The sequence below is a fragment of the Limanda limanda genome, chromosome 17 (assembly GCF_963576545.1).
Source record: "Limanda limanda chromosome 17, fLimLim1.1, whole genome shotgun sequence".
NCBI classification, from domain to species: Eukaryota; Metazoa; Chordata; class Actinopteri; order Pleuronectiformes; family Pleuronectidae; genus Limanda; species Limanda limanda.
Window position 1 is genome coordinate 14,566,034 of NC_083652.1, and position 69,198 is coordinate 14,635,231.

Below are 69,198 nucleotides of genomic sequence, written 5' to 3' on the forward strand. Positions count from 1 at the left end.
CTTAAACGATTTATAGTTGATGTAAAAAGTTGTCATTGTCTTTGAATCGATTGTTTCAGACCTACAGACCGACATGAATATTTTAATGATGTAAATATGTTTAATTTTGTAAATAAATATAACAAGTAAGATAACATCTACCTGTGTATGTCTTTCTGAACGTAGATACAGGATTCATGGCTCTGATCAATTAACACAGTGTTGGAGTTACACACATCAGTATGAATGGTTTAGTGTGCTACTGTTCACAACAACACAGCAACACAAGACCAACAATGTTTCTTACATTTTTTACAATTGGTTTTATTTATATATTAAAGACTTGTAGAATGATATATTTGAGAGTCTGAAATGTGACAAGTGTATTTTGTATATTGAGGTTACAACCCCAAAAGACAGGGCCTATGAACGACTTGGTCAAATTAACACCACAAACAAGCACAAAGCCAATAATCCCAGTGAAGTTTGCTCTAGGGAAGGAACTGGGGACAATGGCTGACATTCCCACTTTCTAACACTGCTCCAATAACCCTGCCACACACGGTAATCCCATCACCACACACACACCAACAGAGAACGTAGACCCCACACACACTCACACATCCAGGACTTTTTAGCTCAGTGCAGTCCCTATAAGGTACATGCTAAGCCCTCTGCCATACAAGCCAGATCCTCTCGACTCGGCGCTGAGTCTTCTTGAAAAGAATCTTAGCACTGGCAGTCAGCCCGTACACTGCACTGCCTTTTCAGACCACAGGGCTCAGTGTGTGAGTGTGAGAGAGAGGACTGCTATCTGCAGAAAGTCCACTTTTCAGGAACAGAAGGGGAAAGGGTTTATTCTCAAAGAAAAAAAATGATTTGTTTTATTAAAAACTTCAAATCTGTCCATCCTCCAGTCGAAGGTAAAGCATCGACTAATCAGCAAACAAAAGTTATCGCCTTCGCCTCGGTAATTGCACGTAGAAAAACTTTCTTTTTGTGGGACTCCCCTCTGCCACTATGATTTAAAGATCTGCTGCATGACACTTTATGTCTCTTGAAATTGGAATAGAAATAAAGTTCCCCTCCGATAAGTTCCATTCCTGATGGGGACTGCTGATCGACTTTGCGGCTCGCCTTCCCCCAAGCGATATGCCGCCATAGCATCTCATCTCGTGGCTCTCTACCCCAGGTCCACGCCTCGCTACCTGTGCACAACACTTACAGCCAGACCCCCCCATTTAGACTGTGCATGTGTGGTGTCGCCTGGAGTAAGCATCCCATATGTCAATTTATTTATTTTCCTTTTCTCAAATAGATCTCAGTGTCCGGCATATTCTGGAGTTCTCACTGTGTCTTTATTTCACAGATAGGACTTATGGTTTCTGAATTATAGTTGTTTGAGTGCTGCACTCAGAGTTTAGATTTGTCTGTTCCCAGTGGGGAGAGAGCAGGTGCATTCAGTTAGTGAGCTTTAAAGAGTCTTAATAATATAATTAAATAGCATTAAATAACATTAGATAATATTTTGTTATCAGTCATAACATTATTATTTCAAATGTAAATCAAATAGTCATCAAAATATCTTAGTAAGAAAAAAAGTATTGTTGTTGTGACAACAGGATGAATCTGATTGGTCTATTTGGAAGGGAGCCCTCTGATTGGCTGTTGATTTCTTTAAATACTGTTAAAGTGTAAGACAGTTGCTGTTGCATTCTGACCTTGACTGAGGTAAGTCATGTCTCACTCTCTCTCAGTATTTACCCAGCATGCAAACCAATACAAGTTTGAAATGAAACCACTGTATAATATGAAGTTGCTGCTGTTGCCCGCTGCTGTTACATATTGATAATGTGCTGTGTTCTGTTGGTTTTATGACAAATGTGGGAATGTTGTTGCTGGCTTGTTTTGTATTTTGTGCTGCTTATATTGCTGCTTATATTAATGAGTGATACGTGATAACGTGATGCTAAGTAGGGTTAGTTCGCCTAGGCCAGGCAGAGTGAGGCATTGTGGAAAAAACACCTGTAGCACCACGATATTTTTACATTTCACATCTTATTCTACCAAACGATGTGATTTTTGTAACATTGGGAAGATTAACCTTTGTGTTTAACTTTGGTATGTAATACAAAGTTAAAAAAAAAAAAAAACTGCCATTACTGCCAATCGAATTCACATTCAAATTCAAATCAAAGCATCTGGTTGCCATGGTGATTGATGAGGGATGCTTTCCCAGTCATTTATTTCAAAAAATGTTTTTTTTACTAGTGATCTCACAAATCTATCTGTGTGTCCGGCATATTCTTGGAGTTCTCACTGTGTCTTTATTTCACAGATAGGACTCATGGTTTCTGAATTATAGTTGTTTGAGTGCTGCACTCAGAGTTTAGATTTGTCTGTTCCCAGTGGGGAGAGAACAGGTGCATTCAGTTAGTGAGCTTTAAAGAGTCTTAATAATATAATTAAATAGCATTAAATAACATTAGATAATATTTTGTTATCAGTCATAACATTATTATTTCAAATGTAAATCAAATAGTCATCAAAATATCTTAGTAAGAAAAAAAGTATTGTTGTTGTGACAACAGGATGAATCTGATTGGTCTATTTGGAATGGAGCCCTCTGATTGGCTGTTGATTTCTTTAAATACTGTTAAAGTGTAAGACAGTTGCTGTTGCATTCTGACCTTGACTGAGGTAAGTCATGTCTCACTCTCTCTCAGTATTTACCCAGCATGCTAACCAATACAATTCAGGCTCATAATTTAAGTTTGAAATGAAACCACTGTATAATATGAAGTTGCTGCTGTTGCCCGCTGCTGTTACATATTGATAATGTGCTGTGTTCTGTTGGTTTTATGACAAATGTGGGAATGTTGTTGCTGGCTTGTTTTGTATTTTGTGCTGCTTATATTAATGAGTGATACGTGATAACGTGATGCTAAGTAGGGTTAGGTCGCCTAGGCCAGGCAGAGTGAGGCATTGTGGAAAAAACACCTGTAGCACCAGGATATTTTCACATTTCACATCTTATTCTACCAAACGATGTGATTTTTGTAACATTGGGAAGATTAACCTTTGTGTTTAACTTTGGTATGTAATACAAAGTAAAAAAAAAAAAAAAACTGCCATTACTGCCAATCGAATTCACATTCAAATTCAAATCAAAGCATCTGGTTGCCATGGTGATTGATGAGGGATGCTTTCCCAGTCATTTATTTCCAAAAATGTTTTTTTTACTAGTGATCTCACAAATCTATCTGTGTGTCCGGCATATTCTTGGAGTTCTCACTGTGTCTTTATTTCACAGATAGGACTCATGGTTTCTGAATTATAGTTGTTTGAGTGATGCACTCAGAGTTTAGATTTGTCTGTTCCCAGTGGGGAGAGAACAGGTGCATTCAGTTAGTGAGCTTTAAAGAGTTTTTAAAGCTCTCTCTCTCTCTCTCTCTCTCTCTCTCTCTCTCTCTCTCTCTCTCTCTCTCTCTCTCTCTCTCTCTCTCTCTCTCTCTCTCTCTCTCTGCTAATTATTTTGAATTGAATGTCTGTCAATACATCAATTTCACCTAAATCTTAAACACTATTTCATTTTGTCACCTGCAGACAATCGTTTTCCAGAGATCCAGATCCAGACGACAGCAGAATATTCTTGCGAGAACAAATCCTCTTCAATACTACTACAACTATTATTCGATAAGAAGTCAATCGTTTTCCAGAGACGACAGCAGAATATTCTTGCGAGAACAAATCCTCTTCAATACTACTACAACTATTATTCAATAAGAAGTCAATCGTTTTCCAGAGACGACAGCAGAATATTCTTGCAAGAACGAATCCTCTTCAATACTACTTCATCTACTATTCAATAAGAAGTCAACAACCAACAAAACAGACGAAAGGAAACTTTGATTCAACTCTTTGCACTTGATTTTCTTCCGTGCATAGTTCATGTGTCCGTTGGGAAATATGCAACAACAAGACACTGTGACGAGCCTGAAAGCCGAACTCATCCGAGCCATGGATGAGATAAAGGCTCTCAAAGATGGAACCTCGTCTCTGCAGAAGCAGCTGAGTGAAAAGGATGGTCTGCTGAAAAAAGAGACCAGGAAACGACGTCATCGCTTCCGAGCCTACGTGGACTGCCTGTATGAGCTCACTGCGTGTCAAGCCAAGTGTGAGAGACTTGAGGCAAGTCTGCACCAGGAGCAACCTCAGCCCGAGACGTGCTGGGGCAGACAGATGGAGGTGGAGGAGGAGAACCAGGTTCTAAAGGAGGAGGTCGACCTGCTGAAGGTTGGACAGAGAAGGCTGGAGGATGAGCTGCTACAAAAGAACCAGCTCATCGTGAGTGCCAATGAGAAAAAAAGAGCTCAAACCAGCGCTCATATTGACTGCCTGGCCTTACTCACGGCTAAAGAAATGGAGCTGAAGAAGAGTCAGGCAGAGACACTCCAGTTGAAGCTGCAGCAGACACCTCTTGAGCGACTGAGCTTCAGAGAGGAGGAGGTGGACAACCAGGCTCTGAAGGAGCAGGACAACCTGCCGAAGGTCGGCCCGAGGAGGCAGGAGGTGAAGCTGCAGCAGACACCTCTTGAGAGACTGAGCTTCAGAGAGGAGGAGGTGGACAATCAGAACCAGGCTCTGAAGGAGCAGGACAACCTGCCGAAAGTCGGCCAGAGGAGGCAGGAGGTGAAGCTGCAGCAGACTAGATCTGAGAGACTGAGCTGCAGAATGGTGGAGGCAGAGACGATCTGGAGCAGAGAGGTGGAGGTGGACAAGGAGAACCGGTTTCTCAAGGAGCAGCTCAACCTGCCGAAGGTCAGAAAGAGACGTTTGAGGTGAAGCTTCAGCAGACTTGATCTGAGAGACTGAACTGCAGAGAGGTGGAGCCAGAGACGAGCTGGAGTAGAGGAGGAGGTGGACAAGGAGAACCAGGCTCCCAAGAAATTGGTCAACCTGCCGAAGGCCGAACTGAGGAGGCAGGAGGTGAAGCTGCAGCAGACTCGATCTGAAAGACTGAGCTGCAGAAAGGTGGAGGCAGAGACGAGCTTTAAAAAGCTCAGTGAGACAGAGAACGAGCTGAAGTTTGTTGAGAGGATGTGGAGGAGAGAGGAGCAGCAGCTGGGGACAGTGAAGGTCTAGAAGAAAGACAAACTCCTGAACCAGCAGACAAGCATTGTACAAAGAAGAGAGGGATGTGAAGATAATGGTTTTTCCAAAATATTTTAATGACCATTATAGGTTTAGGTTGAAGGTGTGGCCGAGCTTACCTGTAAAAGATGTGTGGTCCATATGCATTAGTCTTATTTTACTTAAGTAACTGTGATACTAAACCGTTTAATTTATGTTCATAGTATTTATTCAAACTCAGACGCTATTATAGATGTATTAGTGACTGCATTGTTATGTAAATGTGCACATTCAGGCCTGCTAACACTGAATATTGTCTTGATTGACTAATCTGCTGAATACTTTCTTAAATTCATAAAAACAGTGAATGATATAAGACAGAGTGAAGCATCAATTTCTCTTATTTTGAATGTTAGAACTGCGATGTTTGAAGTGTTTGTTGGAGAAGAAGGGCTTAAACGATTTATAGTTGATGTAAAAAGTTGTCATTGTCTTTGAATCGATTGTTTCAGACCTACAGACCGACATGAATATTTTAATGATGTAAATATGTTTAATTTTGTAAATAAATATAACAAGTAAGACAACATCTACCTGTGTATGTCTTTCTGAACGTAGATACAGGATTCATGGCTCTGATCAATTAACACAGTGTTGGAGTTACACACATCAGTGTGAATGGTTTAGTGTGCTACTGTTCACAACAACACAGCAACACAAGACCAACAATGTTTCTTACATTTTTTACAATTGGTTTTATTTATATATTAAAGACTTGTAGAATGATATATTTGAGAGTCTGAAATGTGACAAGTGTATTTTGTATATTGAGGTTACAACCCCAAAAGACAGGGCCTATGAACGACTTGGTCAAATTAACACCACAAACAAGCACAAAGCCAATAATCCCAGTGAAGTTTGTTCTAGGGAAGGAACTGGGGACAATGGCTGACATTCCCACTTTCTAACACTGCTCCAATAACCCTGCCACACACGGTAATCCCATCACCACACACACACCAACAGAGAACGTAGACCCCACACACACTCACACATCCAGGACTTTTTAGCTCAGTGCAGTCCCTATAAGCTACATGCTAAGCCCTCTGCCATACAAGCCAGATCCTCTCGACTCGGCGCTGAGTCTTCTTGAAAAGAATCTTAGCATTGGCAGTCAGCCCGTACACTGCACTGCCTTTTCAGACCACAGGGCTCAGTGTGTGAGTGTGAGAGAGAGGACTGCTATCTGCAGAAAGTCCACTTTTCAGGAACAGAAGGGGAAAGGGTTTATTCTCAAAGAAAAAAAATGATTTGTTTTATTAAAAACTTCAAATCTGTCCATCCTCCAGTCGAAGGTAAAGCATCGACTAATCAGCAAACAAAAGTTATCGCCTTCGCCTCGGTAATTGCACGTAGAAAAACTTTCTTTTTGTGGGACTCCCCTCTGCCACTATGATTTAAAGATCTGCTGCATGACACTTTATGTCTCTTGAAATTGGAATAGAAATAAAGTTCCCCTCCGATAAGTTCTATTCCTGATGGGGACTGCTGATCGACTTTGCGGCTCGCCTTCCCCCAAGCGATATGCCGCCATAGCATCTCATCTCGTGGCTCTCTACCCCAGGTCCACGCCTCGCTTCCTGTGCACAACACTTACAGCCAGACCCCCACATTTAGACTGTGCATGTGTGGTGTCGCCTGGAGTAAGCATCCCATATGTCAATTAATTTATTTTCCTTTTCTCAAAAAGATCTCTGTGTGTCCGGCATATTCTTGGAGTTCTCACTGTGTCTTTATTTCACAGATAGGACTCATGGTTTCTGAATTATAGTTGTTTGAGTGCTGCACTCAGAGTTTAGATTTGTCTGTTCCCAGTGGGGAGAGAACAGGTGCATTCAGTTAGTGAGCTTTAAAGAGTCTTAATAATATAATTAAATAGCATTAAATAACATTAGATAATATTTTGTTATCAGTCATAACATTATTATTTCAAATGTAAATCAAATAGTCATCAAAATATCTTAGTAAGAAAAAAAGTATTGTTGTTGTGACAACAGGATGAATCTGATTGGTCTATTTGGAATGGAGCCCTCTGATTGGCTGTTGATTTCTTTAAATACTGTTAAAGTGTAAGACAGTTGCTGTTGCATTCTGACCTTGACTGAGGTAAGTCATGTCTCACTCTCTCTCAGTATTTACCCAGCATGCTAACCAATACAATTCAGGCTCATAATTTAAGTTTGAAATGAAACCACTGTATAATATGAAGTTGCTGCTGTTGCCCGCTGCTGTTACATATTGATAATGTGCTGTGTTCTGTTGGTTTTATGACAAATGTGGGAATGTTGTTGCTGGCTTGTTTTGTATTTTGTGCTGCTTATATTAATGAGTGATACGTGATAACGTGATGCTAAGTAGGGTTAGGTCGCCTAGGCCAGGCAGAGTGAGGCATTGTGGAAAAAACACCTGTAGCACCAGGATATTTTCACATTTCACATCTTATTCTACCAAACGATGTGATTTTTGTAACATTGGGAAGATTAACCTTTGTGTTTAACTTTGGTATGTAATACAAAGTAAAAAAAAAAAAACTGCCATTACTGCCAATCGAATTCACATTCAAATTCAAATCAAAGCATCTGGTTGCCATGGTGATTGATGAGGGATGCTTTCCCAGTCATTTATTTCAAAAAATGTTTTTTTTTGCTAGTGATCTCACAAATCTATCTGTGTGTCCGGCATATTCTTGGAGTTTTCACTGTGTCTTTATTTCACAGAGAGGACTCATGGTTTCTGAATTATAGTTGTTTGAGTGCTGCACTCAGAGTTTAGATTTGTCTGTTCCCAGTGGGGAGAGAACAGGTGCATTCAGTTAGTGAGCTTTAAAGAGTCTTAATAATATAATTAAATAGCATTAAATAACATTAGATAATATTTTGTTATCAGTCATAACATTATTATTTCAAATGTAAATCAAATAGTCATCAAAATATCTTAGTAAGAAAAAAAGTATTGTTGTTGTGACAACAGGATGAATCTGATTGGTCTATTTGGAATGGAGCCCTCTGATTGGCTGTTGATTTCTTTAAATACTGTTAAAGTGTAAGACAGTTGCTGTTGCATTCTGACCTTGACTGAGGTAAGTCATGTCTCACTCTCTCTCAGTATTTACCCAGCATGCTAACCAATACAATTCAGGCTCATAATTTAAGTTTGAAATGAAACCACTGTATAATATGAAGTTGCTGCTGTTGCCCGCTGCTGTTACATATTGATAATGTGCTGTGTTCTGTTGGTTTTAGGAGAAATGTGGGAATGTTGTTGCTGGCTTGTTTTGTATTTTGTGCTGCTTATATTAATGAGTGATACGTGATAACGTGATGCTAAGTAGGGTTAGGTCCCCTAGGCCAGGCAGAGTGAGGCATTGTGGAAAAAACACCTGTAGCACCAGGATATTTTCACATTTCACATCTTATTCTACCAAACGATGTGATTTTTGTAACATTGGGAAGATTAAGCTTTGTGTTTAACTTTGGTATGTAAGACAAAGTAAAAAAAAAAACAACTGCCATTATTGCCAATCAAATTCACATTCAAATTCAAATCAAAGCATCTGGTTGCCATGGTGATTGATGAGGGAGATTTCCCATTCATTTATTTCAAAAAATGCTTTTTTTACTAGTGATCTCACAAATCTATCTGTGTGTCCGGCATATTCTTGGAGTTCTCACTGTGTCTTTATTTCACAGATAGGACTCATGGTTTCTGAATTATAGTTGTTTGAGTGCTGCACTCAGAGTTTAGATTTGTCTGTTCCCAGTGGGGAGAGAACAGGTGCATTCAGTTAGTGAGCTTTAAAGAGTCTTAATAATATAATTAAATAGCATTAAATAACATTAGATAATATTTTGTTATCAGTCATAACATTATTATTTCAAATGTAAATCAAATAGTCATCAAAATATCTTAGTAAGAAAAAAAGTATTGTTGTTGTGACAACAGGATGAATCTGATTGGTCTATTTGGAATGGAGCCCTCTGATTGGCTGTTGATTTCTTTAAATACTGTTAAAGTGTAAGACAGTTGCTGTTGCATTCTGACCTTGACTGAGGTAAGTCATGTCTCACTCTCTCTCAGTATTTACCCAGCATGCTAACCAATACAATTCAGGCTCATAATTTAAGTTTGAAATGAAACCACTGTATAATATGAAGTTGCTGCTGTTGCCCGCTGCTGTTACATATTGATAATGTGCTGTGTTCTGTTGGTTTTATGACAAATGTGGGAATGTTGTTGCTGGCTTGTTTTGTATTTTGTGCTGCTTATATTAATGAGTGATACGTGATAACGTGATGCTAAGTAGGGTTAGGTCGCCTAGGCCAGGCAGAGTGAGGCATTGTGGAAAAAACACCTGTAGCACCAGGATATTTTCACATTTCACATCTTATTCTACCAAACGATGTGATTTTTGTAACATTGGGAAGATTAACCTTTGTGTTTAACTTTGGTATGTAATACAAAGTAAAAAAAAAAAAACTGCCATTACTGCCAATCGAATTCACATTCAAATTCAAATCAAAGCATCTGGTTGCCATGGTGATTGATGAGGGATGCTTTCCCAGTCATTTATTTCAAAAAATGTTTTTTTTTGCTAGTGATCTCACAAATCTATCTGTGTGTCCGGCATATTCTTGGAGTTCTCACTGTGTCTTTATTTCACAGAGAGGACTCATGGTTTCTGAATTATAGTTGTTTGAGTGCTGCACTCAGAGTTTAGATTTGTCTGTTCCCAGTGGGGAGAGAACCGGTGCATTCAGTTAGTGAGCTTTAAAGATTCTTAATAATATAATTAAATAGCATTAAATAACATTAGATAATATTTTGTTATCAGTCATAACATTATTATTTCAAATGTAAATCAAATAGTCATCAAAATATCTTAGTAAGAAAAAAAGTATTGTTGTTGTGACAACAGGATGAATCTGATTGGTCTATTTGGAATGGAGCCCTCTGATTGGCTGTTGATTTCTTTAAATACTGTTAAAGTGTAAGACAGTTGCTGTTGCATTCTGACCTTGACTGAGGTAAGTCATGTCTCACTCTCTCTCAGTATTTACCCAGCATGCTAACCAATACAATTCAGGCTCATAATTTAAGTTTGAAATGAAACCACTGTATAATATGAAGTTGCTGCTGTTGCCCGCTGCTGTTACATATTGATAATGTGCTGTGTTCTGTTGGTTTTATGACAAATGTGGGAATGTTGTTGCTGTCTTGTTTTGTATTTTGTGCTGCTTATTTTGCTGCTTATATTAATGAGTGATACGTGATAACGTGATGCTAAGTAGGGTTAGGTCGCCTAGGCCAGGCAGAGTGAGGCATTGTGGAAAAAACACCTGTAGCACCAGGATATTTTCACATTTCACATCTTATTCTACCAAACGATGTGATTTTTGTAACATTGGGAAGATTCACCTTTGTGTTTAACTTTGGTATGTAAGACAAAGTAAAAAAACAAAAAACTGCCATTACTGCCAATCGAATTCACATTCAAATTCAAATCAAAGCATCTGGTTGCCATGGTGATTGATGAGGGATGCTTTCCCAGTCATTTATTTCAAAAAATGTTTTTTTTACTAGTGATCTCACAAATCTATCTGTGTGTCCGGCATATTCTTGGAGTTCTCACTGTGTCTTTATTTCACAGATAGGACTCATGGTTTCTGAATTATAGTTGTTTGAGTGATGCACTCAGAGTTTAGATTTGTCTGTTCCCATTGGGGAGAGAACAGGTGCATTCAGTTAGTGAGCTTTAAAGAGTTTTTAAAGCTCTCTCTCTCTCTCTCTCTCTCTCTCTCTCTCTCTCTCTCTCTCTCTCTCTCTCTCTCTCTCTCTCTCTCTCGCTCTCTCTCTCTCTCTCTCTCTCTCTCTCTCTCTGTCTGCTAATTATTTTGTATTGAATGTCTGTCAATACATCAATTTCACCTAAATCTTAAACACTATTTCATTTTGTCACCTACAGACAATCGTTTTCCAGAGATCCAGATCCAGACGACAGCAGAATATTCTTGCAAGAAAAAATCCTCTTCAATACTACTACAACTATTATTCAATAAGAAGTCAATCGTTTTCCAGAGACGACAGCAGAATATTCTTGCGAGAACAAATCCTCTTCAATACTACTACAACTATTATGCGTTAAGAAGTCAATCGTTTTCCAGAGACGACAGCAGAATATTCTTGCAAGAACGAATCCTCTTCAATACTACTTCATCTACTATTCAATAAGAAGTCAACAACCAACAAAACAGACGAAAGGAAACTTTGATTCAACTCTTTGCACTCGAGTTTCTTCCGTGCATAGTTCATTTGTCCGTTGGGAAATATGCAACAACAAGACACTGTGACGAGCCTGAAAGCCGAACTCATCCAAGCCATGGATGAGATAAAGGCTCTCAAAGATGGAACCTCGTCTCTGCAGAAGCAGCTGAGTGAAAAGGATGGTCTGCTGAAAAAAGAGACCAGGAAACGACGTCATCGCTTCCGAGCCTACGTGGACTGCCTGTATGAGCTCACTGCGTGTCAAGCCAAGTGTGAGAGACTTGAGGCAAGTCTGCACCAGGAGCAACCTCAGCCCGAGACGAGCTGGGGCAGACAGATGGAGGTGGAGGAGGAGAACCAGGTTCTAAAGGAGGAGGTCGACCTGCTGAAGGTTGGACAGAGAAGGCTGGAGGATGAGCTGCTACAAAAGAACCAGCTCATCGTGAGTGCCAATGAGAAAAAAAGAGCTCAAACCAGCGCTCATATTGACTGCCTGGCCTTACTCACGGCTAAAGAAATGGAGCTGAAGAAGAGTCAGGCAGAGACACTCCAGTTGAAGCTGCAGCAGACACCTCTTGAGAGACTGAGCTTCAGAGAGGAGGAGGTGGACAACCAGGCTCTGAAGGAGCAGGACAACCTGCCGAAGGTCGGCCCGAGGAGGCAGGAGGTGAAGCTGCAGCAGACAACTCTTGAGAGACTGAGCTTCAGAGAGGAGGAGGTGGACAATCAGAACCAGGCTCTGAAGGAGCAGGACAACCTGCCGAAGGTCGGCCAGAGGAGGCAGGAGGTGAAGCTGCAGCAGACTAGATCTGAGAGACTGAGCTGCAGAATGGTGGAGGCAGAGACGATCTGGAGCAGAGAGGTGGAGGTGGACAAGGAGAACCGGTTTCTCAAGGAGCAGCTCAACCTGCCGAAGGTCAGAAAGAGACGTTTGAGGTGAAGCTTCAGCAGACTTGATCTGAGAGACTGAACTGCAGAGAGGTGGAGCCAGAGACGAGCTGGAGTAGAGGAGGAGGTGGACAAGGAGAACCAGGCTCCCAAGAAATTGGTCAACCTGCCGAAGGCCGAACTGAGGAGGCAGGAGGTGAAGCTGCAGCAGACTCGATCTGAAAGACTGAGCTGCAGAAAGGTGGAGGCAGAGACGAGCTTTAAAAAGCTCAGTGAGACAGAGAACGAGCTGAAGTTTGTTGAGAGGATGTGGAGGAGAGAGGAGCAGCAGCTGGGGACAGTGAAGTTCCAGAAGAAAGACAAACTCCTGAACCAGCAGACAAGCATTGTACAAAGAAGAGAGGGATGTGAAGATAATGGTTTTTCCAAAATATTTTAATGACCATTATAGGTTTAGGTTGAAGGTGTGGCCGAGCTTACCTGTAAAAGATGTGTGGTCCATATGCATTAGTCTTATTTTACTTAAGTAACTGTGATACTAAACCGTTTAATTTATGTTCATAGTATTTATTCAAACTCAGACGCTATTATAGATGTATTAGTGACTGCATTGTTATGTAAATGTGCACATTCAGGCCTGCTAACACTGAATATTGTCTTGATTGACTAATCTGCTGAATACTTTCTTAAATTCATAAAAACAGTGAATGATATAAGACAGAGTGAAGCATCAATTTCTCTTATTTTGAATGTTAGAACTGCGATGTTTGAAGTGTTTGTTGGAGAAGAAGGGCTTAAACGATTTATAGTTGGTGTAAAAAGTTGTCATTGTCTTTGAATCGATTGTTTCAGACCTACAGACCGACATGAATATTTTAATGATGTAAATATGTTTAATTTTGTAAATAAATATAACAAGTAAGATAACATCTACCTGTGTATGTCTTTCTGAACGTAGATACAGGATTCATGGCTCTGATCAATTAACACAGTGTTGGAGTTACACACATCAGTGTGAATGGTTTAGTGTGCTACTGTTCACAACAACACAGCAACACAAGACCAACAATGTTGCTTACATTTTTACAATTGGTTTTATTTATATATTAAAGACTTGTAGAATGATATATTTGAGAGTCTGAAATGTGACAAGTGTATTTTGTATATTGAGGTTACAACCCCAAAAGACAGGGCCTATGAACGACTTGGTCAAATTAACACCACAAACAAGCACAAAGCCAATAATCCCAGTGAAGTTTGTTCTAGGGAAGGAACTGGGGACAATGGCTGACATTCCCACTTTCTAACACTGCTCCAATAACCCTGCCACACACGGTAATCCCATCACCACACACACACCAACAGAGAACGTAGACCCCACACACACTCACACATCCAGGACTTTTTAGCTCAGTGCAGTCCCTATAAGCTACATGCTAAGCCCTCTGCCATACAAGCCAGATCCTCTCGACTCGGCGCTGAGTCTTCTTGAAAAGAATCTTAGCACTGGCAGTCAGCCCGTACACTGCACTGCCTTTTCAGACCACAGGGCTCAGTGTGTGAGTGTGAGAGAGAGGACTGCTATCTGCAGAAAGTCCACTTTTCAGGAACAGAAGGGGAAAGGGTTTATTCTCAAAGAAAAAAAATGATTTGTTTTATTAAAAACTTCAAATCTGTCCATCCTCCAGTAGAAGGTAAAGCATCGACTAATCAGCAAACAAAAGTTATCGCCTTCGCCTCGGTAATTGCACGTAGAAAAATTTTCTTTTTGTGGGACTCCCCTCTGCCACTATGATTTAAAGATCTGCTGCATGACACTTTATGTCTCTTGAAATTGGAATAGAAATAAAGTTCCCCTCCGATAAGTTCTATTCCTGATGGGGACTGCTGATCGACTTTGCGGCTCGCCTTCCCCCAAGCGATATGCCGCCATAGCATCTCATCTTGTGGCTCTCTACCCCAGGTCCACGCCTCGCTACCTGTGCACAACACTTACAGCCAGACCCCCCCATTTAGACTGTGCATGTGTGGTGTCGCCTGGAGTAAGCATCCCATATGTCAATTTATTTATTTTCCTTTTCTCAAATAGATCTCTGTGTCCGGCATATTCTGGAGTTCTCACTGTGTCTTTATTTCACAGATAGGACTTATGGTTTCTGAATTATAGTTGTTTGAGTGCTGCACTCAGAGTTTAGATTTGTCTGTTCCCAGTGGGGAGAGAACAGGTGCATTCAGTTAGTGAGCTTTAAAGAGTCTTAATAATATAATTAAATAGCATTAAATAACATTAGATAATATTTTGTTATCAGTCATAACATTATTATTTCAAATGTAAATCAAATAGTCATCAAAATATCTTAGTAAGAAAAAAAGTATTGTTGTTGTGACAACAGGATGAATCTGATTGGTCTATTTGGAATGGAGCCCTCTGATTGGCTGTTGATTTCTTTAAATACTGTTAAAGTGTAAGACAGTTGCTGTTGCATTCTGACCTTGACTGAGGTAAGTCATGTCTCACTCTCTCTCAGTATTTACCCAGCATGCTAACCAATACAATTCAGGCTCATAATTTAAGTTTGAAATGAAACCACTGTATAATATGAAGTTGCTGCTGTTGCCCGCTGCTGTTACATATTGATAATGTGCTGTGTTCTGTTGGTTTTATGACAAATGTGGGAATGTTGTTGCTGGCTTGTTTTGTATTTTGTGCTGCTTATATTAATGAGTGATACGTGATAACGTGATGCTAAGTAGGGTTAGGTCCCCTAGGCCAGGCAGAGTGAGGCATTGTGGAAAAAACACCTGTAGCACCAGGATATTTTCACATTTCACATCTTATTCTACCAAACGATGTGATTTTTGTAACATTGGGAAGATTCACCTTTGTGTTTAACTTTGGTATGTAATACAAAGTAAAAAAAAAAAAAACTGCCATTACTGCCAATCGAATTCACATTCAAATTCAAAGCATCTGGTTGCCATGGTGATTGATGAGGGATGCTTTCCCAGTCATTTATTTCAAAAAATGTTTTTTTTACTAGTGATCTCACAAATCTATCTGTGTGTCCGGCATATTCTTGGAGTTCTCACTGTGTCTTTATTTCACAGATAGGACTCATGGTTTCTGAATTATAGTTGTTTGAGTGCTGCACTCAGAGTTTAGATTTGTCTGTTCCCAGTGGGGAGAGAACAGGTGCATTCAGTTAGTGAGCTTTAAAGAGTTTTTAAAGCTCTCTCTCTCTCTCTCTCTCTCTCTCTCTCTCTCTCTCTCTCTCTCTCTCTCTGCTAATTATTTTGTATTGAATGTCTGTCAATACATCAATTTCACCTAAATCTTAAACACTATTTCATTTTGTCACCTGCAGACAATCGTTTTCCAGAGATCCAGATCCAGACGACAGCAGAATATTCTTCCGAGCACAAATCCTCTTCAATACTAGTACAACTATTATTCGATAAGAAGTAAATCGTTTTCCAGAGACGACAGCAGAATATTCTTGTGAGAACAAATCCTCTTCAATACTACTACAACTATTATTCGATAAGAAGTCAATCGTTTTCCAGAGACGACAGCAGAATATTCTTGCGAGAACAAATCCTCTTCAATACTACTACAACTATTATTCAATAAGAAGTCAATCGTTTTCCAGAGACGACAGCAGGATATTCTTGCAAGAACGAATCCTCTTCAATATTACGTCATCTACTATTCAATAAGAAGTCAACAACCAACAAAACAGACGAAAGGAAACTTTGATTCAACTCTTTGCACTCGAGTTTCTTCCGTGCATAGTTCATGTGTCCGTTGGGAAATATGCAACAACAAGACACTGTGACGAGCCTGAAAGCGGAACTCATCCGAGCCATGGATGGGATAAAGGCTCTCAAAGATGGAACCTCGTCTCTGCAGAAGCAGCTGAGTGAAAAGGATGGTCTGCTGAAAAAAGAGACCAGGAAACGACGTCATCGCTTCCGAGCCTACGCGGACTGCCTGTATGAGCTCACTGCGTGTCAAGCCAAGTGTGAGAGACTTGAGGCAAGTCTGCACCAGGAGCAACCTCAGCCCGAGACAAGCTGGGGCAGACAGATGGAGGTGGAGGAGGAGAACCAGGTTCTAAAGGCCGAACTGAGGAGGCAGGAGGTGAAGCTGCAGCAGACTCGATCTGAAAGACTGAGCTGCAGAAAGGTGGAGGCAGAGACGAGCTTTAAAAAGCTCAGTGAGACAGAGAACGAGCTGAAGTTTGTTGAGAGGATGTGGAGGAGAGAGGAGCAGCAGCTGGGGACAGTGAAGGTCTAGATGAATCAGTATTTTAGTGACCAGGACTGTTCTGTTCTGTTCTGTTCTGTTACAGGTTAACCCTGAACTCCTCCCCCTGGGGGACAGACTGCTGCAGTTATTTGACTCACAGTTCAAAGTCGTGTTTAACATCGAGGACCAGAGCGGTGACTGATGAGCAGGGTTACGTTTTCAAACTCGTTACTCAGTGGGAAAAAAGGTTTAAAAGTTACAGAGATGCAGTTTAATAGTTGGATTTTGTGACTTTTTTACGGTGTATTAATTAAAATAACTCAGGCGTCCAACTTTATCCAACTTGAGAAAGCACTTTGCAGTGTAGATTGTATTTTTTATTAGTGTAATTGAAGTTTCAGTCATCCCACTGTTCAGGTTATAACACTTCTTGTGAAGAGGGGTTATTATAGGATACTTCTTACCATGTGACAACTCAATACAGTACTTTTTACAAGTTCACCTTCACTGTAATGACCAATGTTTAATATTTACCAGTGTTTTCCTTTTCTACAAAACTGAGTGACTTCTCCTAACATACTATAAATATATGTATTTTAAAATGTATTTTCTCCAACGCATTTGCATCATGCAAAATATCTGGATTTCCACGTCACTACACTTAAATAAAGCATTGACATGTTTTATACAAATATATAATATGTCTTTTTTATTTTATTTGTGCACATCTGATATGATGTAGACATGGTTTATTCAAAATAACCAAATGTTTGGTAACAACAAACAGTACAGTATGTACTAAGTAGTATGTATCTACTGTGTGTGTGTGTGTGTGTGTGTACTTTGTATATGTTTGTATGTGTGTGTGTATTTTATATCTATATGCTCCCTCATCACCTCTGCATTATAAAGAAAGTAATTGGACATTCCTCTCTGTGTTCTCAGAACTTCTTTTTACTTTCTGCTCCAAATGCCCGAACAGAAACTGGAAAAGGGGCTTTTGCTTATCTTGCACCTTCAGGACTGAAAGTTCAGCTAATGAACGTCTTAAGAAGCAGGATGAAGGAACTGGATGTGGATGTTTGTGGCTGCGTGGCCTGAGTCTTGGAACGTGGAGGTGATTCTTTGGATCTTCACATTCTGCTTTGTGCTATTTCTTATCAGTAGCTGTGTTTCTCTCTGGGCTGCCTGTCTTGTCCTGTGTCCACTGAAAAATAACTCAATCTTCCCGGTTGAATAAAGTTTAATAAACTTTGCTACACATATTAACTTCCCTTTGAAGAAAGCCTTTGAGGTGTGCTGTGCACTGGTGCCCCCTGGCGCCCTTGACAGGAACTGCGACTTCACAAAAACATTTCAAAGTAGTTTCACTTTCCCAACGTCACTGGAAGGAGGAAGTGAGAAACCATTCGTGGGCAGATCGTCAGGAAGAGACTTGTCCCACCGGACTCAATCTCCACACCTGGGATCCCCACAGACTTTTGACCTGTCAGATCCTCTGTCTCACATCTGGACTCGTTGAGTCCTTCAGTGATGGACCCGCTGGACTTCCTGGAGCCGGAGGAGCTGCTGCGCTTCTTCCATCGTCACAAAACAGAGATGTCCTGCATGAAGAACCCGGGCACGTTCCTCTGCCAACTTCGGGACCACGACCTGATCCCGGAGGACAGGTACAAGGTGAGGGGCTGCGCAAGCGCGCGCGCACCCACCCACACACACACGCACACACACACACGCACACTCCTCTTACGGGTCCTTATTGGATGAAACGCGCGCCCACGTGTGAGAGCGGGAAATATTAAATAATACAGAAGATAAATAATAATAATATTAATGTTTGTTAAATTTGTCTTCTGCACTTTTATAATTTGTGATTGATTTACAGTTATTGGGTCAAATGACATTGAAGCTATTCACAATTATTTATTGTGTATGAAATATGAACTGATGCATTTCAAAGACTATCATGATTGAATTATATAATCGTATGTTTGTGTGTGTGTGTGTGTGTGTGTGTGTGTGTGTGTGTGTGTGTGTGTGTGTGTGTTGTATGTCTGTGTGTAGAAAATGATTCGCATGAAGAAAAAAGAAAACATGAGGACAGCCCTGTATGACGTGCTGGACTGGGTGGAGCGGGAGCAATCCCAGCACATCCGCCTTTTCTGGAGCTGTGTTTTCAAAGACACCATCCTGAACGTCTACCCAACCCTGCAACGGCTGCGTAAAAGCCTCATTGACGGTCAGTCGCCCTTCGTGGGTTTCATGGTCATCGTTAGCGAGTAAATTGATTGTGATTCTGTTTCACTGTGTTGATCTGATCACATCCCAGCTCTTTAACTGTTTCAACACTGGCTCCTTGTCTGTTTTAGGATTGATTTTAATAATTTATTGATTAGTTTCTTGGCTTTTCATGGTGTCTTCTATAAACATATTTTTTTCAGAAGGCACATTCCTGACTTTACTTGGGGTGCCAGGTTATTATTGTGATTTTTATAACCATGATTCTTTATGTACCTCCTATTAATGAACCAGTTGTTTTCTTGCATAGAACTTTGTGCTTTTTGTTGAAAAACGCTCTATAAATATAGTTAACATAGTCATTAGTATTTCTGCTTGTTGCCACATTAGCTTTGAAAAAAATTGCAACAATCTGAACAGTCACTATTGATTCAAACATAAATGCAAAGCAGAATTAAAGATGTTAAGAAGAGTAAAGCCCTGACATGAGTACATTCGCTTACCGACACCTACAAAAAGTAGTTTCTCTGTTTTAATGTGAACCTTGTTTTTATTACACATCTGACCTTTCATTTAATTGCAGCATCTTTCCAGTTTAACACGCAACTGCCCGAGAAGGAGAAGGAAGAAATAGATGAAAGGAAAAAGAAGGAGCTCTCTGAAGTTGAGGAGGAAGAGGAGGAGCAGGTGAGCTCAGTGAAAAAGAAGAGGAAGCTGTTGAGGAGGAGCATGGGCGAGGAGGATGATGAGGAGCAGCAGCCCGGTCCTTCCTCTCAGCTGACTCCACGTCGGAGGAAAAAGTCAGAGAAAGGGTGTTTCTGTAAGTCACCTCTCATGTAGCCTTACTTAGAGCACCTGGAAGTTTGACTGCTGTAAGGTGCACTTTCAACAAAGGCTTCTATCGTTTAGAAAGTGTGTGAAATGACCTGATGAACCCTGAACGGCAAGTTAACACAGATCTGTTTGAACAAGGAAATCTTAACTTAACCCTGTGTTCAAACTTCCCAGCATCTCCGATGAAGAAAGGAGACAAAAGGGACATTTGGACTCGGCCACTTTATAAGACTCAGCTTCCTGTGACATGTGGATCCCAGGAGGGGAGTCTGAGCAGGGAGCGCCTAGCGAAAGGTCAGAGGTTAAAAAGAAATAATTGTTTCATTACTTGAATAAAAAAATGGAGGAAAAGTAGATTGTGGACATGCTTGGATTTTAGATATAACTGATATGACTGTGACGATGACACATTTCCTTTCCTCCTTGTGTCTCAGGGGAGAAGTGCATTATGTTCCAGAAACAGTGGTTTACTCCCAGTGGATTTGAGAAGTTTGCAGGGAAGGGAGGCTGTAGGAACTGGAAGACCAGCATTAGGTGTATGGATTCTCCCCTGGCAAGACTTATAAAGGTTTGTTCAAAAGCAATTCTTATTCTATAATATACACAAATCACTTCACACGCTGTAGTAAAGATTGTTTTCCTTGTTTTTCTATTTCTCTTCAGGACGGGCACCTGAAATCAGTGGGATACAAAAGACGCAATAAAACCGAATCAATACCGGTGAAAACATCTTGAATAGAAAAATAACTCATTTCAGACTCAGTATCACCTTGTTATCATTTCTTCTTATCTGGGTTATTTCTTCCTATTTCTCCCCTGCAGGCCAAGAGATCCCTGTTTCCATCTGATGGTGCAACCACAGGTTTGTATTAGTGCTAAACACTGATTATTGAAAAAGTTAGTATTTTTAGATACCAAAGCATCTGCTAATCGCAGGTAAAAGATTAAAATGTCATAATGCTATATTAGGCAGCGTATTTTCCCATGTCATTGTTATGCTTAAAATGTGTTTATTTAAGAGAGAAAACAGGAAAGGTGAAATACCCTCAAATTTGCTTCGTCCTTTTTTAGTGTTTGAGGACGACAAAGAAGAAGATGATGATGATGATGATGAAAATGAGGAGGATGATGATGATGAAAATGAGGAGGATGATCTGGAAAACCAGGAGGACCGGGTTTCTTATAGCAACAAAGAGAATTCTCCGGACGTCACAGGTGCTTATTTATATGAAGATACATTTATGCTGAGAAGAGTTAATGTTTCTCAAACTCTCAGCATGTGTCCTTTGCAGATGAAGACGGAGCGACTGAGAACCAGACGGAGCCAGAAGTGGGCAAAGTCTTCAAAGTGACATGTGGAGGTGAAGCTGGGACTTTACACCAGAAACGATTTGCATCAGGTAACGTTCACCATTGAATGTGGCGCTTGAGGAAATGTCAGGTGATGGCAGAAGTTGTTGAATATTAGTTGTTATATCTTTGTTTCTTGTGTAACGCTGTGAACTAAACCGACTAAACCAATACGTCCCATCCGTTCTTCTCTTTCTCCACCAGGGACTCGTGGAAAGTGTATCAGAACAGAGAGGAGCTGGTTAACCCCCATAGAGTTTTTAAAGGAGGCATCAAGTCAGAAGAGCTGCTGGAAGAAAGACATCGTGTGTGAAGGAAAACCACTCTGTGCTCTCATAGAGGTATAGTGTGTGTTTGTGTGTGTGTGTATCTTGGGACAAGCTGTTTGGATGGATGGATGGATGGATGGAGGGACAGATGGACGGATGATGGATGGATGGAGACAGGGAGAAAGCGAGAGGGCAACAGGAAGTTTTAAGCTTGAATCACCTGAGCTATGAAACAAAGGAAGATGATGTAGATTTGTCTTATTTCAGGCTTCAGTCTTGAAGATCCACTCCCTGCTGTGTGAGTGCAGACTGTGCAAACCAAATAAAACAGATCTGGTAAGTTTGTTCAACCGTACATTTCTCCACCTTTCATTGACCTTGACTCTGCAGGAAGAGCCGTCAAACTTTTTTATATCTGCGCTCCAGGGGAAGTAAAGTAAGATATGGTTGTGCTGTGTGTTCACTAACTTTCCGTCACGTGTTGTGTGTCCCGGCAGGAGGACCAGAATGACGATGAGTGCTGTGTGTGTAAAAGAGGAGAAGCTGACCTGGTGCTGTGTGATTCTTGCCCTTGTTCCTTCCACCAGAAATGTCACCTCCCACATGTAGATGACAACCTTTTGTGGTGAGCTTTCACCAAATTCAGAACATTTGTTGAGCTAGACTGAATAATTTGAAATTTCAGCTCATTGGGCTTTATTTTCTATTCAGACTCATATGTTTTGATGTGTGTGTGTGTGTTTGTGTGTGTTTGTGTATGTGTGTACAGGGACGACAAGCCGTGGAAGTGTACGTTCTGTGTAACCACTCAGCGGCAGTACGGTGATAAGCTGAAAATGACAGCAGCCCTCACCCACCAGATCTCAGGACACATACGGGTGAGCTCACCGAGCGACTCTCTCTCCACGTCCATCTTCATCTCCTGTGTCTCTACAGTCACTCATGCTGTTCTTCATCAACAGGAATGTCAGTATCTCGTCCTGCGTCTGTTCAGTGCTGATGACCAACACATCTTTGCTTCAGACCCACGCCTCTACGTAAGTAAGCTGCTTGATGTTGTCCTGCATGAAAAAGTAGTGCCAATAACTACGTTTATTAACTGGCTTCTGGAGGAATCTGGTCTTACATCTACACCTGACTGTGTTGAGCATTTCTTTCGTTTCTGCTTGACATCCTCAGTTGGAAAGTAACTCCACGTATGTCCAGACTCCGATGTGTCTCAAAAAAGTTACAGAGAAACTCCAGGGGAAAGAATACGGAACGGTTGGAAATTTTGTGTCTGACGTCAAACTCATATTCACCAACTGGACCTCGTACAACCAGGTAAGAATCATGGAAGAACTCTTATCTTACATTAAGATGAATCAGTATTTTATTGACCAGGACTTTTCTGTTCTGTTACAGGTTAACCCTGAACTCCTCCCCCTGGGGGACAGACTGCAGCAGTTATTTCACTCACAGTTCAAAGTCGTGTTTAACATCGATGAACAGAGCGGTGCCTGATGAGCAGGGTTACGTTTTCAAACTCGTTACTCAGTGGGAAAAAAGACTTAAAAGTTACAGAGATGCAGTTTAATAGTTTGATTTTGTGACTTTTTTTACGGTGTATTAATTAAAATAACTCAGGCGTCCAAACTTTATCCAACTTATCTGGAGAAAGCATTTTGCAGTGTAGATTGTATTTTTTATCAGTGTAATTGAAGTTTCAGTAAACCCACTGTTCAGGTTATAACACTTCTTGTGAAGAGGGGTTATTATGGGATACTTCTGACTATGTGACAACTCGATACAGTACGTTTTACCATTTCACCTTCACTGTAATGACCAATGTTTAATATTTACCAGTGTTTTCCTTTTCTACCAAACTTAGTGACTTCTCCTAACATACTATAAATATATGTATTTTAAAATGTATTTTCTCCAACGCATTTGCATCATGCAAAATATCTGTATTTCCACGTCACTAAACTTAAATAAAGCATTGACATGTTTTATACAAATATATAATATGTCTTTTTATTTTATTTGCGCACATCTGATGTCCAAATGTTTGATAACAACAAACAGTACAGTATGTAGTAAGTAGTATGTATCTACTGTGTGTGTGTACTTTGTATATGTTTGTATGTGTGTGTGTATTTTATATCTATATGCTCCCTCATCACCTCTGCATTATTAAGAAAGTAATTGGACATTCCTCTCTGCGTTCTCAGAACTTCTTTTTACTTTCTGCACCAAATGCCTGAATAGAAACTGGAAAAGGGGCTTTTGCTTATCTTGCACCTTTAGGACTGAAAGTTCAGCTAATGAACGTCTTTAGAAGCAGGATGAAGGAACTGGATGTGGATGTTTGTGGCTGCGTGGCCTGAGTCTTGGAACGTGGAGGTGATTATTTGGATCTTCACATTCTGCTTTGTGCTGTTTCTTATCAGTAGCTGTTTCTCTCTGGGCTGCCTGTCTTGTCCTGTGTCCACTGAAAAATAACCTCAATGATACCTTCCTCGTTGAATAAAGTTCAATAAACTTTGCTACACAAATAAACTTCCCTTTGATGAAAACCTGTGAGGTGTGCTGTGCTGTGGTGCCCCCTGGCGATCTGGACAGGAACTGCGACTTCACAAAAACATTTCAAAGTAGTTTCACTTTCCAAACGTCACTGGAAGGAGGAAGTGAGAAACCATTCGTGGTCAGATCGTCAGGAAGAGACATGTCCCACCGGACTCCACACCTGGAATACCCACAGACTTTTGACCTGTTAGATCCTCTGTCTCACATCTGGACTCGTTGAGTCCCTCAGTGATGGACCCGCTGGACTTCCTGAAGCGGGAGGAGCTGCTGCGCTTCTTCCACTGTAACAAAAAAGTGATGTCCTGCATGGAGAACCCGGGCACGTTCCTCTGCCAACTGCGGGACCACGACCTGATCCCGGAGGACAGGTACACGGTGAGAGGGGCTGCGCGCGCGCGGACACACACACACACATCATACGGGTCTTTATTGGATGAAACGCGCGGCCACGTGTGAGAGCGGGAAATATGAAATAAAACTGAAGATAAATAATAATAAATCCAATTAAAGAGGAGGTTTGTTTCATTTGTCTTGTGTACTTTTATAATTTGTGATAGATGTATAGTCTTTGGGTCACATGACTTTGAAGCTATTGAAAAGATTGAAATTTGTTTGTTTTTCTCAGTTATTTATTTTGTATGAAATATGAACTGATGCACTATACAGACTATCATGATTGAATTATATAATGGTATGTGTGTGTGTGTGTGTGTGTGTGTGTGTGTGTGTGTGTGTGTGTGTGTGTGTGTGTGTGTGTGTGTGTGTGTAGAAAGTGAGTCGCATGAAGAAAAAAGAAAACATGAAGGCAGCCCTGTATGACGTGCTGGACTGGGTGGAGCGGGAGCGATCCCATAACATCCACTGGTTCTGGAGCTGTGTTTTCAAAGACACCATCCTGAACGTCTACCCAACCCTGCGACTGCTGCGTAACAGCCTCATGGACGGTCAGTCACCCTTCGTGGGTTTATTGGTCATCGTTAGCGTATTAATTGATTGTGATTCTGTTTCACTGTGTTGATCTCATCACATCCCACCTCTTTAACTGTTTCAACACTAGTTTAAGGATTGATTTTGATAATGTATTGATTAGTTTCTTGGCTTTTCATGTTGTCTTCTATAAAAATATTTTTTTCAGAAGGCATTTTCCTGACCTTACTTGGGGTGCGGGGTTATTATTGTGATTTTTATGACCATAATTATTTATGTACCTCTATAAATGAACCAGTTGTTTTCTTGCATAGAACTTTGTACTTTTTGTCGAAAAACGCTCTATAAATATAGTTAGGATAGTCATTAGTAATTCTGCTTGTTGCCACATTAGCTTTGAAAAAATTGCAACAATCTGAACACTCACTATTGATTCAAACATAAATGCAAAGCAGAATTAAAGATGTTAAGAAGATTAAAGCCCTGACATGAGTACAATCGCTTACCGACACCTACAAAAAGTAGTTTCTCTGTTTTAATGTGAACCTTGTTTTTATTACACAATCCGACCTTTCATGTAATTGCAGGATCTTTCCAGTTTAACAGGCAACTGCCCGAGAAGGAGAAGGAAGAAATAGATGAAAAGATAAAGAAGGAGCTCTCCGAAGTTGAGGAGGAAGAGGAGGAGCAGATGAGCTCAGTGAAAAAGAAGAGGAAGCTGTTGAGAAGGAGCATGGGCGAGGAGGATGATGAGGAGCAGCAGCCCGGTCCTTCCTCTCAGCTGACTCCACGCCCGAGGAAAAAGTCAGAGAAAGGGTGTTTCTGTAAGTCACCTCTCATGTAGCCTTACTTAGAGCACCTGGAAGTTTGACTGCTGTAAAGTGCATTTTCAACAAAGGCTTCTATCTTCAGAAAAATGTGTGAACTGACCTGATGAACCCTGAACGGCAAGTTAACACAAATCTGTTTGAACAAGGAAATCTTAACTAAACGTTGTGTTCAAACTTCCCAGCATCTCCAATGAAGAAAGGAGAGAAAAGGGACATTTGGACTTGGCCATTTTATAAGACTCAGCTTCCTGTGACCTGTGGATCCCAGGAGGGGATTCTGAGCAGGGAGCGCCTGGCCAAAGGTCAGAGGTTCAAAAGGAATAATTGTTTTATTACTTTTAGATTTTAGATATAACTGATATGACTGTGACAATGACACATTTCCTTTCCTCCGTGTGTCTCAGGGGAGAAGTGCATTATGTCCCAGAAACAGTGGTTTACTCCCAGTGGATTTGAGAAGTTTGCAGGGAAGGGAAGCTATAAGAACTGGAAGTGCAGCATTAAGTGTATGGATTCCCCCCTGGCAAGACTTATAAAGGTTTGTTGAAAAGCAATTCTTATTCTATAATATACACAAATCACTTCACACACTATTTGTGGCAAAGATTGTTTTCTTTGTTTTTCTCTTTCTCTTCAGGACGGGCATCTGAAATCAGCGGGATACAAAAGACGCCAAAAAATGGAATCAAGACCGGTGAAAACATCTTGAATAGAAAAATAACTAAAGTCAGACTCAGTATCATCTTGTTATCATTTATTCTTATCTGGGCTATTTCTTCCTATTTCTCCCCTGCAGGCCAAGAGATCCCTTTTTCCATCTGATGGTGCAACCACAGGTTTAGGTAAGTGCAAAACAATGATTATTGAACATTTTTGTATTTTTAGATACCAAAGCACCTGCTAATCTCAGGTAAAAGATTAAAATGTCATTATGTTATAAAAGGCAGTGTATGTTTACCTGGGCATAAATCATGACTGTGGATTCAATGTATTTCCCCATGAAATTTTTACGCTTAAAATGTATTTTTTTAACCTGTTGTGCTGCATCGGCCCGGGGGCGTCCCCCAGGTGGGCTGTTTTTGCGATTAGTGTCAAACATTGTTATTTACAGAACTGCGTCATACAGCTAGGTACTAATGCAACATATCTTTAGAAAGCTGAGATTCTTTTGATTCGACTGATGTAAACCATTTCAAGATCCGATCCCCACAGCCGGTACAATTAACGTCTCAGTCAGACCGGAAACAAAATCAAAAAACTGACAAAGTCGACGTCACTCACCTTAGAAGGATCATATTAATCCACAGAATGATAACATTCCAACAGAAAAAGGTCTTGGTACATTGCCAAAGGTCCAGACGATCCAACCCAGCAACATAATCAGTCCAAAACACAATATTACATCAAAGAATAGCCACAGTCAGCTGTTGCGTAATCACAGTGCAGCCAGCAGCTCGGTGTAAACTTTGATGTATTTTCCCCCGTAACTCCCATTTGTATGTAAACACAGAGGATCTCTAGTTACACAATGGTGGCTAGCAGCTCCTTTTGGGTTAAGTGAGCTGTCAATCAAAACTTGACCCAATCGGGGATGGCATGGGCTGTCCACAGCCTACAATAGCCAATGAGACACCTCGTTGACGGACAGAGCTTGCCCCTCTTCTGACGTGTAAAGGCTGAGCCAATTGCAACCGATTGCTCTGATGACTGGCATATCGTTTAGCCAATGAAATTTCCAACATGCAGATGTGCTGCTTCACAGGAAAAATGTAAGGAGACACTAAGCAAGTCACTGCGCAACAGTGTCCAACTGGTCCCAGAGCATTGTGTGTCATTGTTTCGTCCCCGTCGTGACTGCTACATGTTGCTAACAGTATGAAAGATGTTTATTTGTATAAATTTTAAGCCATATGACCGGTTTTGTCTCCTTTAAATAAAAGTATGATTTTGAGTGTAAAAGTAGCCTTTTTAAGCCTAGTTGGTTACCATTAGGGATGAGCGAGTACAGCATTATCTGTATCTGTATCTGTTAACCATATGAATTATCCGTATCCGTGGGCGGGGCCTAACCCGGAAGTGGGTGTGATTTAACCCGGAAGTGGGCTGGTTCAACATAACTTTCTTTTTAACTTTGAAATTTTTTTATGATTTTTTTATTTTTATTTTTTTTAAATTTATTTCCACACCAGGTGTGTGTGTGTGGGTGTGTGTGTGTGTGTGTGTGTGTGTGTGTGTGAGTGAGATGCGAGGGACGTTCGCTGTCTCCCGGAGAGATGAGCACTCTGTGTTTTTGGTGTGGAAAGACGTGAATTGTATTCGTTCGCAAGTCATACAGACTGGTTTTGTTATTTTCACTTTACATTAACACTTAAAGTTTAGTGCAGTGTAATTGTTTGCCGTGATAATTAAATGCCAGTGTGATAATAAATGACAATTTCAAACCATACAAACTGTCATGTTGTACTGTATTTAATAGAGGTTAACTTTACTGTAAAGTAAGTGTGAATGTAAAGTGAAAATAACGGGGCCAGTCATTGTGACTTGTGGACGGATGTGGTTCGCGTCTTTCTGTGCTGGAAACACGGAGTGTTCATTTCTCCGGGAGACAATGAACGTCCCTCGCATCTCCAGCTCTCCTCTACTGAGCCAATGCAGGTCTCGTGAAAAATTTTCCAAAGACTCGTACCCGAAGACCCAGTCGAGAAATGAACGAATCATTTCTGCTTCCTTGACTGAGCCTATGGAACAGTCCCGATGCGCAGTGAACCTGAGTGACTGAGAGACAGACAGCTGTTCTGTGAGTGAGTGAGCAGAGCCGTGTGTGAATGGGAGGACAGTGTGACGCTGTGTGAGGATTTTCATTCAGTCCGAGCACAGATAATGACTCCGATTACTCGTATTATAATCGTACTCGGCAAAAGTGCTTTATCCGTACCGGATACTCGTTTCAGCCGAGTATCCGGCTCATCTCTAGTTACCATGGTTACAAAAGGTCCAAATGGCCTTGTGGAAAACGCCCATGCCCTGAGGAAAAAATCTGTAAAATATTCATTTTCTGTGGTATTGTTATCAAATTTGAACTTGGGCTAATCAAGGCTTCATGCTAGGGTCCCATTGTGTTTTCCAGCTCCCAGCTTCAAGTCCCAGCTAGAGTCATCTGCAGGCATCTGTTTACCAAAAAATATTTAGACAGAAATAAACCTTCTGCTTAACTGTGTTCCAACTGCTATTACTCAATGCCAGAAGGATTTAGAGTGATTCTGAACAATGGTGGGGGGAGTTCAGAATGTTACCTTTCAAAAGACACCAAGACAATGCATGTACTCCAAATGTTTCAAGAACAGCCTTCAATTTACTTTGGGTACTCCTCAGACAGATGTTTTAGGCGAATCTCACCCGCCTGTTTTGAGACATAAAAACAGGCAGAGTGAGCGTCTTAATTGTAAATGTAGATGTAACTGCTGATATTTTCATGAAAAGGGGAAATACACTAAAATTTGCTTCATCCTTTCTTAGTGTCCCAGGGAGAGGAAGAAAAAGAGGATGATGATGAAAATGAGGATGAGGAGGATGACCTGGCAAACCAGGAGGACCGGGTTTCTTATAGCAACAATGAAAATTCTACGGACGTCACAGGTGCTTGTTTATATGAAGATACATTTATGCTGAGAAGAGGTCTAGTTTTTCAAACTCTCAGCATGTGTCCGTTGCAGATGAAGACGGAGCGACTGAGAACCAGACGGAGCCAGAAGTGGGCAAAGTCTTCAAAGTGACATGTGGAGGTGAAGCTGGGACTTTACACCAAAAACGATTTGCATCAAGTAAGATTCACCATTGAATGTGGCGCTTGAGGAAAAGTCAGGTGATCGCAGAAGTTGTCGAATATTAGTTGTTTTATGTGTAACGCTGTGAACTACGCCGACCGAACCAACACTTCCCATCAGATCTTCTCTTTCTCCACCAGGGACTCGTGGAAAGTGTATTCGAACAGAGAGGAGCTGGTTGACCCCAATGGAGTTTTTAAAGGAGGCATCAAGTCAGACAGGCTTCTGGAAGAGAGACATCTTGTGTGAAGGAAAACCACTCTGTGCTCTCATAGAGGTATAGTGTGTGTTTGTGTGTGTGTGTATCTTGGGACAAGCAGTTTGGATGCATGGATGGATGGTTGATGGATGGATGGACAGATGGTGGATAGATGGACAGATGAACGGATGATGGATGGAGACAGGGAGGTAGTGAGAGAGCAACAGGAAGTTTTAAGCTTGAAAGACCTGAACTATGAGACAAAGGAAGATGATGTAGATTTGTCTTGTTTCAGGCGAAGGTCTTGAAGATCCACTCCTTGCTGTGTAAGTGTAGACTGTGCAAACCAAATGAAACAGATCTGGTAAGTTGTATTCATCCATACAATTTCTCCATTTGTTCACTGGTTGTGCTGCGTGTTGACAAACTTTCCGTCACGTGCTGTGTGTCCCGGCAGAAGAATCAAAAAAACGTCGATGAGTGCTGTGTTTGTAAAAGAGGGCAAGACCTGGTGATGTGTGATTCTTGCCCGTGTTCCTTCCACCAGAAATGTCACCTCCCACATGTAGATGACAACCTTTTGAGGTGAGCTTTTACCGAAGAAGGAGCCAATCAAGACGTAAACACCCATTTGAAGTATCTCTCTTTATGTAACAGTGTTTACATTGTGATGCATGTTCATTTACTCACATATACTTAATTTTATGCAATATTAATCCGTATTTTATTGGCGGATACACACGCTCGACCGATCTTAAGTCCGTCTCAGCTGTAAATCGTAATGTTTATATACATTCTGTGGTTCTTAGTGACCAACAGAAAGATTTCACCAGATTCACAACATTTCTTGAGCTTTACTGAATAATTTAAGGGACAGCAGACCGTGGATCTGTACGTTCTGTGTAGCCACTCAGGACTGGCGGTACGGTGATAAGCTGAAAATGACAGCAGCCCTCACCCACCAGATCTCAGGACACATACTGGTGAGCTCACCGAGCGACTCTCTCTCCACGTCCATCTTCTTCTCCTCTGCTCTACCGTCACTTATGCTGTTCTTCATCAACAGGAATGTCAGTACCTCATCCTGCGTCTGTTCAGTGCTGATGACCAACAAATCTTTGCTTCAGACCCACGCCTCAACGTAAGTAAGCTGCATTATGTCGTCCTGCATGAAAAAGTAGTGCCAATAACTAAGTTATTGTCGTGTCTTTCAAGCAGCAGAGTGTTGTCGAAGTCGATGTTTGAAGGAAGGAAACCGCGGACCCAGTACTGATATGTATACAATGTTTATTACACGGAAGTATTACAGGTCAGGACGAGCTCTAGAAGCTCTGAGATAACACACAGGCCAATAAGTGAAAATCTGCCTTGCCTCTTGCAAGACAACAATTCTTATAGGGGGTAGTGTATCCCAAACCTAGAGATAAGGTGACTAAATTGGGCATGCGTTGTACCTAAGATTTACGGACTTGTTGAAGAACATCCCTTCTTTTATCATTTCATAAGCGGGTCAAACAACATTCAGAGAAGGCAGGAAACTAACAGAACACATCTGGAATAGTATTTAAAAGTCTGAGCATAAGGCGTCATAGATATAAATGTCATTATGTTTTATAACAATGCTCAAAAGATCTCTTAGCTGAATATACGACATTATTAACTGGCTTCTGGAGGAATCTGGTCTTATGTCTACAGGTGAGCATTTCTTTAGTTTCTGCTTGACATCCACAGTTGGAAAGTTACTCCACACGTGTCCAGACTCCGATGTGGCTGGAAAAAATTACAGAGAAACTCCAGGGGAAAGAATACAGAACAGTTGGGGATTTTGTGTCTGACGTCAAACTCATATTTACCAACTGGACCTCGTACAACCTGGTAAGAATCATGGAAGAACTCTTATCTTACATTAAGATGAATCAGTATTTTAGTGACCAGGACTGTTCTGTTCTGTTACAGGCTAACCCTGAACTCCTCGCCCTGGGGGACAGACTGCAGCAGTTATTTAAATCACAGTTCAAAGTCGTGTTTAACATCGATGAACAGAGCGGTGCCGGATGAGCAGGGTTACGTTTTCAAACTCGGTACTCAGTGGGAAAAAGGGTTTAAAGATTAGAGAGATGCAGTTTAATAGTTTGATTTTGTGAATTTTTTACGGTGTATTAATTAAAATAACTCAGACGTCCAAACTTTATCCAACTTAACTGGAGAAAGCATTTTACAGTGTAGATTGTATTTTTTATCAGTCTAATTGAAGTTTCAGTAAACCCACTGTTCAGGTTATAACACTTCTTGTGAAGAGTGGTTATTATGGGATACTTCTTACTATGTGACAACTTAATTCAGTACTTTTTACCAGTTCACTTTCACTGTAATGATCACTGTTTAATATTTACCAGTGTTTTTTTCTTTTCTACCAAACTTAGTGACTTCTCCTTATATACTATAAATATATGTATTTTAAAATGTATTTTCTCCAATGCATTTGCATCATGCAAAATATCTGGATTTCCACGTCACTACACTTAAATAAAGCATTGACATGTTTTATACAAATATATAATATGTCTTTTTATTTTATTTGTGCACATCTGATATGATGTAGACATGATTTATTCAAAATAACCAAATGTTTGGTAACAACAAACAGTATAGTATGTACTAAGTAGTATGTATCTACTGTGTGTGTGTGTGTGTAGTTTGTATATGTATGTATGTGTGTGTATTTTATATTTGTTTGCTCCCTCATCACCTCAGCATTATACAGAAAGTTATTGGACATTCCTCTCTGTGTTCTCAGAACTTCTTTTTACTTTCTGCTCCAAATGCCCGAACAGAAACTGGAAAAGGGGCTTTTGCTCATCTTGCACCTTCAGGACTGAAAGTTCAGCTAATGAATGTCTTTAGAACCAGGATGAAGGAACTGGATGTGGATGTTTGTGGCTGCGTGGCCTGAGTCTTGGAACGTGGAGGTGATTCTTTGTATCTTCACATTCTGCTTTGTGCTGTTTCTTATCAGTAGCTGTGTTTCTCTCTGGGCTGCCTGTCTTGTCCTGTGTCCACTGAAAAATAAGCTCAATCTTCGTGGTTGAATAAAGTTTAATAAACTTTGCTACACAAATAAACTTCCCTTTGATGAAAGCCTTTGAGGTGTGCTGTGCAGTGATGCCCCCTGGCGATCTGGACAGGAACTGCGACTTCACAAAACATTTCAAAGTAGTTTCACTTTCCCAACGTCACTGGAAGGAGGAAGTGAGAAACCATTCGTAGGCAGATCGTCAGGAAGAGACATGTCCCACCGGAGTCAATCTCCACACCTGGAATCCCCACAGACTGTTGACCTGTCAGATCCTCTGTCTCACATCTGGACTCGTTGAGTCCCTCAGTGATGGACCCGCTGGACTTCCTGGAGCCGGAGGAGCTGCTGCGCTTCCTCCACTGTAACAAAACAGAGATGTCCTGCATGGAGAACCCGAGCACGTTCCTCTGCCAACTGCGGGACCACGACCTGATCCAAGAGGTCAGGTACAAGGTGAGAGAGCCTGCGCAAGCACACACACACACACACGCACACGCACACACACTCCTCTTACGGGTCCTTATTGGATGAAACGCGCGCCAACGTGTGAGAGCTGGAAATATTATATAATACAGAAGATAAATAATAATAAAATCCAATTAAAGATGTTTGTTTAATTTGTCTTGTGCACTTTTACAATTTGTGATTGATTTACAGTAATTGGGTCAAATGACATTGAAGCTATTGAAATTATTTTTCTCAATTATTTATTGTGTATGAAATAGGAACTGATGCATTTCAAAGACTATCATGATTGAATTATATAATCGTATGTGTGTGTGTGTGTGTGTTGTATGTCTGTGTGTAGAAAATGATTCGCATGAAGAAAAAAGAAAACATGAGGACAGCCCTGTATGACGTGCTGGACTGGGTGGAGCGGGAGCGATCCCAGGACATCCACCGGTTCTGGAGATGTGTTTTCAAAGACACCATCCTGAACGTCTACCCAACCCTGCGACTGCTGCGTAACAGCCTCATGGACGGTCAGTCGCCCTTCGTGGGTTTCATGGTCATCGTTAGCGTGTTAATTGATTGTGATTCTGTTTCACTGTGTTGATCTGATCACATACCAGCTCTTTGACTGTTTCAACACTGGCTCCTGGTCTGTTTTAGGATTGATTTTAATAATTTATTGATTAGTTTCTTGGCTTTTCATGGTGTCTTCTATAAACATATTTTTTTCAGAAGGTGCATTCCTGACTTTACTTGGGGTGCCAGGTTGTTATTGTGATTTTTATGACCATGATTATTTATGTACCTCTATAAATGAACCAGCTGTTTTCTTGTGTAAAACTTTGTACTTTTTGTTGAAAAACGCTCTATAAATATAGTTAACATAGCAATTAGTAATTCTGCTTGTTGCCACATTAGCTTTGAATAAATTGCAACATTCTGAACAATGACTATTGATTCAAAAATAAATGCAAAGCAGAATTAAAGAAGTTAAGAAGAGTAAAGCCCTGACATGAGTACATTCGCTTACCGACACCTACAAAAAGTAGATTATTTGTTTTAATGTGAACCTTGTTTTTATTACGCATCCGACCTTTCATGTAATGCAGGATCTTTCCAGTTTAACACGCAACTGCCCGAGAAGGAGAAGGAAGAAATAGATGAAAGGAAAAAGAAGGAGCTCTCTGAAGATGAGGAGGAAGAGGAAGAGCAGGTGAGCTCAGTAAAAAAGAAGAGGAAGCTGTCGAGGAGGAGCATGTGCGAGGAGGATGATGAGGAGCAGCAGCCCGGTCCTTCCTCTCAGCTGACTCCACGTCGGAGGAAAAAGTCAGAGAAAGTGTGTTTCTGTAAGTCACCTCTCATGTAGCCTTACTTAGAGCACCTGGTAGTTTGACTGCTGTAAGGTGCCCTTTCACCAAAGGCTTCTATCTTCAGAAAAGTGTGTGAAATGACCTGATGAACCCTGAACGGCAAGTAAACACAAATCTGTTTGAACAAGGAAATCTTAACTAAACATTGTGTTCAAACTTCCCAGCATCTCCGATGAAGAAAGGAGAGAAAAGGGACATTTGGAATTGGCCACTTTATAAGACTCAGTTTCCTGTGACCTGTGGATCCCAGGAGGGGATTCTGAGCAGGTCGCGCATGGCGAAAGGTCAGAGGTTCAAAAGGAATAATTCTTTCATTACTTGAATTAAAAATGGAGGAAAAGTAGATTGAGGACATAATTTCATTTTATCAGCTTGGATTTTAGATATGACTGATATGACTGTGACAATGACACATTTCCTTTCCTCCGTGTGTCTCAGGGGAGAAGTGCATTATGTTCCAGAAACAGTGGTTTACTCCCAGTGAATTTGAGAAGTTTTCTGGGAAGGGAGGCTGTAGGAACTGGAAGTCCAGCATTAAGTGTATGGGTTCCCCCCTGGCAAGACTTATAAAGGTTTGTTGAAAAGCAATTCTTATTCTATAATATACACAAATCACTTCACACGCTATTTGTGGTAAAGATTGTTTTCTTTGTTTTTCTATTTCTCTTAAGGACGGGCACCTGAAATCAGCAACATTCAAAAGACGGGTGAAAACATCTTGAATAGAAAAAATAACTAAAGTCAGACTCAGTATCATCTTGTTATCATTTGTTCTTATCTTGGTTATTTATTCCTTTTTCTCCCCTGCAGGCCAACAGATCCCTGTTTCTATCTGATGGTGCATCCACAGGTTTGTATTTGGGCGCAACACTGATTATTGAAAAACTTGGTATTTTTTGATACCAAAGCATCTCAGGTAAAAGATTAAAATGTCATTATGTTATAATAGGCAGTGTATTTTCCCCTGTAATTTGTATGCTTAAAATGTATTTATTTAAGAGAGAAAACAGGAAAGGTGAAATACCCTCAAATTTGCTTCGTCCTTTTTTAGTGTCTGAGGAAGACGAAGAAGATGATGATGATGATGATACAGATGATGATACAGATGATGATAATGTTGATGATAATGAGGAAGATGATCTGGAAAACCAGGAGGACCGGGCTTCTTATAGCAACAAAGAGAATTCTACCGACTTCACAGGTGCTTGTTTATATGAAGATACATTTATGCTGAGAAGAGTTCAAGTTTCTCAAACTCTCAGCATGTGTCCTTTGCAGATGAAGACGGAGCTTCTGAGAACCAGACGGAGCCAGAAGTGGGCAACGTCTTCAAAGTGACATGTGGAGGCGAAGCTGGGACTTTACACCAAAAACGATTTGCATCAGGTAACGTTCACCATTGAATGTGGCGCAGAGTGTATCAGAACAGAGAGGAGCTGGTTGACCCCAATAGAGTTTTTAGAGGAGGCATCAAGTCAGACAGGCTTCTGGAAGAGAGAAATATTGTGTGAAGGAAAACCACTCTGTGCTCTCATAGAGGTATAGTGTGTGTTTGTGTGTGTGTGTGTGTGTGTGTGTATGTGTGTATCTTGGGACAAGCAGTTTGGATGCATGGATGGATGGATGAATGGACGGATGGAGGGATGATGGATGGATGGAGACAGGGAGGTGGTGAGAGAGCAACAGGAAGTTTTAAGCTTGAAACACCTGAACTATGAAACAAAGGAAGATGATGTAGATTTGTTCTGTTTCAGGCTTCAGTCTTGAAGATCTGCCCCCCGCTGTGTGAGTGCAGACTGTGCAAACCAAATAAAACAGATCTGGTAAGTTTGTTCACCGTACATTCCTCCACCTTTCATTCACCTTGACTCTGCAGGAAGAGCAATCAAACTTCTTTATATCTGCGCTCCAGAGGAAGTAAAGTAAGATGTGGTTGTGCTGTGTGTTCACAAACTTTCTGTCACGTGCTGTGTGTCCCGGCAGGAGGACCAGAACAACGACGATGAGTGCTGTGTGTGTAAAAGAGAGCAAGACCTGGTGCTGTGTGATTCTTGCCCTTGTTCCTTCCACCAGAAATGTCACCTCCCACATGTAGATGACAACCTTTTGGGGTGAGCTTTGACCAAATTCAGAACATTTGTTGAGCTTTACTGAATAATTTGAAATTTCAGCTCATTGGGCTATTCAGACTAATATGTTTTAATGTGGTGTGTGTGTCTGTGTATGTGTGTACAGGGACAGCAGACCATGGATCTGTACGTTCTGTGTAGCCACTCAGGACTGGCGGTACGGTGATAAGCTGAAAATGACAGCAGCCCTCACCCACCAGATCTCAGGACACATACTGGTGAGCTCACCGAGCGACTCTCTCTCCACGTCCATCTTCATCTCCTGTGTCTCTACCGTCACTTATGCTGTTCTTCATCAACAGGAATGTCAGTACCTCATCCTGCGTCTGTTCAGTGCTGATGACCAACAAATCTTTGCTTCAGACCCACGCCTCAACGTAAGTAAGCTGCATTATGTCGTCCTGCATGAAAAAGTAGTGCCAATAACTAAGTTATTGTCGTGTCTTTCAAGCAGCAGAGTGTTGTCGAAGTCGATGTTTGAAGGAAGGAAACCGCGGACCCAGTACTGATATGTATACAATGTTTATTCCACGGAAGTATTACAGGTCAGGACGAGCTCTAGAAGCTCTGAGATAACACACAGGCCAATAAGTGAAAATCTGCCTTGCCTCTTGCAAGACAACAATTCTTATAGGGGGTAGTGTACCCCAAACCTAGAGATAAGGTGACTAAATTTGGGCATGCGTTGTACCTAAGATTTACGGGCCTGTTGAAGAACATCCCTTCTTTTATCATTTCATAAGCGGGTCAAACAGCGTTCAGAGAAGGGAGGAAACTAACAACACATCTGGAATAGTATTTAAAAGTCTGAGCATATGGCGTCATAGATGTAAACGTCATTATGTTTTATAACCATGCTCAACAGATCTCTTAGCTGAATATAGGACATTATTAACTGGCTTCTGGAGGAATCTGGTCTTATGTCTACAGCTGACTGTGTTGAGCATTTCTTTAGTTTCTGCTTGACATCCACAGTTGGAAAGTTACTCCACACGTGTCCAGACTCCGATGTGGCTGGAAAAAGTTACAGAGAAACTCCAGGGGAAAGAATACGGAACAGTTGGAGATTTTGTGTCTGACGTCAAACTCATATTCACCAACTGGACCTCGTACAACCAGGTAAGAATCCTTGAAGAACTCTTATCTTACATTAAGATGAATCAGTATTTTAGTGACCAGGACTGTTCTGTTCTGTTACAGGCTAACCCTGAACTCCTCGCCCTGGGGGACAGACTGCAGCAGTTATTTGACACACAGTTCAAAGTCGTGTTTAACATCGATGAACAGAGCGGTGCCTGATGAGCAGGGTTACGTTTTCAAACTCGTTACTCAGTGGGAAAAAAGGCTTAAAAGTTACAGAGATGCAGTTTAATAGTTTGATTTTGTGAATTTTTTACGGTGTATTAATTAAAATAACTCAGGCGTCCAAACTTTATCCAACTTAACTGGAGAAAGTATTTTACAGTGTAGATTGTATTTTTTATCAGTGTAATTGAAGTTTCAGTAACCCACTGTTCAGGTTATAACACTTCTTGTGAAGAGTGGTTATTATGGGATACTTCTTACTATGTGACAACTCAATTCAGTACTTTTTACCAGTTCACTTTCACTGTAATGACCACTGTTTAATATTTACCAGTGTTTTCCTTTTCTACCCAACTTAGTGACTTCTCCTAATATACTATAAATATATGTATTTTAAAATGTATTTTCTCCAATGCATTTGCATCATGCAAAATATCTGGATTTCCACGTCACTACACTTAAATTAAGCATTGACATGTTTTATACAAATATATAATATGTCTTTTTATTTTATTTGTGCACATCTGATATGATGTAGAAATGATTTATTCAAAATAACCAAATGTTTGGTAACAACAAACAGTATAGTATGTAGTAAGTAGTATGTATCTACTGTGTGTGTGTACTTTGTATATGTTTGTATGTGTGTGTGTATTTTATATCTATATGCTCCCTCATCACCTCTGCATTATAAAGAAAGTAATTGGACATTCCTCTCTGCGTTCTCAGAACTTCTTTTTACTTTCTGCTCCAAATGCCCGAACAGAAACTGGAAAAGGGGCTTTTGCTTATCTTGCACCTTCAGGACTGAAAGTTCAGCTAATGAACGTCTTTAGAAGCAGGATGAAGGAACTGGATGTGGATGTTTGTGGCTGCGTGGCCTGAGTCTTGGAACGTGGAGGTGATTCTTTGTATCTTCACATTCTGCTTTGTGCTGTTTCTTATCAGTAGCTGTTTCTCTCTGGGCTGCCTGTCTTGTCCTGTGTCCACTGAAAAATAAGCTCAATCTTCCTGGTTGAATAAAGTTTAATAAACTTTGCTACACAAATAAACTTCCCTTTGATGAAAGCCTTTGAGGTGTGCTGTGCAGTGATGCCCCCTGGCGATCTGGACAGGAACTGCGACTTCACAAAAACATTTCAAAGTAGTTTCACTTTCCCAACGTCACTGGAAGGAGGAAGTGAGAAACCATTCGTGGGCAGATCGTCAGGAAAAGACTTGTCCCACCGGACTCAATCTCCACACCTGGAATCCCCACAGACTGTTGACCTGTCAGATCCTCTGTCTCACATCTGGACTCGTTGAGTCCCTCAGTGATGGACCCGCTGGACTTCCTGGAGCCGGAGGAGCTGCTGCGCTTCCTCCACTGTAACAAAACAGAGATGTCCTGCATGGAGAACCCGAGCACGTTCCTCTGCCAATTGCGGGACCACGACCTGATCCAAGAGGACAGGTACACGGTGAGAGGGGCTGCACAAGCGCGCGCGCACCCACACACACACGCACACACGCACACGCACACACATACACACTCCTCTTACGGGTCCTTATTGGATGAAACGCGCGTCAACGTGTGAGAGCTGGAAATATTATATAATACAGAATATAAATAATAATAAAATCCAATTAAAGATGTTTGTTTAATTTGTCTTGTGCACTTTTACAATTTGTGATTGATTTACAGTAATTGGGTCAAATGACATTGAAGCTATTGAAATTATTTTTCTCAACTATTTATTGTGTATGAAATATGAACTGATGCATTTCAAAGACTATCATGATTGAATTATATAATCGTATGTTTGTGTGTGTGTGTGTGTGTGTGTGTGTGTGTGTGTGTGTGTGTGTGTGTGTGTGTGTGTGTGTGTGTGTGTGTGTGTAGAAAATGATTCGCATGAGGAAAAAAGAAAACATGAGGACAGCCCTGTATGACCTGCTGGACTGGGTGGAGCGGGAGCAATCCCAGCACATCCGCCTTTTCTGGAGCTGTGTTTTCAAAGACAACATCCTGAACGTCTACCCAACCCTGCGACTGCTGCGTTACAGCCTCATCATGGACGGTCAGTCGCCCTTCGTGGGTTTCATGGTCATCGTTAGCGAGTAAATTGATTGTGATTCTGTTTCACTGTGTTGATCTGATCACATCCCACCTCTTTGACTGTTTCAACACTGGCTCCTGGTCTGTTTTAGGATTGATTTTAATAATTTATTGATTAGTTTCTTGGCTTTTCATGGTGTCTTCTATAAACATATTTTTTTCAGAATGTGCATTCCTGACTTTGCTTGGGGTGCCAGGTTATTATTGTGATTTTTATGACCATGATTATTTATGTACCTCTATAAATGAACCAGCTGTTTTCTTGTGTAAAACTTTGTACTTTTTGTTGAAAAACGCTCTATAAATATAGTTAACATAGCAATTAGTAATTGTGCTTGTTGCCACATTAGCTTTGAATAAATTGCAACATTCTGAACAGTGACTATTGATTCAAAAATAAATGCAAAGCAGAATTAAAGAAGTTAAGAAGAGTAAAGCCCTGACATGAGTACATTCGCTTACCGACACCTACAAAAAGTAGATTATTTGTTTTAATGTGAACCTTGTTTTTATTACACATCCGACCTTTCATGTTATGCAGGATCTTTCCAGTTTAACACGCAACTGCCCGAGAAGGAGAAGGAAGAAATAGATGAAAGGAAAAAGAAGGAGCTCTCTGAAGATGAGGAGGAAGAGGAGGAGCAGGTGAGCGCAGTGAAAACGAAGAGGAAGCTGTTGAGGAGGAGCATGTGCGAGGAGGATGATGAGGAGCAGCAGCCCGGTCCTTCCTCTCAGCTGACTCCACGTCGGAGGAAAAAGTCAGAGAAAGTGTGTTTCTGTAAGTCCCCTCTCATGTAGCCTTACTTAGAGCACTTGGAAGTTTGACTGCTGTAAGGTGCCCTTTCAACAAAGGCTTCTATCTTCAGAAAAGTGTGTGAAATGACCTGATGAACCCTGAACGGCAAGTAAACAGATCTGTTTGAACAAGGAAATCTTAACTAAACGTTGTGTTCAAACTTCCCAGCATCTCCGATGAAGAAAGGAGAGAAAAGTGACATTTGGAATTGGCCACTTTATAAGACTCAGTTTCCTGTGACCTGTGGATCCCAGGAGGGGAGTCTGAGCAGGGGGCGCCTGGCCAAAGGTCAGAGGTTCAAAAGGAATAATTCTTTCATTACTTGAATTAAAAATGGAGGAAAAGTAGATTGAGGACATGATTTCATTTTATCAGCTTGGATTTTAGATATGACTGATATGACTGTGACGATGACACATTTCCTTTCCTCCTTGTGTCTCAGGGGAGAAGTGCATTATGTTCCAGAAACAGTGGTTTACTCCCAGTGAATTTGAGAAGTTTTCTGGGAAGGGAGGCTGTAGGAACTGGAAGTCCAGCATTAAGTGTATGGATTCCCCCCTGGCAAGACTTATAAAGGTTTGTTGAAAAGCAATTCTTATTCTATAATATACACAAATCACTTCACACGCTATTTGTGGTAAAGATTGTTTTCTTTGTTTTTCTATTTCTCTTCAGGAAGGGCACCTGAAATCAGCAACATTCAAAAGACGGGTGAAAACATCTTGAATAGAAAAAATAACTAAAGTCAGACTCAGTATCATCTTGTTATCATTTGTTCTTATCTTGGTTATTTATTCCTTTTTCTCCCCTGCAGGCCAACAGATCCCTGTTTCTATCTGATGGTGCAACCACAGGTTTGTATTTGTGCTCAACACTGATTATTGAAGAACTTGGTATTTTTTGATACCAAAGCATCTCAGGTAAAAGATTAAAATGTCATTATGCTATAATAGGCAGTGTATTTTCCCCTGTAATTTGTATGCTTAAAATGTATTTATTTAAGAGAGAAAACAGGAAAGGTTAAATACCCTCAAATTCGCTTCGTCCTTTTTTAGTGTCTAAGGAAGACGAAGAACATGATGATGATGATGATGATGATGATGATGATGCAGATGATGATGATGATAATGAGGAGGATGATCTGGAAAACCAGGAGGACCGGGCTTCTCATAGCAACAAAGAGAATTCTACCGACGTCACAGGTGCTTGTTTATATGAAGATACATTTATGCTGAGAAGAGTTCAAGTTTCTCAAACTCTCAGCATGTGTCCTTTGCAGATGAAGACGAAGCGACTGAGAACCAGACGGAGCCAGAAGTGGGCAAAGTCTTCAAAGTGTCATGTGGAGGTGAAGCTGGGACTTTACACCAAAAACGATTTGCATCAGGTAACGTTAACCATCGAATGTGGCGCTTGAGGAAAAGTCAGGTGATCGCAGAAGTTATAGAATATTAGTTGTTGTATCTTTGTTTTATGTGTAACGCTGTGAACTAAACCGACTAAACCAACACGTCCCATTCGATCTTCTCTTTCTCCACCAGGGACTCGTGGAAAGTGTATCAGAACAGAGAGGAGCTGGTTGACCCCAATAGAGTTTTTAAAGGAGGCATCAAGTCAGAAGGGCTGCTGGAGGAAAGACATCGTGTGTGAAGGAAAACCACTCTGTGCTCTCATAGAGGTATAGTGTGTGTTTGTGTGTGTGTGTGTGTGTGTATCTTGGGACAAGCAGTTTGGATGCATGGATGGATGGATGAATGGACGGATGGAGGGATGATGGATGGATGGAGACAGGGAGGTGGTGAGAGAGCAACAGGAAGTTTTAAGCTTGAAACACCTGAGCTATGAAACAAAGGAAGATGATGTAGATTTGTTCTGTTTCAGGCTTCAGTCTTGAAGATCCACTCCCTGCTGTGTGAGTGCAGACTGTGCAAACCAAATAAAACAGATCTGGTAAGTTTGTTCACCGTACATTCCTCCACCTTTCATTGACCTTGACTCTGCAATCAAACTTCTTTATATCTGCGCTCCAGCGGAAGTAAAGTAAGATGTGGTTGTGCTGTGTGTTGACAAACTTTCTGTCACGTGCTGTGTGTCCCGGCAGGAGGACCAGAACAACGACGATGAGTGCTGTGTGTGTAAAAGAGAGCAAGACCTGGTGCTGTGTGATTCTTGCCCTTGTTCCTTCCACCAGAAATGTCACCTCCCACATGTAGATGACAACCTTTTGGGGTGAGCTTTCACCAAATTCAGAACATTTGTTGAGCTTTACTGAATAATTTTAAATTTCAGCTCATTGGGCTTTATTTTCTATTCAGACTAATATGTTTTAATGTGGTGTGTGTGTCTGTGTATGTGTGTACAGGGACAGCAGACCGTGGATCTGTACGTTCTGTGTAGCCACTCAGGACTGGCGGTACGGTGATAAGCTGAAAATGACAGCAGCCCTCACCCACCAGATCTCAGGACACATACTGGTGAGCTCACCGAGCGACTCTCTCTCCACGTCCATCTTCATCTCCTGTGTCTCTACCGTCACTTATGCTGTTCTTCATCAACAGGAATGTCAGTATCTCGTCCTGCGTCTGTTCAGTGCTGATGACCAACAAACCTTTGCTTCAGACCCACGCCTCATCGTAAGTAAGCTGCATGATGTCGTCCTGCATGAAAAAGTAGTGCCAATAACTAAGTTATTGTCGTGTCTTTCAAGCAGCAGAGTGTTGTCGAAGTCAATGTTTTAAGGAAGGAAACCACGGACCCAGTACTGATATGTATACAATGTTTATTACACAGAAGTATTACAGGTCAGGACGAGCTCTAGAAGCTTGGAGATAACACACAGGCCAATAAGTGAAAATCTGCCTTGCCTCTTGCAAGACAGCGATTCTTATAGGGGGGGTGTGTACCCCAAATCTAGAGATAGGGTGACTAAATTTGGGCATGCGTTGTACCTAAGTTTTACGGGCCTGTTGAAGAACATCTCTTCTTTTATCATTCCATAAGCGGGTCAAACAACGTTCAGAGAAGGGAGGAAACTAACAGAACACATCTGGAATAGTATTTAAAAGTCTGAGCATAATACGTCATAGATGTAAACGTCATTATGTTTTATAACAATGCTCAAAAGATCTCTTAGCTGAATATACGACATTATTAACTGGCTTCTGGAGGAATCTGGTCTTACGTCTACAGCTGACTGTGTTGAGCATTTCTTTAGTTTCTGCTTGACATCCACAGTTGGAAAGTTACTCCACGCGTGTCCAGACTCCGATGTGGCTGGAAAAAGTTACAGAGAAACTCCAGGGGAAAGAATACGGAACAGTTGGAGATTTTGTGTCTGACTTCAAACTCATATTCACCAACTGGACCTCGTACAACCAGGTAAGAATCATGGAAGAACTCTTATCTTACATTAAGATGAATCAGTATTTTAGTGACCAGGACTGTTCTGTTCTGTTACAGGCTAACCCTGAACTCCTCGCCCTGGGGGACAGACTGCAGCAGTTATTTGACTCACAGTTCAAAAGGGTGTTTAACATCGATGAACAGAGCGGTGCCTGATGAGCAGGGATACGTTTTCAAACTCGGTTCTCAGTGGGAAAAAAAGCTTAAAACGTTACAAGGATTTTGTGACTTTTTCCTGTTGTATTAATTAAAATAACTCAGGCGTCTAAACTTTATCCAACTTAACTGGAGAAAGCACTTTGCAGTGTAGATTGTATTTTTTATCAGTGTAATTGAAGTTTCAGTAAACCCACTGTTCAGGTTATACCACTACTTGTGAAGATTGGTTATTATGGGATACTTCTTACCATGTGACAACTTAATTCGGTACGTTTTACCATGTCACCTTCACTGTAATGACCAATGTTTTAATACCTATGTGTTTTCCTTGTCTACAAACGTTTCTCTAAAATACCTGGATTTCCCTGTCACTGTACATTATTAAAGTACTCACATGCTTTCATACAAATATATAATATGTCTGTTTTCTTACATATTTATTTGTGCGCATGTGAAATGATGTAGACAAGATTTATTCAATATAACTAAATGTTCTGTAACAACAAACAGCACAGTATGTGTGTGTGTGTGTGTGTGTGTGCTTTATATTTGTATGTACTTTATGTATGTATGTATGTCCCGTGTGCGCGTTGACGTCACAGTTGCCAGCAGCCTATCAGCCCGTGTAACTGCGCAGTCGCCCTGCGCATCCGTCAGCTGCGGTGAACAGCGCAGCCATTTCTCTTCTCCTCGTGAAACCAAGCAGTGGACTCGTCCGGCGCCAGACCATCACGTACGAGACCACTTCGACACGCGGGACTAGTAGCGGTGCGGGACTCGGCTTCGGCTGCGCGAGACCCGAGGCCTCCGAACTTTCTCCACAGACCAGCGCCTGCGCAGACGAAGCACGCGGCTCCTGCAGCGCTGAGGCCCATGTCGCAGCTCCAGCAGCTCCAGCAGCTGCAGCAGCCGTCATCATGGAGAGGAACCTGCACGGAGGCCTCGCCACGATGCATGTGAAAACCGAGGCGCTGGATGAACACACGTCCGCGCCGGTGCCGAGCAGCCAGGAGCCGCCTGTCTGCGGAGGAGCAGCGGGGGGAGGAGGGGGAGGAGGAGAGGAGCAGACTGCCGAGGAGCTGCAGCAGGCAGCCGACTCCAAAGCCTCTGTGCTGCTGTGTGAGTAGGGTTGCAAAATTCCGGGAATATTCAAAGTTGAAAACTTTCCATGGGAATTAACGGGAATATACGGGAGTAAACGGGAATTAACGGGAATAAACTGGAAATGTTGTGGGTAATTTATACTAACTGTATTTACCTTGTCATATACATACATAAATATAAACATTTTGTTTTGTTATAGGCTGATTTGAGTCCTGAGGAAACTTTGGGCACTTGACTATATATATATATATATATATAGAAAATTACCTGACTAGTCCTGCACACTACAGCAGGCCTCAATAGCCCTGCTGTAGTGTGAAGGATGCTGGGAATTATCTGTGCATGTGATGGAAGAATGCACAGTGGAGGGTTGAAACTCAACATGCAGAATGTGCTGCATTCCATACATCTTTAAAATAGAGTTTTGAATGATGTTTTTATTGCTCAGCGTTTAATTTGCGTAGTTTTGTTTTCCCATGGAAACTTTACGCCCCTTTGCAACTCTATATGTAAGTGAGGAGCATCGGCATGGAGACGTGGTTCCACATGTCTGAATAACATGTGACAAATGTTAGGTTTGAACATATATTCAAAATGAGTGATGTTGTGTGATCATCAGATCCTCTGAGCACTGAGCGGTTCTTCACCACAGCAGGAGACGGGAAAACGTACCTGAAGATAGCTCCAGGTAGTAAAGCATCATTTCACCATAGTGGTGCATTAACCGTGTCACCATTAGTACCTGTGTTTAACTTTATTTCATACTTTTTAACACCTCTAGTCCTGTATCTAAAGTTTTCACTTTTTTTTAAAATAGACTTGCTTTGCTTCACCATAATTGTTTCAGGCTCTGTCGGTCTAATGCACAACTTTGTATAGCTGCAGTTATTTATCATTTAAAGTCTCAGTGGGACCTTGATACCACAGATTCACTTCCTGATCACTAAGATGGCCGCTCCCGTGTCTGGGATATTTTGGCTTCATTTTCTGTACAATAGCAGAAGGTGGAGAAGTGCCATCTTAAACCAGTCGAGATATTAATGTGGTATTAAGTCGTTTTTGTCTGAGATGACTATTTAACCAGAATAAATTGTGTCGTCCCCCACCCCCCAGCTTCAGTGATGCCTCCGGCTCCGTCAGACAAGACGCTTCCCTCGGGCTCAGATTTCTCCTCCAAAGCCGTCCTGTGTCTGATCGAGGCCATCGGGCGGCGCTGGGGCCTCTACGAGACCCGGGAGCGCTCACAGCTCTTCCAGAGCGTCCAGGAGGAGATGGCCTCCAAGGGCCACGTGCTTCCTGTGGAGAAGATCCGTCGCAAGTGGAATAACCTCATTGTCACGTACAAGAGGGTTAAAGACCGCAGCCGGGAGACAGGACACGCAAAGACGTCCTGGGAGTTCTTCGATGTGAGTCTAACAAAAGAGAAAAGTGGGGATGAGGGGCTTGAACGCTTCAAACAACTGGATCAGGTTCATCTGACCAGGAGGAGTTGAATTAAACTTCTCTTACTCTTTACTTCTTCCTCTCCACTTTCTGATCTGGTCTTCCCAAGTCCACAACCCTCATGTCTTTGAGCATTGCCCGATAAATCTCATTTATTTATTTAATAAACAGGTTTTGTCCAGTCACAGTTAAGCAAAGTGCTGCATCACCAGATTAGAAATTATCGAGCTATTATCAAGGATTGTGTCTTTAGCTAATTACTTTACTGGGTTTTATGTTAAGTTAGAAAAATGTTGCTCAACAAATGATTGATGTCCTCTTCTCCTTCTTTCTGTCTTTTCTCCAGTTGATGGACGCCACGCTCTGCGACACTGTCGGCACTCAGATCAGCAACAACAAGAGACACAAAGGTGCTAGCGCGGCCTCGACGCTTCCTTGTCCTTTGGCAAAAATCGCCGCAAAACCTCAGCCCCCCACCATCGTCCGGCCGAACGGGGACTTTGCTCTGCCTGGTGGTTTGGAGTCAGTGGGTCAGGGAGCCGCCACCAGTCAAATCATCAGCAGCATGGCCGCCATGACCTCGGTGGCTACAGCGACCATCAGCCCGGCAAATGCTCCGGAGGTCAAGCCCCTGATCGTCCTCAACGGTGACATTGTTACGACCGCTATTCATCCCGCCACCATTGTGCCGTCTCCATCTTTTATCTCCTCGCCTCGTTTTTCAGAAACGGCCTCGACGTCGCCCTCCCTCGGCTCGCCCGGTGGCTCAGACCTCAACGCATCACACCACGCCAGCCGCAAGGCTCCCTGCTTCTCGTCAGGCGTCATTCCTTTTCGTCTCAGTGCGGCGCCAGTTAGCAGCAGTCAGAATGTCCTCGGCCTCTCATCGTCTTTCTCCCCAGTGACCTCCTGCCTCACGTCCTCCGCCGCCACCTCGCTGTCAGCAACAAGCCTGTCGGAAAGTGAAGCTCAGAAGCAGAAAGCACACGAGGAGCCAAGCAGCGTGGCTTTGCTTCAAGAGATCGTGAAGCGGCAGGAGGAGCAGGCGCACATGGATCGAGTGGCTCGCCGCAAGGTTGACGCCAGAGAGAAGAGGCGTGAGAGGAGGGAGGTGCGGATGGCGGAGTCCCTCGGGAGGATAGCCACAGCCCTGGAGCTGCTCTCCTCCAAACAGGACACAGTCATCGCGCTCCTGCAGCGACTGGCTGACAGGAAGTGATGTCATGGGAAAGGCCAGAAAACAGAAGCTCTTTAAAAAAAAACTTTGTAGCGAACGGCCTCGTACTCGGACATGATGGAAAAACAAGAATTGTAAAAGACAAAGATATGAACTGAACACTTTTGTAAATTAAGTGAAATGTTACGTCGTTGTGACGTGTTTTGATTTAAAGTGCATTAATGTCACTGCACTACATCCAATAAAAACATTCTCCTCAAATACAGTTATTAAGATTTAGGATTTATAACCATGTTTACCACATATTTCTTTATATAACATAAACATTTCATGACACAATTAAGAAATTTAAATACTTAATAATTTAATACTACTTGAAATCTCCATATCCCTGCTTTAAGCCCTGTATTCCTACTTTAATTCACTGTATTTTTACTTAAATCAACATATTACTACTTTAAGTTACTTCATTCCTACTTTAACTCATTGTGATTTTACTTAAAATCCACATGTTAATACTTTAAATGCCCACTGCAAATTACCATATTCCTATTTAAGCACTGCCTTCCTACTTTAAATAAACATAATACTTTAAATCACTGTACTTAAACAATCAGAACTTGACCTCGGCTCACATCCTGACATTCTCCAGAGTTCTCAGAATAAACTCTCACTTGGTCTGGAGCTGCTGTCTTTTATCTACATGATTACATCTATAAATATCACTCTTTTATTATTTTCATTATCACAACCAGTCCGACAGAGCTTAAAAATTATACTGACACAATTCTCACCCCCCCTCTCTGTCGTTTTCTAGAGGTTTCTTGACAGTTAATGAAAGTTTTTCTCTTCCATACAGATGATGTATGTTATGATTTGGTGCGATGAAAATAAAATACCCATGGGGATCGTCTGAATCAAAACCAAGGGTGATGGCAACTTCCTGTGCAGATGTGCTGGCGGCTTCCAATGTCTTCAACAACCAAAAGGCAGATGATAGGGAGCATGTGACAGATCTCTCGAAGTTACTGGCCCTGATCATATTTTTGCTGATTGCTTCGACTTTTGATGCATTATGTTTTTGGCTGCTGTCACGGTCGTTCATTCGGCTTTACATTTCCTAACCTACGTTTTGAACACTTTTCTAAGAAGACTAAGTAGGTAGGTGTGCTTTGAGATATTTCACAAGTGGCCAGCAATTCAAGTCTGTGAGGGATATTATGGATTTTACTTTACACCTAAATTAATCCTTAATTGGAAAATCGAAATAACTTTAATTCTTTTATACTCTAATACTAACATGATTAGAACGTAATGTGTTATATTGGTTTATTATCAATAGATCCAGATATAATATGTATAAGGCTCAAACTTTTTTTCTAATTTTGGAGAGGAAATGTATCTTTCTGATCTAAAATTATTGAAATGAATTGTGATAGGATCTCAGTTGTTCGTACGCTCTGCACAGTCGACACGTGATCAAGTTATGAGACGAACAGTTATCTTTTGACATTGAGCCGATAAACTTGATCGGACACAGAAATTAACGGTAAAGCAGCTTAGTTCAGCTCCTTGTATTTACATTTGATCAGAGAGTGTCTGATTACCGGAGCAAAACCCCATGTGTCTCCTTCTGTCTCCAGGCTGAAACAAGGAGCTGTGTGCCCCCAATGAATTTCTCAAAATGCAAGGGAGCTTCAAGCTGTGTTTATTACCAGCTGTGTTTGCATTCAGGTGAAACATCGAAAAACAGAGTCCATATATTGTACATGTGTATTTACAGGTCAGTCCAAGAGGTGAAACACAACTGGAGCAGCTAGTCCATCATATCCTCTTCATCCTCTTCCTCCTCATCGTCATCAAAGTACTTTTCCTCAGCATCTCTGTTGACAATGTCCAAGTTGTCGTAGTCCGGGTTTTCATCCACTTCACTATAAAGGACAAAAACAAAAACAGTACAATTACAATCATGGATCACACAACAACTATTGGATCGATTACCATGAAAACCAGCAGCTACTCTTTTATGTCCGAGTATAAAGGCCCAGTGTGTGGAGGTGTGTCTGACCTGTAGTTGAAATCCTTGTCTTTGCCGTCTAAGAAGCGCTGGTGCATCTGACTGATGAACTCCTCCCTGAGCAGAGTCTTCTCCTCTGCTGTGGGCTCCTTCTCCTTCTCCTGGACTCTGTTATCTTCAGTTTGAACACAGACACAAACACAGGCTGACAAAAACCACAGGAATAAAAGTATTAACTTCATCACCAAGCATAACCCCCTCTCACCATCATCTTCGTCATCTTCATCCTCCTCCAGTGCGCCCTCCTCTCTCTCCTGCTCCTCCTGCAGTCGATTCTGGATGAGACGCTCCTGGTAGGAGTTGAGGAGGAGGTGGGCCAGCCCTCCGGGACCTCCTGCTGGGGCCCCTGGTCCCCCCGCCCCCCCCGGTGCACCGTCCAGCATGGCTTCCTGGGAGCGCTCCAGCACCTGAAGCATAATTTGTTAGACGATAACCCAAAGAATGAGAGAGAAACCAAACATTTTACAGAATGGAACTCACCTCCTCATCAGTCAGGTACTGGCCAATATACTGTTCATACAGCAGCGGCTCCCTGATCCGCATCTGCTCTTCACTGAAGTACTGGCCCTCTGGGAGAGAAGGTGGAGAAGAAGAAAAGAGGAAAACAGTTTCAGTTCATGTACATCATCAGTTACACAGTATGTATCACTACCAGTGGGTTGGTGGAGTAGAGAGACTGTATGAAACCACTGTAGGCAAGTGGAGCCCCTACCCGTCTGCAGGACCCTGAGGGCTGCGTAGCGCTGGTTCCTGACCCGGGTTCTGTTCGTCCACTCTTCATCTCGTTTCTGGATCACGCCGCTGTAGTGCAGAGCTCGTGGGTCAGAGCAGACGTGGGCAAACGCTGACATATCCTGAGGCTTCAGACACGCCTGGAAGCAGAGAGGAAAGAGTGTTAAACACAGTAAACACAATTGACGAAGTGGTTGTATTGGATTTGGCTGCAATGCTGTTTTACGCCTGAAACTCCAAAAGTGTTTTGTGGATTCAAACACTTCACCCACCCCTTCATCGGCATAGTGGTGAGTAAGTGAGTGCATTCTCTTTTATGGGTTTTAGGCTGCATTGTGAAGTGTCCTTGGCCAAGATACCGAACCACAAATGGTGGGTCACAGAGAAAGTGCTGTGTATAAATGAAAGGACGCAACTTGTGTATAAATGTGATCTATTTACAAGTTGAAGAGCGCTTTGTGAAGAGTGTGTGTGTGTGGTATGGTGCTGTATAAATACACTTTGCCGTGTGCACATACATGATACCTCTCCAGGAACACCAGGGGTCTCTGTGTGTACTGAAGCTGCAGCTCCCGTCTGCGCTGCTCCAGGCTCAGCTCGGCCTCCCCCACCTGCTGGCTCTTCACCAGGCGCCCGCTGGAGGCCACCGCGTCCAACATGGCGTTCACACAGGTGGACTCGGCCTGACTCGAGAACTGAGGAGGTAAAGACATGTTAGAGAGTAACACACACACACACAACACAAACAGCTTCAGACAAGACAAGGAACCTCTGAATTCAACATCTGGCATCAAGGACCAGAAGAACAACACAACCAAAAGAACCTTGACTATCCTTATCATCACACACTCTCTAACACACACACACACACACAGACAGACACAAACACACACCGGGATGTCCTGCGGCAGCTCGGTGTCAGATCGGCGGATTGGGTCATATCTCCAGGTCGGTGTCCCCGTGTCTTCCGGGGATCCGCTTCGTTCTTCTTCGCTGTCACGTTGACTCTGTTGTTGTTGTTGTTGTGTTCTCACCGGAGGTTCTATTTCCCCCCACATGCTTCTGTAGCTAACGTGTTTCCCGGTAAATAACAGTTTTTCAAGCTAAGCTAACGTTCATATCCGGTGTCACGTTTCCTTTACGTTAAATTTGTTGTTAATATTGAAACTAAAATACTTTGCAGATTTAACATGAACGTTCCCGCGTGAATATTATGTAATAAATCACTTTACATCTGAGTTTGTTTAGCTGTATGTTTCGCCGCCGCCATGTTGGTCCGTCATGAATTAGAGTCCCCCTGCTTCTCCTCGCCCGGAACAGCAGTTCCGCCCAGTCACCTGTGTGCGTGAGTTTGTCGCCCTCTAGTGGTAGAATGTTAAGATTGTCAGAATGAGTCCCTTCTCGTTTCCTCCTTTTAAACACGGAAGAGTAAAAGTCGTGGTGGCGCCTCCTGGTGGAGAGGAGTGTGCCGCACAGCAGCTCTGTCAAAACAAACAGCTGATGTCTGTCTCTCCTGTGAACACGAGGTGAGTCCAGCTCAGTCTCAGATCCTCACGTCACTACTTATGCTTCTTCTTCTTCTTCTTCTTCTTCTTCTTCTTCTTCTTCTTCTTCTTCTTCTTCTTCTTCTTCTTCTTCTTCTTCTTCTGCTTCTTCTTCTGCTTCTTCTTCTGTGTCAGAGAAGATGGTTCAGGAGTGAAAACATGAGCTGAGACAGTTTGTTGTTTGTTGTTGTTTTCTTGTCTGTTTACCTCTGAACTCTTTATTGTTGTTGAGTATCATTCAGACTTTTTCTTCTCTCACTGCTTTATATTGTAGTTCTGTGAGTTTACAGACAGAAATGTTTGTTGATTCAACGTGAAAAGTTTCTTTGTGGTGGAAGTTCATTAAAAATTAAATAAAAGTTTTCACAGAGTCACATTTTACGTGTTGAGAAAGAGCCACTGACTCAATGAGGGTCGTGTTTTTACATTGAAGTCCGACAGTATTTTAAACTCAATTAGGAGTGAACAACCTTTGTTGGAGAAGGGGACAAATGTAGTTTACATATTTCACTGTAAATCCATTTTTAGGAAACGAGGAAGTAAATCAGGAAGTCTCTTTCAGAGGGAAACCGCAGATGACTCACCTTTGGCTTTATTTACATTTTATTTTGAATTACTCACTATGATAGGTTGAGATGCTTTATTTACTTTATTTTGAAATGCTTCATTGACGTTTTATTTTGAAATGTCTCACTGACTTTGTATTTCCACCAGCTCATTATTTAAAAACTCCTCCTGTTTGCTCAGAGGTTTGTTCTCGTTCAGAAACTCGACCCGAGGATGAACTTGTTGTGAACCTGTGAGTTTTTCTCATCTCGGATTCTGTTGTTTCCTTCTTAGAGCATCATGTGGATCCAGTGAGATGGAATCCAGCCGGAGGTTGTTTAACAGCAGATAAAGAGCAGGTATGTGACTGAAATCATGATGGATTCCCACTTTTTGTACGTGTGTGTGTGTGTGTGAAGTTGTTGCCTTCCTGCTGGTGAGTCTTTGCTCCTGCAGAAAGTCTTTCCTTCGGTTTGAACAGGCAGCCCCTCAACACGTTGTTTACATTCCAACACAAACACGCTGGGATATTCTGCAGCTGCATTAAACCAACGTCTCCCCTCCAGTGCTGCAGCATAATGTCATATAGATGTAGTTTAAAGCACAACTCCCTGTGAGGAGTCGGTGTTTGTGTTGGTGTGTTCATCTGTGCTGGAATCAGACTCATGGCTGAGCTGTGGCCACGTTTATATCACCACCACCACCAGTGAGGACCTGAAGTGAGTCACTGACCTTCTCTTCTTAATGATACTGGCGCTTAAAGCGTGAGACTGTTTCTAATTTGGATCATTAGCTGCTCTGTGTTGTGGGCAAACAAAGTCTTCCCCTGAGGGAACTCTGGGCTGAGGCTGAGACACGCTATCCGGTTTCAGATCCAAACTTGTCCTCAGGTGAGAGAAATGCTGGAAGACTCGATACAGACCTGTTTATTTACCTTCTCTAACCCAGTACAAAAATGTTAATGTTAGGATTCATTAGCAGAGACGTGTTCTGAATCAGAAACTAGACACAGCCATTGACTGTAAATAAAGATGGATGCTGTGTCTCCACTTCCTCCCACCATCCAGAAAGAAAGCTTAAATATAAATATAATAAAAGAATAAATATTTTACTTTTTAGTTTGGTCCATGTCCCATCTACTTACATAGAGGAGGCATTTTTACCACATCCTGTCACCCGGTGGCGATCGAGACTCTTTGGCTTCACTTTTCGGGAACTGTCGTGTCGTCATGTTTAACTGTTTGTGTGTAATATGTGTTTGTGTGTTCAGCCATCGAGGGATTGCGTTGTGTGGGTTTTTCTTTTTTTGTGTGTGTGTGTATTTTATGGCTTCACTGTTAACTCAGGACTCACATAACTGCAGTGAGTCATACAGACAGAGAGACAGAGGGAGTGAGTTGGGGGGGAAATGTTTGAAGTGCGTGATGGAGCAGTGAGAGAGAGAGAGAGAGAGAGAACAGTAGAAGTAAAAGGGGATAATACATTAAATAGGATGAGCTAACATCATGTATATTATGTATTTTTGGGTAAATCGTGTTTTGGTGTTTTCTTTCATCTTTCCAGGTCTGTCTCTCACACCCGGGTAACCATGGAGACCAAGTTTGGAGAGAGACCAGATGCCTCCACTCCTAAGAGTGAAGCTGTAGCCAATGAGCTGCAAGAGTTGTCCCTGCGGCCCGCCCCCAGCCCGCTGCCACTCACCCAGAGGAGGAGCGGTGAGTTTGTTTTTCACACAAGAACCAAAAGTCAAAATGCTGTTGAGTCCTCGTCCAGTGTTTAAGATCTACGGAGGCCGCCATTTTGTTTTACAGTAGCCCAGACTGTACAAAGTTTTTGTTCTCTCTCATGTTTGGAAGGGGAGGGTGAGGGGAGGGGTATTCAGCTGCAACATTCAACTCAACCACTAGATGGCGCTAAATTCTACACACTGAACCTTTAAGAAGATGAAACATGTTTTTCTGTCGATGACGAAGATACTACGATGACGCACAGTCGCCTCTGACTCAGTGTCTCTGTATTTCAGAATAACTGTGAGGGAGTGAAGGAGTAAAAGGTTTTCCAGTATATGTAGAGCTGCTGGTGGAGAGTTTACATTTCAGAGATACTAGGTCTCCCCTCTCATTACCTCATTGTAAACATTGAGCTCCGTCTTCTCCAGGCACCGACTCCACTCAGAGACGTATTTCACTCACTATGTTTCAGTGACTACTTGCGATAACAACATTTACCAGACTCAACAAACACTAGATCTGTGAATTTGACATTAGAATTAGAATTTGACATTTAATGCTGCTTCCCTTTTCCTCCTTCTTCTTTTTCTTCATTATACTTTGAAAGACAATATTCAGTTTTCCCTCGGCTACATTCATTCAAGACACTTGTTTTTGCACTCAGAAGAGTTTATAAAGAATGATGCTTTGCTGTAAATTTAAAAAACTCCCTGTTCAGACTGAACCTGTCAATCTAGACTCTGGATTAGTCCAAGCCTTAGACTAATTCAGCCTTTGAGATTTATTATAAAAAGTGCATGTCCCCACCTGCTGACCATTACAAGTACTGCAACCGGTATCTCTCTTGTAATAAGATGGAAACAAATGTCAATCCATGATTTCTGTTCGAACAGTTCAAGACAGAATAGCCTTGAATAACCATCAGCCTTGAATAACCCTTCTATACACAGCACTGTGTGTGTCCATGTGTGTGTTCATGTGTGTCTGCAACCCTAGACCCAGTGTGCTCACATCAGGAGGGACTGGATATAGCGACGCAGCCAGCTGCTCCTGCTATTTAAACCAGGAAGAGTGAGGAGTTAAGAGGAAAGAGAGATTTAATATCCAGGGAGAGGTGGGTCAGGGTGAGGGAGGTGAAGAACAACTGTTGGTTGGAGAAATAGAGGAAACTTCAAAGCTTTTAAAGTCCGGAGCATTAAAGAGGTTAAAGGAAGTTTTCTTTTTTGAAGGATCGATAGTATAACTTCCTTTTAGAGTGAATTATTCCTTAGTGTCATGTTGAATCATAGTGTTTAGATATATTTCAATCCAAAGCTAATTAAGAAAATAAATGCTGTGGTCCAAGGTCATATTAAAATTAACTTTTCTTCATATATAATGCAGTAATAAGTAGAACTGTAAGTGCTCGACAACTTCACCCGGGGGCGTAGAAGTAAGAGTGTGAGATAATTTGACACTTGTTTACGACTTTCTCTTGTTTTAGGAAGAGCACACGTGATGAAACTAGCAGGAGGCAGTTATGCTAGTTTCATCACTTGTGCTCTTCCTAGTGGGAAATATAAAAATAATATTTAATTTACAATATATCTCAATATTCTCTGGCAAACTTTCATTCCTCATAACTTTAAGAAGTTACAGGCAACAGTATGTTAACCTTCTATGAAAATCTGCAAGAAGAAGTCAAACGGCTTCTCTACAACCACCACACATGATATCAGACCCGTGTTAGAGATCATCTATATCCAGCAGCCGGCAGCATAATGTCTCGAAGCAGGGAAACTAATCCCCCGCTGCCTCGGAGCCAAACTGTAATTTCCTCTCAGTATTGAGCAGAGGGTTGTTGAGTCAGGTTTTTTTTTTTAATGAACACACGCTGACACATAGTTTAAAGCAGCTGCTTTTGGCCGCGACCTTTCTCGACCTCCACTCTCGTCACGTGACATAACAGAGAATCCTTTTAATAGATCCGTGAGCTACGGCCACAACACAGGAGGGTGAATATTGACGGAGCCAAACATGATGTAGAATAACGAGGTTAAACACGAGGGTTAAAGCCAAGTCACGGCAGCTCAAACAGAACGTTCCAGATCCATGATGGATGCACAAAGTTCTCGTCCATGGATACACACTTTCTGAGAAGAAACAATCGCACACACACACCGACACATGCAGCAGAGCAGGATTATCCCTGCCAGCGCTCTGGTTATCTGCAGTAATGGTGGATCAGACTCCCGATTCGTCTTCCTCTCTCTCTCTCTTCAGACCGAGGCGTGATTCGCCCGGGGGACAGCACATCTCGCATATTAACACACTCTGGGCCGAGAACACGGACACGTCACCCCCGCACATTCAACACCAACACACAGCCACTGAGATCCTCTGTTGTTAGAGCACCGCCGTCATCGACTGAACTCGAACGTGACAAGCGCCGTCGGTTCACCGTGACTCGAACTGACAGGCGAGATGAGGGCGCTGGGATTTGTTCACCTTGAAAGGGCCCTCGCTCACCTTTTAACGTCACGTCACATTATCTGATGTCGGCCAGGACGCAGCGGCAATAATGGAGATGAATGAATGAGTGTGTGGACGAGTGCGTGTGATCTGACACTGACGTGCAGGGGAGTGGGAGGAGGAGAGAGTCGAGCTGAGAGAGAGATAAAGGCTGAAAGTCAGAAAGGTGGCGACAACTCACTGACATCGAACAGGTCGATAGTGACAAAGACAAACTTTACATTAAAGCTGTAAATAAATACTGTTAATCTTAAGAATCAATGAAAGAATCAGAATTAATTGTTTACAGCTACGCCAACACATTAACTGCAGATAAAGATTTCAAGATACGCCAAATTATTAACATGGTTTCTGTCAATTTAGGTTCTTATCAGGCTGATGTTAGTTCATCAATTAGTTATTTGATGCTATAAAGAACAGGGTGAGACATCATTATTAACAACTGATGATCTTTGAGTCTCTGATCTGACTCATGAATGTGAGTGTGGATTCTACATGAACTGGTACAAGTCACAGAAGAAGAAGCTTTCACTCCATTGCCCTCAGTTCATTGTAATGCGGAGCTGTTCCTGCATGAGGACCTGCTGCCGATCAAATATCAACTTCTATCTCTGTACCGCCATAAAACTCATAACTCTGTAATATCACGTTGCCGAATGGAGCCGTGTTCATTTCAGACGCTTCCCGAGTTGTTCCTCGATGTCACGGTAAACAAATTAGGATCTTTAATTGACAGCATCAGACTTGGAAAAATAGTTGAACAGGCGGGAAAAAGCCACGAGGACCTGGTGACAGCTGACAGCAGCGATATCTGGCGTGCAGAGTCAGCAGGTGTGTGTGGGGGGGGGGCTGATCGCACAGGTGCATATCAACCACACCACGCTGAGCTCAGATCAGTGGTGTAAAGTGAGAGGAATTTGTGTGTGTGTGTGTGTGTGTGTGTGTGTGTGTGTGTGTGTGTGTGTGTGTGTGTGTGTGTGTGTGTGTGTGTGTGTGTGTGTGTGTGTGTGTGTGTGTGTGTGTGTGTGTGTTCCATGTGTGCACCTGTTTGTGTCTGTCACCAGCAGAACGACTGAGTGCAGCAGCAGGTGTGACAGAGTTGCCTGATCACGGATTCACCGACACTGGACACACACATGAACACGCACACACACACGCGTGTCGGTCAGTCTTGTAAAAGCTGAGCAGCAGCTCTGTGGTCACACAGCTTTCTTAATTTGTCCATGTGACACTTGCTTGTTCTACGCTAATGAAGGAGTGGACACATCTTTCCTTTAAGGGTCTTTGACTTTTACAAACTTTGCAGAACCCTTGAAGAATTTTCCTTTTATTTATTCCAATATAAGCGATTCCAGCAACTCTCCTGCCGTCAAAGAGGAATTCCTCGCTCAGTTCTGTGGATGTACCGACTGGTGAGAGCTGCGGCCGACCACCGGCTTCTCGTTCTCGTTGCTGTTTCCTCGCGGTCTCGTTCAGAACACTAGCCGGACCGCGCTCACCATGCTGGAGCCGCTGCCCTGCGTCTGCATCAAGCCGGCCCCGTTCAGGCCTCAGCCAATCAGCAGCAGCATGGAGGAGAGGGCCCTTCGGTTTGAGTTAGAGCGACAGGCCTGTCAGAGCCTCAGACAAGGTGGGATACCTGCACACATGAACATGTATATGTCAATGTGTGGACGCATTGGTAGTTTACAGCCAATGTGCAGTAATTAAGTGAAATGTACGTGCAAGTGATATTTAAATGATTTTGTCCATCGTTTATATTTCACACTCCAGTGACCGGGTTATAGTGTAAAGGTTTATTTTCTGGGCTGAGGTGTGAAGTGGATCATATTCTCTGTAAATGGCTGCAGTACAGTTGGGGCTCGTCCAGCCTGGGCACACACACACACACACACACACACACACACACACACACACACACACACACACACACACACACACACACACACACACACACACACACACACACACACACACACACACACACACACACACACACACACACACACACACACACACACACACACACACACACACATGAACCCACCAACCTGTTGACTGCAGCGCCGGGGACCTTGCACCAAAGTAGCCGGACAGATTTAGGAGACGTCAAACTCTGAGAACTCAAAGACGCTTCACACGGAGTCTGAAGTGTAAGGACACAATTTGAGTCAACTCCTAAAGTCATTCTTTATCTAACCTTCTAAAAACTTCAAATTGATTTCAGAGAGAGATCTTACAAATGTAATGAAAACCTTATCACAGGATTGGTACAAACCTGAAGGCAGGAGAGACTCAACTGATGTTCAGCAATGACTGAAGTTCTGCCAGTAAAGGAATCCTGTGAAAAAACAAACTATTTGTGACCAAACAAACACGGACGGCATCCTGCAGCGTGCACAGGTTATATGCAGCGACATTTGTGCTGCAAAGGTCAAAAGTTGTAGATACAGAGCCTTCGAGTTCTGATGAGCTGCAGGATGGAAAGTGTAACTGTCAACAACAGTGTACAGAGGGAGAAGATTCACTTTGTAAATCAAGTGACATCAGCGGTCGGCAAACATGATTTTAAAATCTTCCTGAGAACGACGGGCAGCAGCCGGATCTGGAGATGTGACTTTCGAAGCCATTGAGGGTTTCACACCTGAAGGTCTGAACCAAGCTTCAGGTCTTTGGTTCATTGTTTTGGTTTCAGATTGTAATTTAGAGAGCGTCAGCATCAACAACACAAGTTTGAATGCACCCAATGAACGTCCTCGTCCTTCAAACTCTTCATTGTTAGGAACAACAATCCTGTGAGTCTGAGCTAAAGTCCGAACTCTCCTCAAAAGATGTTTTCATGCTGTAAACTGAACCAGATCAGCTCTTTTGGCCGGACAAAAGTTGGCCCATTGGTCCGGTCTGAGGTCAGAAGAACTTTCACACCTGTTGATTTGACTAAACTGAAAAGTCCAAAGGTCCTCACCAACCAAGGTGGTTGTGAAATGGCCCTGAATGAATTGATCTGCTGACAATGACCCAGAGTGTAACGCTCCGTGTCACTGTGGGTTTGTTCAGTCGTCACAGACAAATCAAAGTGTGTCCTCCGCCTGGAGAGGGAAATTAAACTGGATTAATTCACACAGAGACTTTTGACCCTAACGAGCTGGGACTTGTAAGATCTATCGACGTGCCGTCCATACACAACAAGGCTCATTAATTTCTGCCCCCCCCATCCTCAGCACACTCTTTTGAACTGTTCTGTCTTTGCATGTCAGCAATTTACAATCATGATCCTTTTTAATTCATCCCACGTCCCGGAGGGATTCAGATCCAAGCCGGAACCACGTGGACACATATACAGAACTGAGGGCGAATAGAGGAGGAACAAACCATTGTTTTTATTTGTCTTGAGTTTACCAGCGATCCAAGATGCAGCGTGTTTTGCACATTGTACGATCGTTACAGTCACTCTTCATTTGCATTGCACTGCTGCCGCGTGGACCTACTTGCTGTAGCAATGAGCACACGCTCCCAGAATAGATTCTGTATCAGCACATTGCATCACTAGCCTGTCATCTCCTGGCACACATCACTCACCCCCCCCGAAAAACAAGTGTTTTGTTTGTGAGCCGGCGCGTGTTTCATGATTATGTGCGTATTATCACACCCAGCAGCCATAAGTGCTGGTTATTAAAATGCTTATTCACCGTGCGCTCCCGTGTATATTCCCCGTGTTTGCAAATATTAGGTTATTCATGCTTTTTAATCGGTATCCGTGTTAGTGTTTGTTTTGTTTATCCGCCTGCAGGAGCCAAAGCGTGAAACTGCAGCATCCTGCGTCAGCCGCATCGCCGATATCAAAGGGATGGGAATGTTTTTATCTCCGGCTTCTGTAGGACACAGAGAGGGGCTGTCTGCAGATTCTGCACCAGAGCCTGCTCTCAACGTTTCCAATGGAAATTTGGGCAATGCTCAAAACACTAGGTCACACACATTGCTTTCAGTTGAAGGAGAGAAAGCAGCTTAAAAGGATGAAGAAGTTTGAGGAAAGATTGAAGCTAAATCTGGGGAGGATACAGATTTTTATTCTGTCTGACCCCTCATAGTGAATTTATTCCATTTCATGTGCTCTCAAGCCTCTGAGTCACTGAATCACCTTCTTTCTTGATGTGTGGAAGAAATCGACACCGGCTGGGAACCCTCTCTTAGCTGTGAGTAGCTAAACTATCAAACAATATGATGTTAAAGCAGCTGAAATCACATTTTATCAACCAAACCTTCCTACATAACGTGAAAGGAGTTCTTAGTGTCAAACACACACGGAAAAGATCGCACGTCTTTGCAAGTCCAGCTGTGCAGGAGAGTTTCGGCGTCTTTCAGCTCATTGTTTTGGTTTTCAGGCCTGAGATTTAAACGTGTTTGCAGACAGAGTGGGGACAAGATACATGCAAATGAATACTAGTGTTTTTGTCTTATTAAAATGTAGTTTTAGATCGAATAATTACTTCTTAATTCATGCTATAGTGGGACATTATCTACATGTATTTACAAACTAACAAGGTCCAGGACAACCTGTAATTTTTTTTTACTTTAATCATATCAATTAAATGCTATTTCTTGTCCATGATGCTGATTTTCGGGTTCAATTCCTCAAGATAATCATGTGAACTCTGTGTTTATTGGAACTGAACTGAACCTGACTTCTGATCGAGTGACAACATGTCGCAGGAACGCTGCGCTAAGGAAAGATGAGCTCCGGTTTGAATGTCATTTGGGTTCTATGACTTCAGGCCAGAGGGTCCAGCAGTAAATTCTGACTTAATGGATTTGTCCTTTTCACATCAGCTCTGATTAAACATAATGAGCGAGGGACATTTGTACCTCGGTTCAAATGAGACTTGAGTTAATACTAGAGAGGTTTGTACACTTGAACTGTTTTATTAGGAACTGTCTTGTCACTTAACTTATCGACTTAATGCTGATTACATGACGCAGATAGAACTGGAGGTTCAGGCCTCACACTTTTCTTCAGTAAGATAAAATATATATGTATGTGGTGTCCATAAAGAACAAGCAGAACAAATCATGTGCTCTTTTCTGAGCAGACTCCACAAATGTAAATGTCAGGAACCTGAAGGACTTTAAGGTTTTGTGCTGAATAATGAAAATGAATGAAAAGCAGGATAATTAATGTCCTCTTCAAAAGTGCGTTCGAATGTCTTTCTGTTATCTCAAACTTTTCTGATGTGTTTCTGCAGTGATGAGCTCTGATGAATTCAGTTGTATTTGCAGTGTGACTTTATCAGATCCTCGACACAGGAAGCTGTTGGTGTGTCCGTCTCTGCGTGTGTTTCACTTCCCTTCGCAGCGGTTGACATAACTTGTGAGCGTCTTCTCACAGATTTGATCACCAGCAGCAAACGGTGCTGATAACATCCTCCCTGCAGAGCGGCTTCACTGTAACACTTCACCATTATTACTTACTTTTATTGCCTCGATATTTCATCCGCAGACTTTTTTATTTGACGTTTTTCCTTTTTGTTAAACTTGCATCTAAGTTACGAGCATGGTGTTTTGGGGGCTTCCTGTGCCAGGGAGCTGACGGAGGGAAGATGTGCTGTGGGTTTGATTTGATGATGTAATGACGCTCTCCGTTCGTTCTGCAGTGACCGACTTCTTTCTTCTTCTTCTTCTTCATTCTATGTCTGTGCTCAGTTCTCCAGCTGAAGCTGCAACAGAGGAGGACGAGAGCAGATCTGATCAACCAGGGAATCATGCCACGTAAGTCCACAGCAAAGTGTTATGAAGAAACTTGTTATAATGTGAAATGTATGTTAACATTTAAAATCTATATTTACCACAAGTACTCACCAATTCAGATCTGCACAACTTGAAGACCATGTGTAATGTGTAATAGAGCACGATGATAAAAGTTTGTGCCTAAACAAGACTCTGACATAGAACATGCAGTTTATGGTTGAAGTTGTTTAAACCAATATTTATTCCAAAATAAATGGGGGTCACATTTACATGTTTTAACACATGAAGTGTAAATTTAGAAAAATGAAGTTGGATTTTCCAGCCTTGCACAACATAAAGCAGTTATTTAAAATGTCATTTAATTATAAAAATATCATCAACACTACACAGCAGAAAGTGATGTATTGAAATAATTGGGTTTATATAACCAACTAACTATTCCAAAGGAAATCCAGGTTACAATAACAAAGGAATGAATCAGGATTCAAACCCTGACCCTGTCTGGAATCATAATAATAGTTTTATTCAAGATTAAAGAACAGAAGAATATTCAACATGTAAAATGATCAACCAACTGTAAAGAACATATAAGTACAGAGCACACTCCTGATAAAATATGCAAACGTAATTGTGTCTATTGCAGATGAGGATTTGTGTTTTAGCTCTTAGCCTCAATAGCAACAACATAATATTATAGGCATCTCTCAGAGTAATGAGATGCATTTCATTTTCTGCAAAACAACAATAAACCAAAACCTCCAGAGTTTGTTTGAATGAAGACAGAACCCTAACCCTTCCTGAGGAGACGATGTGGTTGCAGGGAGCTGCTGTGAACAGATGCACCTGTAAAGCAAACTGATGCAGAAACTGAGGTTTTTGGTTCTCGTGTCGTCTGTGAGAATCTGTCGTCTCTCTCTAGCTTTAGCTTCATCGTTTGCCACACAGCAGTCACATAAAGGATTTGTGGTTAAGACGGTGCCAACGTCTCGAGACAGTCAGAGAGTTTCAGTCTGAGAGTGAAGTGAAGCGAGGTCATATGTCAGCATTAACATCCGTTTACTGCATTTTATCTGATTCAAAGATTTTCCATTGTAGCGTCAGACTGGTTTAGTTGTGTTTTTTATTCCTGTGGCCCAACATGAATTAAGTCGGTGTAACAGGCTTTTCCACAACGTCTTCATTAGAGGCAGCTCATCACAGCACCAGCACAAAGTTCATAGTTAATCTCACACAACTCTGTTTACATTCATTTGTTCTCATGTCCACACACAGTCACTGTTCTGTCCTGGGCGTCTTATCTGCAGGTAGAAGATCTGTTCTGGTGCTGAATGCTTTAATAAGCTGCCCACACCAGGGTATTTTCCGCTCTGATTCACAAATGCATACTTCCCCTTTCCTATATGTGTGTGTGTATATATATATATAACCATTGCAATACAAGAACCAGCTCTTATCTCCGTACACAGGCAGCATGAATAATGAGCTCGGCTCAGACCTCATCTGGCCACAGAGCTACGTTAGTGTGAAAAGATGCAAAATGAAATCTACCTCGTCAACAAAGAGGCAAACTCTACCATCGAGTCCCTTCTGTGGGAGAGAGAGAGAGAGAGAGAGAGAGAGAGAGAGAGAGAGAGAGAGAGAGAGAGAGAGAGAGAGAGAGAGAGAGAGAGAGAGAGAGAGAGAGAGAGAGAGAGAGAGAGAGAGAGAGAGAGAGAGAGAGAGAGAGAGAGAGAGAGAGAGAGAGAGAGAGAGAGAGAGAGAGAGAGAGAGGGGCACTGAGAGCAGGAAGCAAGTTGCTTTCATGAAGTAAAACTACCTCAACTGCTGATCGTGTTATTTTCATTCTTTATTTATAGTAAAAAAAGGGTACATTTCCTCTTGTTTAAGTCTTCTTTCCTCCTCTTTACTGTTGGCTTCAGTCTTCTCTCTTCCATATGTGTCTGGTCCTCACTCCTCCTTCAATTGACCGACCACTCCTCTCTTTTTATTCTATATTCTCTTACCTCCCTGTTTCTTTAATCAATAACTCTCCTCCCATTCTTCCCATTCTCTGATGACTTCAGTAAACGTTACACTCCTTCACCTTTGAACTCTCTCCATTCCTCTCGCTGTCTCTTCATCTTTTGTCCATCTTGCACTTCATCGTGCATTTGTCATCAGAGTACGTCTCTTGAACCCACATCCTCTTCATTCCTTTCATAAAACTTCACACTACACCTCAGAGGAAACTCCTGCTGCTCACAAACGTCTCACAAACCGTCACCGTTTCTCTCTCTAGCTTTGCCTCAACCTCTCTTCATCTGTTTGTGCTCTGTCTCTTTCACATGTATTTGCTCTTTTCTTTCCCTTCTCTAATCTGCTCAGCACAATTCCTGCTTCACTGTTTTATTTGTTCTTCATGATAATCATTCATAATGAAACTGGCTGGTTGTCGACTGTCTTCGCGCATGTTGGGTTTCGTGAGGCTGTGGCGTGTGGTTGTGACGTGTGATTCCTTGCCTGTACACACTTCTCAGAAAAACGCGATGCATATGGAAAAATAGATTCATCACTTTGAACAGGAGGTCACACTTTAAGCCTCAAAAGTTTTTTGCGTTTACTTAAAAGAAGTTTTTTTAAAAGCCCTCAATATATACTTTAAGCAGAGCGGAGTATTTTAAACACAAGTAAGTCAGTTAACACTCGATGAAAAAGCACTTTTCAGTGGAGGACTAACCTTAAACTGACGAGCACCACTGGAGGAAGTGAAGCTGATCCCAGAGTTTAAAGGCCGGCAATGCTGGTTAACTTTAGCTGGTTGGCAAGAAGCCATGGTGGAGCCACTCATGCACATAATGGGGTCTTTTCTCCCTGACCTCATCCCACCAATCTCTATTTCCTCCCCTTCATTTGCCCTCCGGCCTGTTGTTCCATTTTTCTTCCAGCTGCCTCTCTCCATTTATCTCCGCTCCCTGTCTTCCTTAAATTCGTTTTTTTTATGACTCTCCGTCCTCTTCTTATCCGTTTCAATCATTTTCACTTTCGCCCCAGCTTTCGAAAAACCTCACTCCGTGCTCATCCACCCGTCCACGCTGCCCCTCCGTTCCACTGATCGTTTCCTGTGTAGCTGAGTGATGGGCATGCTCTCACACCCACAAGGAGGCCACTCGACCCCACTGTGGACGGGTGAGAGGTCTTGGGGGGGGGGGATGGATGTCCCCAGGGTGTGCACGAGAGAGTGTGTACCAGCGGTGTGACAGTGCTCAGCGACGTGAACTGAGGCTTGAGCAGGTACCAGCAGTCTTGCCCTTGGGGGTTGCTAACCTAGTCCCACCACAGATGTGTATGTGCAGCCTCTGCATGTGTGTGTACATGTACGTGCACTTCAGTATTAAGCCTGTGACTCATATCTGCACTGGTCAGTGTTTTGACTGCATCCGTTTAACTTGTGACCTGATGTTCAGCAATTAAAACATGCATCTGGTTTGGTTGACATTCAGTAAGAAACTTTAGTGATAGATATCCCAGCGTGTGGCCTAAGGTTTCTTACTTTGTAGGTTTAAGAGGATTACATTGAGCTGAAGTCGTAGTTATGAATCATACAGTGATCACCCAGTATGGATGTGAACATTAGGCATGTGCAGTATCTGAGTAATTCCTGGGCTTTTGCATAATCATAGAGCTACAGGAGCATATTCCATAAATGCCTCTGCTCTGGAGAGGCTCATTGAACGGGCGTACATCTCGTTAGTCTTCCTCCTTGAGCTTGTGAGCTTTGACCCTTTTGAAGTGTCTGCATTGGGACCACTGCCCAGGCCATTGTGCACTTTATTCTAAGATCTATGAGCGTGTGACAGATAGTTCACTGGAATCTTTCTCAAATGTGAGAAAGGAAAAGATTTGTCGATAGAAAAGCAATAATCCTCACGATCAGTAAACCAATTCAAACTGCACCGAACCTGAACTGTAGAAGCAAAGAGCCATTCAAAGCCCTTTTGCTCTCCATTTCCTTTCAGTGGAATGAATGTACCACCAGCCATTAATGCTCTCTCTCTCTCTCCATCTTTATTCCTCAAGCACTGAAAAGTTCAGCGGCCTTCCATGAACAGAGAAGGAGCTTGGAACGAGCACGGGTGAGTTTGTCATCCTCCAGTCGATCACGGCTTAAGTTATGGATTAAGTTAAATAGTTGGAAAGATTAGTAATCATTGAAATAGTTAGTTACAAGTGTTAATTGGAGAATAACAAACAATAATGCATAAATGGGGATTATACATTTTTTATCGTCAGCCAAAATAAATAGACAAGGTTGGCTAAAAGCAACATGTAGGCCTACGTTCTCCCAGCACAGATCATATTTTTAATACCAAGTCTTGTGTTGATCGTTTGCTCTGATCTCCCCCCCCCCTCCTGGGGCCCAGCTGCATATTACAGCACACACTGTGCTCGCCCGTCACACGAGAAGCAGAGAGAGAGCAAACGTCAGAACTTGAAAACATCAGAGCTGTCGTGGGCTTTCCCTTTTTTCTGTCGAGGGGTTTTTCTTCTACACGAGCAGATCAGTCAGTCACTCGTCAGACAGACAGACATATGGCAGAGAGCCAGGTGGATGTAAGGGAGAAAAAATAGGTCATTAATTAATATAAAGAAACCAGCTAACGGACTTTGTATTCTCTAATTTAAATTCACTAATCCACCTTCTTACATAATAAATCCCAATTTAACCCCCAGCCAAAAGTAATGAATGAGTTTTAATAATTAGCATTAGCAAAACCCAGGTGTGATGAACCACATTAAATGTTTTTTTTTTTTGTGATCAACTTTTTATTTTACTGAGAAATGTAGCAAGGTACAGATCAATGTTACAGTAATCAATAACAACATATATATTCACATGTACTCATACCTGTCAATGTTTATAGACACACAAAAGTAAACAATAAAGGAAAAATAATAACTAGGAATAAGTCAAATAATAAAATAGAAAAAATATATATATATGAAAATAATAAATAAACAAACACAAATATACAATAGGTCATTAATACAAAAACAATAACATATGTATGTAATAAAATCACAGGGAAATAAAATAACATAAAATAACATAAATGAATAAAATAAAATAAAACTACCCCAAACACAAACCACCCACATCCCGGATCCAGCTTCCTAAAGAAAGCTTAATCACATATTACAGTTGAAGCGCACGGAGGACAGTTAGGAGCGATTCCCAGGCCTTTATAGCGGATTCTTTGGCTCCATGTACTCGAGCTGTTGACAGTTCTAAATAGACAATGTCCAAGTATGTTAAAATCCATGCTCGGAAAGAAAGTGAGTGTGGAGGTTTCCAGCGTGTAGCAACAAGTTTTTTTGCAGCAGTGAATCCCGCCAACAACGCTTTCCTCTTGTCCAGGGTCAACCCCAGTCCTGATAAATCATTTAAAATGAATGTAGCAGGCAAACAAGGCAACTTAATATTAAACAACTTAGATAAATTCAAGGAGATCATTTTCCAAAATTCTGCCACTGGTGTACACTCCCAAAACATATGAAAAAAGCTGCAACCACATTAAATGTTAATGAGAAAACATATTATGGAAAGATAACAATGTATTATGTGTATATATAACCGTCTATTTCTCTCTTTCTGCAGACTGAGGACTATCTCAAGAGGAAGATCAGGAGTCGACCGGAGCGAACAGAACTGATCAGGATGCACATCTTGGAGGGTAAGAGCTGCAGAGCGCCCCCTTGCAGTTTGACTAATTACTTCTAATGATGTAAAACATGATGTTAAACATTTCTACTATTTGTGTGTTTGGCTTCCAGAGACGTCAGCGGAGCCGTCGCTGCAGGTGAAGCAGCTGCAGCTGAAGAGAGCTCGCCTCGCCGACGACTTGAACGATAAGATCTCCCATCGGCCGGGGCCCATGGAGCTGATTCACAAAAACATCCTGCCTTTTCACTCCATCATTAAACAGGCCATAGGTTAGTGCTGCCTTCATCACCAGCTTGTCGGGCTTCAGGTGCCTCAGCTATTGTTTTAAAGCTACTGTCGGGTATCCAGACCTCTGAGTCTTGAGTCGTTAGGTTGAGTTTCTCTCTGCTCTCTGTGTTACTCATATGCATGTCTTTAGGGTGGCTGCACACAGAACCCAGTTAAAATCATCCCGTCAACGTGTGTCAGCTGTAACAACCTTCATTTCTTAGTTC

The 69,198-nt window shown here is 42.0% G+C and overlaps 7 protein-coding genes across 10 annotated transcripts in view; 6 read left to right on the forward strand and 1 right to left on the reverse strand.

Moving 5' to 3' along the window:
- The first annotated feature begins 17,962 nt into the window (after positions 1-17,962).
- Positions 17,963-23,234, forward strand: LOC133022761 (nuclear body protein SP140-like protein). Its single transcript, XM_061089652.1, has 16 exons — positions 17,963-18,247; positions 18,635-18,809; positions 19,392-19,628; positions 19,817-19,936; positions 20,077-20,210; positions 20,306-20,362; positions 20,465-20,504; positions 20,714-20,857; positions 20,935-21,042; positions 21,197-21,333; positions 21,529-21,597; positions 21,759-21,886; positions 22,031-22,139; positions 22,224-22,298; positions 22,441-22,584; positions 22,666-23,234. The coding sequence occupies exons 1-16, from the start codon at positions 18,104-18,106 to the stop codon at positions 22,762-22,764; spliced, it is 1,920 nt and encodes a 639-aa protein (XP_060945635.1). The 5' UTR covers positions 17,963-18,103; the 3' UTR covers positions 22,765-23,234.
- Positions 23,235-23,927: 693 nt separating this feature from the next.
- Positions 23,928-32,136, forward strand: LOC133022762 (nuclear body protein SP140-like protein). Of its 3 annotated transcripts, none has more exons than XM_061089653.1 (16): positions 23,928-24,204; positions 24,599-24,773; positions 25,344-25,580; positions 25,769-25,888; positions 25,991-26,124; positions 26,224-26,280; positions 26,383-26,428; positions 29,103-29,222; positions 29,300-29,407; positions 29,551-29,687; positions 29,905-29,973; positions 30,067-30,194; positions 30,481-30,592; positions 30,676-30,750; positions 31,341-31,484; positions 31,566-32,136. In XM_061089653.1, the coding sequence occupies exons 1-16, from the start codon at positions 24,061-24,063 to the stop codon at positions 31,665-31,667; spliced, it is 1,908 nt and encodes a 635-aa protein (XP_060945636.1). In that variant the 5' UTR covers positions 23,928-24,060; the 3' UTR covers positions 31,668-32,136. The 3 variants fall into 3 exon arrangements, with proteins under 3 accessions (XP_060945636.1, XP_060945637.1, XP_060945638.1); XM_061089654.1 differs by having other exon boundaries at positions 30,487-30,592; XM_061089655.1 differs by having other exon boundaries at positions 30,490-30,592.
- Positions 32,137-32,853: 717 nt separating this feature from the next.
- On the forward strand, positions 32,854-38,655 carry LOC133022760 (nuclear body protein SP140-like). Its single transcript, XM_061089651.1, is given in 16 exon segments — positions 32,854-33,138; positions 33,494-33,668; positions 34,248-34,484; positions 34,673-34,792; positions 34,947-35,080; positions 35,180-35,215; positions 35,319-35,358; positions 35,560-35,709; positions 35,787-35,899; positions 35,901-36,047; positions 36,263-36,331; positions 36,492-36,619; positions 36,744-36,855; positions 36,940-37,014; positions 37,613-37,756; positions 37,838-38,655. Coding segments are annotated over 16 exon segments (1,923 nt in total). The 5' UTR covers positions 32,854-32,994; the 3' UTR covers positions 37,937-38,655.
- Positions 38,656-39,122: 467 nt separating this feature from the next.
- LOC133022764 (nuclear body protein SP140-like protein) lies at positions 39,123-44,806 on the forward strand. Of its 2 annotated transcripts, none has more exons than XM_061089656.1 (16): positions 39,123-39,402; positions 39,825-40,002; positions 40,582-40,818; positions 41,005-41,124; positions 41,279-41,412; positions 41,512-41,547; positions 41,651-41,690; positions 41,892-42,038; positions 42,116-42,223; positions 42,378-42,514; positions 42,718-42,786; positions 42,938-43,065; positions 43,199-43,310; positions 43,395-43,469; positions 44,071-44,214; positions 44,296-44,806. In XM_061089656.1, exons 1-16 carry the CDS (start codon positions 39,259-39,261, stop codon positions 44,392-44,394), a joined length of 1,908 nt encoding a protein of 635 aa, XP_060945639.1. In that variant the 5' UTR covers positions 39,123-39,258; the 3' UTR covers positions 44,395-44,806. The 2 variants fall into 2 exon arrangements, with proteins under 2 accessions (XP_060945639.1, XP_060945640.1); XM_061089657.1 differs by having other exon boundaries at positions 39,333-39,395.
- Positions 44,807-44,886: 80 nt separating this feature from the next.
- Positions 44,887-48,375, forward strand: LOC133023674 (uncharacterized). Its single transcript, XM_061090748.1, has 5 exons — positions 44,887-44,911; positions 45,055-45,516; positions 46,121-46,189; positions 46,615-46,907; positions 47,291-48,375. The coding sequence occupies exons 1-5, from the start codon at positions 44,887-44,889 to the stop codon at positions 48,161-48,163; spliced, it is 1,722 nt and encodes a 573-aa protein (XP_060946731.1). The 3' UTR covers positions 48,164-48,375.
- Positions 48,376-49,813: 1,438 nt separating this feature from the next.
- On the reverse strand, positions 49,814-52,201 carry ccdc97 (coiled-coil domain containing 97). Its single transcript, XM_061090221.1, has 7 exons — positions 51,824-52,201; positions 51,449-51,625; positions 50,911-51,070; positions 50,679-50,767; positions 50,404-50,605; positions 50,190-50,313; positions 49,814-50,052 (listed from the first exon to the last, which is right to left on the reverse strand). Exons 1-7 carry the CDS (start codon positions 51,986-51,988, stop codon positions 49,938-49,940), a joined length of 1,032 nt encoding a protein of 343 aa, XP_060946204.1. The 5' UTR covers positions 51,989-52,201; the 3' UTR covers positions 49,814-49,937.
- A 10,757-nt stretch (positions 52,202-62,958) lies between these two features.
- Positions 62,959-69,198, forward strand: part of LOC133023273 (myocardin-related transcription factor A-like) — a 16,007-nt gene continuing 9,767 nt past the window's right edge. Inside the window, exons 1-4 of the mRNA XM_061090263.1 lie at positions 62,959-63,024; positions 67,060-67,115; positions 68,639-68,714; positions 68,815-68,973. Of these exons, the coding sequence (XP_060946246.1) occupies positions 63,018-63,024; positions 67,060-67,115; positions 68,639-68,714; positions 68,815-68,973 (298 nt within the window). The 5' untranslated portion in view covers positions 62,959-63,017. The remainder of the gene's footprint in view (positions 63,025-67,059; positions 67,116-68,638; positions 68,715-68,814; positions 68,974-69,198) is intronic.

What these genes read in the sequence shown, in the direction of transcription:
- LOC133022762 (XM_061089653.1), top strand. Translation starts at nt 24,061, where the DNA reads ATGGACCCGCTGGACTTCCTGAAGCGGGAGGAGCTGCTGCGCTTCTTC. An exon ending in TGGTGCAACCACAGGTTTAG is followed by an intron (nt 26,429 to 29,102) that starts GTAAGTGCAAAA and finishes ATCCTTTCTTAG; the next exon opens with TGTCCCAGGGAGAGGAAGAA. An exon ending in GTAGATGACAACCTTTTGAG is followed by an intron (nt 30,195 to 30,480) that starts GTGAGCTTTTAC and finishes GAATAATTTAAG; the next exon opens with GGACAGCAGACCGTGGATCT.
- LOC133023674 (XM_061090748.1), top strand. Translation starts at nt 44,887, where the DNA reads ATGTTCTGTAACAACAAACAGCACA. An exon ending in CTGTAACAACAAACAGCACA is followed by an intron (nt 44,912 to 45,054) that starts GTATGTGTGTGT and finishes CGCATCCGTCAG; the next exon opens with CTGCGGTGAACAGCGCAGCC. An exon ending in CAAAGCCTCTGTGCTGCTGT is followed by an intron (nt 45,517 to 46,120) that starts GTGAGTAGGGTT and finishes TGTGATCATCAG; the next exon opens with ATCCTCTGAGCACTGAGCGG.
- ccdc97 (XM_061090221.1), bottom strand. Translation starts at nt 51,988, where the DNA reads ATGTGGGGGGAAATAGAACCTCCGGTGAGAACACAACAACAACAACAA. An exon ending in AGCTGCCGCAGGACATCCCG is followed by an intron (nt 51,626 to 51,823) that starts GTGTGTGTTTGT and finishes TTACCTCCTCAG; the next exon opens with TTCTCGAGTCAGGCCGAGTC. An exon ending in TGTTCCTGGAGAGGTATCAT is followed by an intron (nt 51,071 to 51,448) that starts GTATGTGCACAC and finishes CTCTGCTTCCAG; the next exon opens with GCGTGTCTGAAGCCTCAGGA.
- LOC133022761 (XM_061089652.1), top strand. Translation starts at nt 18,104, where the DNA reads ATGGACCCGCTGGACTTCCTGGAGCCGGAGGAGCTGCTGCGCTTCTTC. An exon ending in GTAGATGACAACCTTTTGTG is followed by an intron (nt 21,887 to 22,030) that starts GTGAGCTTTCAC and finishes ATGTGTGTACAG; the next exon opens with GGACGACAAGCCGTGGAAGT. An exon ending in AGATCTCAGGACACATACGG is followed by an intron (nt 22,140 to 22,223) that starts GTGAGCTCACCG and finishes CTTCATCAACAG; the next exon opens with GAATGTCAGTATCTCGTCCT.
- LOC133022764 (XM_061089656.1), top strand. Translation starts at nt 39,259, where the DNA reads ATGGACCCGCTGGACTTCCTGGAGCCGGAGGAGCTGCTGCGCTTCCTC. An exon ending in GAATTCTACCGACGTCACAG is followed by an intron (nt 42,039 to 42,115) that starts GTGCTTGTTTAT and finishes TGTCCTTTGCAG; the next exon opens with ATGAAGACGAAGCGACTGAG. An exon ending in ACTGGACCTCGTACAACCAG is followed by an intron (nt 44,215 to 44,295) that starts GTAAGAATCATG and finishes GTTCTGTTACAG; the next exon opens with GCTAACCCTGAACTCCTCGC.